The 60,948-nt window shown below is 49.1% G+C and overlaps 1 protein-coding gene across 1 annotated transcript; it reads left to right on the forward strand.

Moving 5' to 3' along the window:
• The first annotated feature begins 18,742 nt into the window (after positions 1-18,742).
• On the forward strand, positions 18,743-59,544 carry LOC141222222 (microtubule-associated serine/threonine-protein kinase 3-like). The gene is made up of 8 exons (XM_073666633.1): positions 18,743-18,751; positions 22,172-22,337; positions 22,444-22,542; positions 22,785-22,907; positions 23,052-23,161; positions 23,264-23,355; positions 23,752-23,888; positions 59,453-59,544. The coding sequence occupies exons 1-8, from the start codon at positions 18,743-18,745 to the stop codon at positions 59,542-59,544; spliced, it is 828 nt and encodes a 275-aa protein (XP_073522734.1).
• Positions 59,545-60,948: the final 1,404 nt, after the last annotated feature.

Raw genomic sequence — 60,948 nt, forward strand, 5'->3', positions numbered from 1 at the left:
AAGAAAAGGAAAAAAAATGATTGTTATCCTAATGATAAACCTGTCTTCTTTTGAGGATTTTTCAGTCCTTTTTATCCTCAAAAAGGGGGGAATGTTAAATAATTATTATTCGATAATCATTTTTCTTAAATCTGAGTTCTATGCCTCAGCCATTGTGTCTAGTTGACATGCGCTATTTGTGTGTGTATTTTTGGTTCACTACCATATGTAGAACAGGTGTGCCATACGACCGGCTATAAAAGCCCATGGTACAGAAAGGGGGGGGCTCTCTTGCTCTGCCCACCCCACAAGACACAGAATCTTCATGCTGAGAAGTATCTGACATGTAGGCCTGGACACGTGCTGGACAAAGACATGATTTACCAGCCAGGATCCAAGGAAAGATGGGTGAATCTCAACAATTAAGCTAATTATGGACAAATGGACAATTACTTTATAACTAATTATTGTATGTACCTGCTGCAATCTGATTCTATTTAACCCCTTAATAACATCTGACGTACTAATACACGTCTGTGCCCTGGGACTTAAGAGCCAGACCCGTATTAGTACGTCATCGCGATCGCGCGTGCACACAGGCTGTGCGGGCGCGATCGCCGCCGGGTGTCAGCTGATTGTCACAGCTGACACCCGGTACTATGTGCAGGAAGCGGTCTTGCACCGCTCCCAGCACATTAACCCCCGCGATGCTGCGATCGAAGTCGATCGAAGTCGATCGCGGCATTGCGGGGGCAAGGGGAGGTGATCGCCGATACTCACCTCCTCTTCCGGCTTCCAGCGCAGTCTGCAAAGGCTTCCCGGGTGTTGCCATGACGACCCGATGTCGTCATGACAACATCCGGGTCACCAGAGAGCAGGAAGATTGCTTGGACATGCGCAGTGCATCTCCAAGCAATCTTCACACTGTGCACTTCTGACAGCCTTCATGGCATAGGGATGGTGCTCCATTCCTGTGCCATGCAGGCGATCAGAAAAAAAAAAGTGAAAGTCCCAGAGTGGGACAAAGTAATAAAGTGTATAAACTGTGTGAAAGTGGGAAAAAAAAAAAAAAAAATGTGCAAAAATATTATAAAAAAATAAAAAAAATAATACACCAAAAATAAAAATATAATGTACCCAGCAATAAATATTATTATAAAAAAAATAAAAAAAAAACAATAAAAGTACACATATTTGGTATCGCCGCGTCCGGAACAACCTGACCTATAAAATGGTCCCACTAGTTAACCCCTTCAGTGAACACGGTAAAAAAAAAAAAAAAAAAACGAAGCAAAAAACAATGCTTTATCACCATACCTCCAAACAAAAAGTGGAATAACACGCGATCAAAAAGACGCATATAAATAAAAATGATACCGTTGAAAACGTCATCTCGTCCCGCAAAAAACAAGCCGCCATACAGCTCCAACAGCCGAAAAATAAAAAAGTTATAGCTCTCAGAATAAAGCGATACTAAAAAATATTTTTTTCTATAAAATAGCTTTTATTGTGTATAAGCGCCAAAACATAGAAAAATGATACAAATGTGGTACCGCTGTAAACGTACTGACCCGAAGAGTAAAGCTGCCTCATCAATTTTACCACACGCGGAACAGAATAAAAAAAAAAAAAAAAAACAATTCCTGAATTGTTGGTTTTTGTTTATTCTGCCTCCCAAAAATCGGAATAGAAAGCGATCAAAAAATGTCACGTGCCTGAAAATGGCACCAATAACAACGTCAAGTCATCCCGCAAAAAACGAGCCGTCACATGACTGTCTGCCAAAATCTGGAAAAATTATAGCTCTCAAAATATGGCGATGCAAAAACTAGATTTTATAAAAAATGCGTCTTTTAGTGTGTGACAGCTGTCAGTCATAAAAACCCCATATGATTCTGGCATTGCTGTAATCGCACCGACCCGAAGAATAAAGTCGTCTAATCACTTATACCGCACAAGGAACGGCGTCAAAAATAAACTCTTGGGTTAGGATTGGGCTAGGGTTAGGGCTGGGTTTGGGGCTAGGGTTGTGCTGGGGCTAGGGTTGTGCTGGGGCTAGGGTTGTGCTGGGGCTAGGGTTGTGCTGGGGCTAGGGTTGTGCTAGGGTTAGGGCTGGGGTTGGGATTTTTTTCAAAAGTAAGAAAAAAAGATAACAATATGGCGACTAGTGTTGAGAGCAAGTGCTTGCTACTTGAGTTTGCATCGGGTGCTCTGGTATGCATTGAGTATCGTGGGTATTTGAGTGACATGCTCGAGTCTCTGCCCCATATGCTTCGCGGCCAAAAAACTTTACGGGGATTGCCTGCCATGCACGAGCGATCCCCGCATGTTTTTTTTTGGGTGTCTAATAACCGTGAAACATGCGGAGCAGGGACTCGAGCATGTCACTCGAGCACACGCTGTACATGGTGCATACCTGAGTACCCGATGCAAACTCAAGTAGCGAGCACTTGCGCTCAAGAATAATGACAACTTATTCAATATGATGACCTAATGTAAACAAATAATGTGCCGTACCTCTGGGTTCAAAATGTTCACTATACACCTTAATAAAATCCTTGAGGGGTATAGTTTCCAAAATGGGGACACTTGTGGGGGAGCTCCACTGTTTAGGCACATCACGGGCTCTCCAAACGCGACATGGTGTCCGCTAACAAATTGAATGGAAAATCGGCTCAAATTGTTAGCGGACGCCATGTTGCGTTTGGAGAGCCCCTGTGTGCCCAAACATTGGAGCTCCCCCACAAGTGACCCCATTTTGGAAACTAGACCCCCCAAGGCACCTATCTAGATGCATAGTGAGCACTTGGAACCCCCAGGTGCTTCACAAATTGATTCGTAATAATGAAAAAGTGAAAAAAAAAACACTTTTTCATTTTTATGAATCAATTTGTGAAGCACCTGGGGTTCCAAGTGCTCACTATGAATCTAGATAGGTGCCTTGGGGGGTCTAGTTTCCAAAATGGGGTCACTTGTGGGGGAGCTCCAATGTTTGGGCACACAGGGACTCTCTAAATGCAACATGGTATCCGCTAACAAATTGAATGGAAAATCGGCTCAAATTGTTAGCGGACACCACATTGCATTTGGAGAGCCCCTCTGTGCCCAAACTTTGGAGCTCCCCCACAAGTGACCCCATTTTGGAAACTAGACCCCTCAAGGCACCTTTCTAGATGCATAGTGAGCACTTGGAACCCCCAGGTGCTTCACAAATTGATTCGTAAAAATGAAAAAGTGAAAAAAAAAACACTTTTCCATTTTTATGAATCAATTTGTGAAGCACCTGGGGTTCCAAGTGCTCACTATGAATCTAGATAGGTGCCTTGGGGGGTCTAGTTTCCAAAATGGGGTCACTTGTGGGGGAGCTCCAATGTTTGGGCACACAGGGACTCTCCAAATGCAACATGATATCCGCTAACAAATTGTCGGCTCAAATTGTTAGCGGATATCATGTTGCATTTGGAGAGTCCCTGTGTGCCCAAACATTGGAGCTCCCCCACAAGTGACCCCATTTTGGAAACTAGACCCCCCAAGGCACCTATCTAAATGCATAGTGAGCACTTGGAACCCCAGGTGCTTCACAAATTGATTCATAAAAATGAAAAAGTGTTTTTTTTTTCACTTTTTCATTATTACGAATCAATTTGTGAAGCACCTGGGGGTTCCAAGTGCTCACTATGCATCTAGAAAGGTGCCTTGGGGGGTCTAGTTTCCAAAATGGGGTCACTTGTGGGGGAGCTCCAATGTTTGGGCACACAGGGACTCTAAATGCAACATGGTATCCGCTAACAAATTGAATGGAAAATCGGCTCAAATTGTTAGCGGACACCACATTGCGTTTGGAGAGCCCCTCTGTGCCCAAACTTTGGAGCTCCCCCACAATTGACCCCATTTTGGAAACTAGACCCCCCAAGGCACCTTTCTAGATGCATAGTGAGCACTTGGAACCCCCAGGTGCTTCACAAATTGATTTGTAAAAATGAAAAAGTGAAAAAAAAAAACACTTTTTCATTTTTATGAATCAATTTGTGAAGCACCTGGGGTTCCAAGTGCTCACTATGAATCTAGATAGGTGCCTTGGGGGGTCTAGTTTCCAAAATGGGGTCACTTGTGGGGGAGCTCCAATGTTTGGGCACACAGGGACTCTCCAAATGCAACATGATATCCGCTAACAAATTGTCGGCTCAAATTGTTAGCGGATATCATGTTGCATTTGGAGAGTCCCTGTGTGCCCAAACATTGGAGCTCCCCCACAAGTGACCCCATTTTGGAAACTAGACCCCCCAATGCACCTATCTAGATGCATAGTGAGCACTTGGAACCCCAGGTGCTTCACAAATTGATTCATAAAAATGAAAAAGTGTTTTTTTTTTCACTTTTTCATTATTACGAATCAATTTGTGAAGCACCTGGGGGTTCCAAGTGCTCACTATGCATCTAGAAAGGTGCCTTGGGGGGTCTAGTTTCCAAAATGGGGTCACTTGTGGGGGAGCTCCAAAGTTTGGGCACAGAGGGGCTCTCCAAACGCAATGTGGCGTCCGCTAACAATTTGAGCCGATTTTCCATTCAATTTGTTAGCGGATACCATGTTGCATTTAGAGAGTCCCTGTGTGCCCAAACATTGGAGCTCCCCCACAAGTGACCCCATTTTGGAAACTAGACCACCCAAGGCGCCTATCTAGATGCATAGTGAGCACTTGGAACCCTCAGGTGCTTCACAAATTGATTCATACAAATGAAAAAGTGTTTTTTTTTTCACTTTTTAATTGTTACGAATCAATTTGTGAAGCACCTGGGGGTTCCAAGTGCTCACTATGCATCTAGATAGGTGCCTTGGGGGGTCTAGTTTCCAAAATGGGGTGACTTGTGGGGGAGCTCCAATGTTTGGGCACACAGGGACTCTCTAAATGCAACATGGTGTCCTCTAACAAATTTAACGGAAAATCGGCTCAAATTGTTAGCGACACCATGTTGCGTTTGGAGAGCCGCTGTGTGCCCAAACATTGGAGCTCCCCCACAAGTGACCCCATTTTGGAAACTAGACCCCCCAAGGCACCTATCTAGATGCATTGTGAGCACTTGGAACCCTCAGGTGCTTCACAAATTGATTCATACAAATGAAAAAGTGTTTTTTTTTTTTCACTTTTTCATTGTTACGAATCAATTTGTGAAGCACCTGGGGGTTCCAAGTGCTCACTATGCATCTAGATAGGTGCCTTGGGGGGTCTAGTTTCCAAAATGGGGTGACTTGTGGGGGAGCTCCAATGTTTGGGCACACAGGGACTCTCTAAATGCAACATGGTGTCCTCTAACAAATTTAACGGAAAATCGGCTCAAATTGTTAGCGACACCATGTTGCGTTTGGAGAGCCGCTGTGTGCCCAAACATTGGAGCTCCCCCACAAGTGACCCCATTTTGGAAACTAGACCCCCCAAGGCACCTATCTAGATGCATTGTGAGCACTTGGAACCCTCAGGTGCTTCACAAATTGATTCATACAAATGAAAAAGTGTTTTTTTTTTTTCACTTTTTCATTGTTACGAATCAATTTGTGAAGCACCTGGGGGTTCCAAGTGCTCACTATGCATCTAGATAGGTGCCTTGGGGGGTCTAGTTTCCAAAATGGGGTGACTTGTGGGGGAGCTCCAATGTTTGGGCACACAGGGACATTCTAAATGCAACATGGTGTCCTCTAACAAATTTAACGGAAAATCGGCTCAAATTGTTAGCGACACCATGTTGCGTTTGGAGAGCCGCTGTGTGCCCAAACATTGGAGCTCCCCCACAAGTGACCCCATTTTGGAAACTAGACCCCCCAAGGCACCTATCTAGATGCATTGTGAGCACTTGGAACCCTCAGGTGCTTCACAAATTGATTCATAAAAATGAAAAAGTGTTTTTTTTTTTCACTTTTTCATTGTTACGAATCAATTTGTGAAGCACCTGGGGGTTCCAAGTGCTCACTATGCATCTAGAAAGGTGCCTTGGGGGGTCTAGTTTCCAAAATGGGGTCACTTGTGGGGGAGCTCCAAAGTTTGGGCACACATGGGCTCTCCAAACACAACATGGCGTCCGCTAATTATTCAAGCAAATTTTACAATCAAAAAGTCAAATGGCGCTCCTTCCCTTCCGAGCCCTGCCGTGCGCCCAAACAGTGTTTTTTCCCCAAATATTGGGTATCTGCGTGCCCAGGGGAAATTGCACAACAAATTTTGGGGTCCATTTTTTCTTGTTACCCCTGTGAAAATAAAAAAAATTGGGTCTAAAGTAACATTTTTGTGAAAAAAGTTAAATGTTCATTTTTTTCTTCCACATTCAAAAAATTCCTGTGAAGCACCTGAAGGGTTAATAAAGTTCTTGAATGTGGTTTTGAGCACCTTGAGGGGTGCAGTTTTTAGAATGGTGTCACTTTTGGGTATTTTCTGTCATAAAGACCTCTCAAAGTGACTTCAAATGTGATGTGGTCCCTAAAAAAATGGTTTTGTAAATTTTGTTGGAAAAATGAGAAATCGCTGGTCAACTTTTAACCCTTATAGCTCCCTAACAAAAAAAAATTTTGGTTCCAAAATTGTGCTGATGTAAAGTAGACATGTGGGAAATGTTATTTATTAACTCTTTTGTGTGACATATCGCTTTGATTTCAGGGCTTAAAAATTCAAATTTTGAAAATTGCAAAATTTTCAAAATTTTCGCCAAATTTCCGTTTTTTTCACAAATAAACGCAAGTGATATCGAAGAAATTTTTCCACAATCATGAAGTACAATATGTCACGAAAAAACAATCTCAGAATCAGGGGGATCGGTTGAAGCGTTCCAGAGTAATTACCTCATAAAGTGACAGTGGTCAGAATTGTAAAAATTGGCCCGGTCATTAACGTGCAAACCACCCGCGGGGCTTAAGGGGTTAATGGACAATCCAAGAATAAATAGATACATTTTTTTTATAAGAATATCGTGATATTGATACTTTGCGAAGTCCTCAGTAGAAAAAAATAATACAGAAAGAGTATTATTTTACAGTGTTACAGGGGCCCACTGAGACCCTTTCGCCCAGGGCCCACGAAAACCTGGAGCCGGCCCTGGTTGAAAGCAATGATGGAGGAGGGAGCTTCATGTGACACTCCCTCTCCCATCATTCCTCCTCTGCGTCTGACGCAGCGGCATGATGACGCGCCACGCTGTGTCAGACAGTGGAGCTGGCAGCTGCTGAGGTGATCAGCTGCAGAGACTGAAGCAGCAGGGAACGAGGAGCGGTAAGTATGTATTTATTTATTTATTTATTTTTAAATCAGTGTGTCCTGATAATACTGGAGGACTGGGGCTGCATTTTACCCTATGGTGGGGGACCGCATTTTACTCTTTGGGGGGCTGCACTATACTGCGTACAGGACCATGGGGAGTGCATTATACTGTGTGCAGGACCATGGCGAGTGCATTATACTGTGTGGAGGACCATGGGGTGTGCATTATACTGTGTGGAGGACCATAGGGTGTGCATTATACTGTGTGGAGGACCATAGGGAGTACGTTATACTGTGTGGATGACCATAGGGAGTGTATTATACTGTGTGGAAGACCATAGGGAGTGAACTATACTGCGTGGAAGACCATAGGGAGTTCATTATACTGCGTGGAGGACCATAGGGAGTGCATTTTACTGCATGGAGGACCATAGGGAGTGCATTATACTTAGTGGAAGACCATAGGGAGTGCAATGTACTGTGTGGAGAACCATAGGGAGTTCATTATACTGTGTGGAGAACTGTGGCACCCCAGGGGTCTGGTTTCCACAGTAACAGCAATGTTATGTCTGAGAGCAGGTGGGAGGTCTCTTGGTCAGGAATCCTATGCATGCCACACCTCCTACCCAGTCCTGGGAGGGGAAGAACTTCCCCTGTATAAACCTGGGGCTGAGGCAGGGTTAGAGGGTTCAGAGGGAGAGTTCAGCCAGGAGGGCTGACAGGGAGCTGTGGCTCCGGCTGGGCCCAGCTCCTGGGCCATGCCAGAAGTAGAGAAGAGAAGCAGCATAGGAAGAAACAACAGGAGCTCTGTGGGAGCAGTGTTACAAAGAGTCAGGGGCTGGCAGCTGCAGAGCTCGCCCTGACTGAGAAGATTTCTTACCGGACCCGGAGTCCGAGGCTGTGGGGACTAACTCCTACCCAGCAGCAGAATCCGTCAGGCAGGGGATTTCAGGTCCTCTGGCCAAGAAACCCGAAGGCACGGTCACACGCATGGGACCAGCACCGCCGTCGTGGAGCGGAAGCTACTAGAAGGCCCCGAGTCACCGGCCATACGGGTGAGCACCACACGGTACACTCAGGGACGTGGGCTACTTATACTCGCTTCTAGCAAGGTAGCCAGAAGAGTATCGTTAGTTTGGGAGGCCTACAACTCCGCCTGGCCAGGGGAGATCCCATCTGCTCAAGGACTGACCAGGCCCCAACCGCTAGCCAGTACTCCGGGAGGGTCTATCTTTGTCACCAGTAAAGACCCTGAACTACACCGCATCGTCTCTGAGTGGTTCCTGCTACCCCCATCATCCACGTCGGCTGCCCTGAGGCCATACCCCTCCCGTTGGGGGTTATACTGTCACGCTGCACAATCCTACCACCGGCCTCAGCGGTCTGCCCTGCAGCAGCAGCTCCTTAGCTGTACTCAACGGGTGGCGTAGTCGTCCAACATCTACCGCTAATACAGCGCCACTTAGTCTGACTCCCTGGGCACGGACCGGGTCACCGCCACGAGACTACAACCCTCAACAGATCCGGCTCCGGGTAAGCTCCCGCGTGTGCAACGCTGCGCGACACAGGCCCAGGGGCGCGTCAGAACTATAGAGAGTTCATTATACTGTGTGGAGGACCTTAGGGAGTGCATTATACTGTGTGGAGGACCTTAGGGAGTGCATTAATCTGCGTGGAGGACCATGGCGAGTGTCTTATACTGTGTGGAGGACCATGGCGAGAGTCTTACACTGTGTGGAGGACCATGGTGAGGATCTTACACTGTGTGCACTTTCTGCTGCTCACGGCACTTTACTAAAACTGTGGATGGATGTTAGCAGAAATAACCATATAAAACCCACTAAAATGTAACGCTAATTCCCAGGTGCCGGTACGTGTGATCCTGATGCGGCACACTGTTGCCACACGTGTGACAAACAGGGACACACGGGACACGGATATCTCTGGTACCGTTTTTTCCTTTCCGGTACTGGAAATATATGGACGTGTGAAACCGGCTTTATAGGGAGTCTGGCCGACTGACAGCGGCTCACCGCTCCTGCAGCTGCACGATCTCGCGACCTAAACACAACAAGGTAAAGGATTGAACTTTATAAAGACACAACGATCAATGACAATGATGTAAATGATTTATCACTTTTTATTAATTCTTCAATACCTTCAATATTTGTCACAGTTGTTAATAGTAAACTAAAATGTTCTATGGAGAAAAAAAAGACAAATGAGGAATAAACCTACACATTATTTCCCATATGACGGAGTATATCTTTTGGGTGTGTTCACAATTGGCTGTTTTTCTGCGGCAATAACACTGCACTTTAAAGTACGAGCTTAGTGAATGAGATTTCTGAAGTCTCATTCACATGCTGCATTTCTTTTCTAGTGTTTTTTGTATTCTGCAGCTTGTCAATCCTTTTAGGGCCGTTGCAGCGTTTTTCACCAATTCAAATGAATGAGAAAAAAAACAATTAAAAACACAGCAAAAACGTGCGTATTTTACTCAGTGTTTTTCCTGCCACCAGTTTGGTTTTTGTTGAGCAAAAAATGCTGCAAAAATGCAGCGTGTGAACATACCCTTATACTGGTTGTGTTCTAACTGGAAATAAAAGAGAACGGTCATGATAACATGGAGATGGATTTTATTCTATGGAGTTTCCACTGTACACATTGCTCGGCAGCATCTGTTTGTGCAGAGTCGCCTCTTGAAGATTCTATCACAAGATTCTATCATGACATCACTGGTGATGCTCGCCCATTATGACATCACAGCTCACAGTCACTACTTCTACAATGTACACAGGGTAGCGGGTGCCATTTTGGCTCCATAGCTAGTTACTGAGCGCACTTACAGTTTCTCACTATGGCCGGATTTTTTCTGGATAATTTTCAGGTACAAGCGCTATGGGGTATTCTTATCAACAATCGCCCTAACATTGTGCTTCTACCACCCGATGGCGTCCTCAGCTTCACTCACCGGCTGGTGGTGCAGCTAGTAAGGAACTGCCTGACCAAATACCAACAAGGTCATCTCACCTCAGAGTATGTGACGGATTTACTTCATAACATCAGGACATTACTACAGCAGGTAAATAGCGGACACTCCGCACAAAACTTCTCCATATAGATAATTGAACCCGTTCTACACCCTAGTGACAAGCATTTTTATTGGTACAATTTCGGCACCATTTTTTTAAAGACACTGTGTCTGCGAATTCACACATAGAGTGTCTTCAATAAAATGCAGCCGGATAGCGTAGTATGCGCACATGCAAACCCCCATAGCCTCCCCACGTCCAGCAGGAGACCCCCATACCCTCCCCACGTCCAGCAGGAGAACCCCATAACCTCCCCACCTCCAGCAGGAGACCCCCATAGCCCCCCCACGTCCAACAGGAGACCCCCATAGCCTCCCCACGTCCAGCAGAAGACCCCCATAGCCTCCCTACGTCCAGCAGGAGACCCCCATAGCCTCCCTACGTCCAGCAGGAGACTCTCATAAACTCCCCACGTCCAGCAAGAGACCCCCATAGCCACCCCACATCCAGCAGGAGACCCTCATAGCCTCCCTACGTCCAGCAGGAGACCCCCATAGCCTCAATGCATCAAGCAGGAGACCCCTATAACCTCCCCACGTTCAGCAGGAGACCCCTATAGCCTCCGCACGTCTAACAGGAGACCCCCATAGTCTCCCCCGGTCCAGCAGGAGACCCTCATAGCCTCCCCACGTCCAGCAGGAGACCCCCATAGCCTCCCCATGTCCATCAGGAGACCCCATAGCCTAAACACGTCCAGCAGGAGACCCCCATAGCCTCCCCACCTCCAACAGGAGACCCCCCATAGTCTCCCCACGTCCAGCAGAAGACCCCCATACCCTCCCCATGTCCAGCAGGAGAACCCCATAACCTCCCCACCTCCAGCAGGAGACCCCCATAGCCTCCCACCTCCAACAGGAGACCCCCATAGCCTCCCCACATCCAGCAGAAGACCCCCATAGCCTCCCTGCATCCAGCAGGAGACCCCCATAGCCTCAATGCATAAAGCAGGAGACCCCTATAACCTACCCACGTCCAGCAGGAGACCCCTATAGCCTCCACACGTCTAGCAGGAGACCCCCATAGTCTCCCCCAGTCCAGCAGGAGACCCTCATAGCCTCCCCACATCCAGCAGGAGACCCCCATAGCCTCCTCACGTCCATCAGGAGACCCCCAGAGCCTCCACACATCCAGCAGGAGACCCCTATTGCCTCAATGCATCGAGCAGGAGACCCCTATAGCCTCCCCACGTCCAGCAGGAAACCCCCATAGCCTCCGTAGGTCTAGCAGGAGACCCCATAGCCTCCCGTGGTCCAGCAGGAGACCCTCATAACCTCCCCACATCCAGCAAGAGACCCCCATAGCCTCCCCACATCCAGCAGGAGACCCTTATAGCCTCAACGCATAGAGCAGGAGACCCCCATAGCCTCCCCATGTCCAGCAGGAGAACCCCATAGCCTCCCCACGTCCAAAAGGAGACCCCTTTAGCCTCCACACATCCAGCAGGAGACCCCATAGCCTCCCCATGTCCAGCAGGAGAACCTCATAGCCTCTGCACATCCAGCAGGAGACCCCCATAGCCTCCCCTGGTCCAGCAGGAGACCCTCATAGCCTCCCCACGTCCAGCAGGAGACCCCCATAGCCTCCACACATCCAGCAGGAGACCCCCATAACCTCCCCACATACAGCAGGAGACCCCCATAGCCTCCATACATCCAGCAGGAGACCCCCATAGCCTCCCCACATCCAGCAGGACACCCCCATAGCCTCTATACATCCAGCAGGAGACCCCCATAGCCTCCGCATGTCCAGCAGGAGACCCGCATAGCCTCCCCACCTCCAGCAGGAGACCCCCATAGCCTCCATATGACGCGCCCCTGGGCCTGTGTCGCGCAGCGTTGCGCACGCGGGAGCTTACCCGGAGCCGGATCTGTTGAGGGTTGTAGTCTCGTGGCGGTGATCCGGTCCGTGCCCAGGGAGTCAGACTAAGTGGCGCTGTATCAGCGGTAGATGTTGGACGACTACGCCACCCGTTGAGTACAGCTAAGGAGCTGCTGCTGCAGGGCAGACCGCTGAGGCCGGTGGTAGGATTGTGCAGCGTGATAGTATAACCCCCAACGGGAGGGGTATGGCCTCAGGGCAGCCGACGTGGATGATGGGGGTAGCAGGAACCACTCGGAGACGGTACGGTGTAGTTCAGGGTCTTTACTGGTGACAAAGATAGACCCTCCCGGAGTACTGGCTAGCGATTGGGGCCTGGTCAGTCCTTGAGCAGATGGGATCTCCCCTGGCCAGGCGGAGTTGTAGGCCTCCCAAACTAACGATACTCTTCTGGCTACCTTGCTAGAGGCGGGTATAAGTAGCCCACGTCCCTGAGTGTACCGTGTGGTGCTCACCCGTATGGCCGGTGACTCGGGGCCTTCTAGTAGCTTCCGCTCCACGACGGCGGTGCTGGTCCCACGCGTGTGACCGTGCCTTCGGGTTTCTGGGCCAGAGGACCTGCAATCCCCTGCCGGTCGGTTTCTGCTGCTGGATAGGAGTTAGTCCCCACAGCCTCGGACTCCGGGTCCGGTGATAACTTCTCAGTCAGGGCGAGCTCTGCAGCTGCCAGCCCCTGACTCCTTGTAGCACTGCTCCCACAGAGCTCCTGTTGTTTCTTCCTATGCTGCTTCTCTTCTCTACTTCTTCTCTACTCACTAACCCTGCCTCAGCCCTAGGTTTATATAGGGGAAGTTCTTCCCCTCCCAGGACTGGGCAGGAGGTGTGGCATGCATAGGATTCCTGACCAAGAGACCTCCCACCTGCTCTCAGACATAACATTGCTGTTACTGTGGAAACCAGACCCCTGGGGTGCCACACATACATCCAGCAGGAGACCCCCATAGCCTCCACACGTCCAGCAGGAGACCCCCATAGCCTCCGCACATCCAGCAGGAGACCCCCATAGCCTCCCCACATCCAGCAGGAGACCCCCATATCCTCTGCATGTCCAGCAGGAGACTCCCATAGCCTCTGCACGTCCAGCAGGAGACTCCCATAGACTTCTCACGTCCAGCAGGAGACCCTCATAGCCTCCACACGTCCAGCAGGAGACCCCCATAGCCTCAATGCATTGAGCAAGATACCGCATAACCTCCCCATGTACAGCAGTAGAACCCCATAAACTCCTCATGTCCAGCAGGAGACCCCCATAGCCTCGCAACATCCAGTAGAAGACTCCTATAGCCTCCCCACGTCCAGCAGGAGACCCCATAGCCTCTGCACGTCCAGCAGCAGACCCCCATAGACTCCCCACGTCCAGCAGGAGACCTCCATAGCCTCCACCCCTCCAGCAGGAGACCCCCTTAGCATCCGCATGTCCAGCAAGAGACCCCGATAGCCTCCCCACGTCCAGCAGAAGACCCCCATAGCATTCGCACGTCTAGCAGGAGACCCCCATAGCCTTCCCCGGTCCAGCAGGAGACCCTCAAAGCCTCCCCACGTCCAGCAGGAGACCCCCATAGCCTCCCCACGTCCAGCAGGAAACCCCCATAGCCTCCCCACGTCCAGCAGGAAACCCCCATAGCCTCTGCACGTCCAGCAGGAGACTCCCATAGACTCCACATGTCCAGCAAGAGACCCCCATAACCACCCCACATCCAGCAGGAGACCCTCATAGCCTCAACGCATCGAGCAGGAGACCCCCATGGCCTCCCTACGTCCAGCAGGAGACCCCCATAGCCTCCGCACGTCCTGCAGGAGACCCCCATAGCCTCTGCACGTCCAGCAGGAGACCCCCATAGCCTCCGCACGTCCAGCAGGAGACCCCCATAGCCTCCGCATGTCCAGCAGGAGACCCTCATAGCCTCCGCATGTCCAGCAGCAGACCGCCATAGCCTCCTCACGTCCAGCAGGAGACCCCTATAGCCTCTGCATGTCCATCAGGAGACCCCCATAGCCTCTGCATGTCCATCAGGAGACCCCCATAGCCTCCGCACATCCAGCAGGAGACCCCTATAGCCTCCCCACGTCCAGCAGGAGACCTTCATTGCCTCCCCACGTCCAGCAGGAGACCTCCATACAGAGGCGTACATAGGAATCATGGGGCCCCATAGCAGAAGCGCTAAATGGAGCCCCTCCAAAAAAGTGAAAATTGTCGGGGGTCAAGGAAGAGCATATCTCATAACTTTCCAGCCTTTACACAGTAATTTTTCTCCTGCTGAAGTCCTAGATTCTTCTTTTATTTCCCCATAAGGTATGATGCCAACAACAGTGCCCCCCCTAAACACAGTATGTTACCCCCATGGTGAATTCCTCCACATGCACAGTATAATGACTCTACCGTACCCCACCTCAACTCTCAAGGCAAAGTATGGTGACTCCAACACAGTATGATCCCCCAACTGTGACCCCCACACAGCCCTCCATGTAGTATAATGGCCCCACACCTCTCCACACAGTATAATGCACTCGCCATGGTACTCCACACAGTATAATGCACTCGCCATGGTCCTCCACACAGTATAATGCACTCGCCATGGTCCTCCACACAGTATAATGCACTCCCTATGGTCCTCCACGCAGTATAATGCACTCCCAATGGTCCTCCACACAGTATAATGCACTCCCTATGGTCCTCCACACAGTATAATGCACTCCCTATGGTCCTCCACACAGTATAAGATATTCTTCATACAGAATACTGGCCCCCATATAGTCCTCTCCATACAGTATACTGGCCTGCATATAGTCCTCCATACAGTGTACTGGCCCCCATATAGTCCTCCATACAGTATACCGGCCTCCTTATAGTCCTCTATAGAGAATACTGGCCTCATATAGTCCTCCACACAGTGTATGGGTCCCAATATAGCCCTCCATACAGTGTATTGGCCCCCATATAGTCCTCCATACAGTATACTGGCCCCCATATAGTCCTCCATACAGAATACTGGCCTCCATAGAGAATACTGGCCCCCATATAGTCCTCCATACAGTGTACTTCCCCCATATAGTCCCATATAGTCCTCAATACAGTATACTGGCCCTCATATAGTCCTCCACACAGTGTATGGGCCCCCATATAGTCCTCCCTACAGAATACTGGCCCCCATATAGTCCTCCCTACAGAATACTGGCCCCCATATAGTCATCCATACAGTATACTGCCCCTCATATAGTCCTCCACACAGTGTATGGGCCCCCATATAGTCCTCCATACAGTGTACGAGCCCTTATATAGTGTATGGGCCCCAGGCCTCCATACATTAAAAAAAAAAAAAATTACATACTCACCTTACCTCACCTGCTGCCGCTGCTCTGCTCTGGACTCCTCAGCGTCGCTGTCTTCCCGCTCTGCACTGTGACTGCTCAGCAGAGGGTGTGGTGGAAAGACGTCATCCCACCCTCTAACCTGAGACGTCACAGCACAGGACGCGGAAGACACCGGAGCTGCGGAGGCACGGGGAGAGGTAAGTATTGTGCCGGGGCCCTGAGCGGAGCGGGGCCCCCCGCCTGCTCAGGGACCCGGCACTTGCCCGGGTGCTAACGCCGGGCCTGGGAGCGGAGCCTGTTGCAAGGGCCCCGCTGCGGGGCATACACGGTGCAGGCGACTGCTATGGGCCCCCCCCCCGGCTCACGGGCCCCATAGCAGTGGCGTGGCCTGCCGCCATTGGCGGTACGCCACTGCCTCCATAGCCTCCCCACTTTTAGCAGGAGACCCTCCATAGCCATGATGAAATGACGCATACCTCTATTTCTGGCACCACACTCCTCCTCCATCCCCATCCGCCTCCCGGTCTGGATGTGTTCTTCTATCTGCGGCCACATTATGCAGGTACAGTGCGCTTGCGCAGTCTATAGAGGCTTCGGAAAGAAGGACCCATCCCTGGTTATATTATAGATAATGGTGGGATAGAAGTTTCTTTCCTCCAATATAAAACACGATGAGTCCCCAGAGTTATTGTATCTGCAGAGAGGAGCAAATGTCACATACAATGGCGGCCTCCTCCATTGTGACCTTTCTCATCTCAAAATTTTCCTTTTTGTTTCTTTTCCTCTTTTTAGGCTGAAGAAAGATCTCAATATGGAGATTTGGCTTTTATTAAAGACCTGGCCGAAAAAGTCCTGTGTGTACTGGAGCGTCCGGCTCGCTCATTGGAACGCCTGGTAAGGAGCCGTCATCTTCTCTAGCACACGTCTGATTTGTACAGTTACAATTGGCTGCATCTGTAAATGCAGGTTTAGTCCTTCCTGATTTATCTATGTGATGATTTAGTGTAAGGTTCCACATGTTAATTATATATATATTATATCTATCAGGAAACAGCAGAAGGCGACACCAAAGACGAGCAAAATCTAATCCCGGGACTGAACAGCGATCTGACTACAGGTAAGCCGATCACCCGACCTCCTACAAGAAATATCCAGATATTATACAGAACAGGGAATAATCTTACATTTACTCTGTATATTCTGTGTAATGGGAGCCTGTCAGCACATTTTTGCATATTGTGGTATGACTGTACTGGCCATTTCTCTGTAATAATTTTTTGCAGAAAACCAATGTCTCAGTCAAGGGAAATCTAATGTAGAAGCCGTATACAAATCAGCATGGAAGTGCACTGGGGGCGTGGAAGAAGAAATCCATACTGTGACACGCCCCCAGTGCACTTCCAGGATAATCTGCATATGGCTCCTACGCTTCAGCTCTCTTACCATCACTCACATGTACAGCGAGGGTGGGGGGGTCCTCATTCATGTGATGATTGGGGGGTCCTTCATCATTTCCATTACATTTATTCATGGATGCGCCGTACGTTCACATATTTGGAATCCCTATATAATAAGTATTATTCCCATTTACAGACATCTTGTCATGTCTGAGTTATATTGTTGTAATATATATGTAGGATTAATATCGTCTAATACATTTTATTTCTTCATAATTTTTTCACTCTTTTAGAAACAACTGTGTTGGCGGATGCTGACAGTAGAATCTGTGAGATCCCGGAGATCCAACAATCTGACGGTGTAAGTATCATGGAGAGAGATGACGGTGTATCACCAGATTATGGGGTGGGAATGACACCTCCAGTATTGTCTCCCATATAACCATGGGATGTCTCTATTCTAAGAGGAGATGACAGAAGGGAGACGTTTTTGCATCTGGAGCTTTTTTCCAGCAGCTTCTATATCTTTATATAATTTCTTATTCTTTTATAGAGCGTGATCAAATCATTGACCCCGTCAAGACAGCCGCATAAGAGCGACTATGGGACATCCAAACTGATCAGCAGTGGAAGTTTTGGGTGAGTTTTCTGTTGGCATAATCCACATTTCTCAAGGTTCCCAATGACAATGCTCCAGACTCTGTGCTCTTCCCTTCAGTGTTATCATAGGGAAATTATATGATCTGTAGGAAAACAAACTATTAAGGAAAGGGATTAAAATAGAATAATATATTACACCTGCCTGTCCTAGACCCTCATCTGTTCTTACACTGCCACCCCCATCAGAGCTTCCCGATCCTCCGCACCGGTCTGTTCTTTTCGGGATCCATTAGCGAACTGATAAGAGTAATTGGCAACACATGGTCAAGTGAGGGGGTGACACGAAATTTCATCAATGACATCTGCACCCCCCAACCTCCACCATGACCATGTGAGTCTACTCCCTGGTCTCAGCAATAAAGACTGGCACAGAGGACAAGTGGCTATAATGGGTTTCATTTTTTGTAACTCCTTCGCTCCCCTCCATTTATTATGTTGTTATGTCTTGGGGTATGCGGGAGCATAATTAACGTCATGTTATGGCAATTGGACCACTTTTAATTTGGACCAACTTTTATTTGCACTGAATCGTATCTACTGGTCTAATGTAGTGAATCTGCCCAAGAATAATTTCAGTAGATTCTCTCATCTGTAATGTGACCTGGGTGAGGGCTCCGGCGGACGTGGCATTGTGGACACCTCCCATAGGTGATCTATGTAGTGATCTTTTATCAAATTCTAGACATGGACTTCCAGTGACGGACAGACTTCTAGCATTAAACATTAGTACAAAACATTATATAATGACTTCTATAGATGTTCTTGTAGTAAAGATTCATTCTAACCATTGATTCTCTTTCTCTCCAGTGCCGTCTACTTAGCGCACCATAAAGACTCACACCAGATCTTTGCTTTGAAGAAAATGTTCAAGCGAAACCTGAACACTCCAAAAAGAGTGGCATTGGCCTTTCTGGAGAGGGACATCCTAACATTCGCTGATTGTCCCTTCGTGGTCTCCATGCTCTGCTCCTTTCCAACAAAATCTCACCTGTGTATGGTCATGGAGTATGTAGGAGGTAGGACATGTATATTGTAGTATATTCAGCCCATGTCTGCTTACATCTTATCACTGCTCTTATAATTAGGATAATTAGGACAGTTACATCCTCACAGTGCGTTTACTGTAGGTTTTCTATTACCAAGATGCCTGGAAATTCATTGATCTGTGTGCAGCAGTGCTATGGTGCAAGTGAGTCAGATCGGGCCTGGCACCGCTCGGCACTGGGCCCCATTCCACCACCTGTCATCACAATTTCAGTGGTATTCACATTGTCAGAATATGAATACCGATGAAAACAATGGTGGATCAGGGAGCCAAAGGTTCCTAAATCCACCATTCAGCCTCCGCAGATGGGTCCGAGACTCCGTGTACTGCAGGTTCTTCGATGTCGCCACAATATTGCATCTGTAGTGTGGAGTCTCAGTACTTACACTGCACAGGTGGGGCTGGTGGGGGCCATAACACTGAGTGATGGGGCAGGTGGAGACCATATGCTGAGTAGTAGGGCTGGTTGGGGCCATAATACTGAGTGGTGAGGCTGGTGAGGGCGATAATTCTAAATGGTGAGGCTGATGGGGGCCATAACACTAAGTAGTGGTGGGGGCCATAATACTGAGAGGTAGGGCTGGTGGGGGCTATAGTACTGAATGGTGGGGCTGGTGGGTGCCTTACTACTAAGTGGTGGGGCTGGTGGGGGCCATAACACTGAGTGGTGGGGCTAATAAGGGTCATAATTCTGAGTAGTGGGGTTGGTGAGAGCGATAATACTGAGTGTTGATACTGGTGGGGGCCATAATACTGAGAGGTGGGGCTGGTGGAGGTGGTAGTACTGAGTGGTGGGTGCCTTACTACTAAGTGGTGGGGCTGGTAGGGGCCGTAACAATGAGTGGTGGGGCTGGTGAGGGCCATAATACTGAGTGTTGAGGCTGGTAGGGGCCATAATACTGAGTAGTGGGGCTATTGTGTGCCTTACTACTAAGTGGAGGGACTGTTGGGGGCAATAACACTGAGTGGTGGGGCTGCTGAGGGCCATAATACTGAGTGGTGGGGCTGGTGAGAGCAATTATACTTAGTTGTTGGGCTGGTGGGGGCATAATACTGAGTTGCGAGATTGGTGGAAGCCATAATACTGAGAATTGAGGGTTGTGGGTACCATAATACTGAATGGTGTGCCGTGTGAGGGGCTATAGGGGACTGTGAATGCCGCTATATTGAGTTGGTGACTGTACATGCCCCTACACCCCCTGGGCGTCCTCATATTGAATGGTGTGCAGTGGGGGTCCTTATTCTGTGTGGGGATCCTAATTCTGTTTGATTGGCTTTGGGGGCCATCATACTGAGTGGGCAGTGGTGGAGACCATTATATTGTCTGAGGGGCTATGGGGGCCATTATATTAAGTAGGGGGGGCTGTGGGCGCCATTATACTGAGTAGGGGGCTGTGACTGGCCTCATACTGAGTGGGGACATTATAGACAGGTGCTACATTATATCTGTAAGGTGAAACTGGATTAAGATTTCACTGTGGGGATATCTAACTCAGTCTGTGGGTGGGGGCATTTTTGGGAGCATCATATGCTAAAATGGCTATAAAAGGTGTATTGCTGTTGAGAACATCGATTGACTTCAGTAAGGGTTTTTTTTGAAGGGGCGTGCAGTTAGAACTTTTGCTATGGGGCCCTGAGATTTCTCTGTACGCCACAGTCTGTGTGATCTCCCTGTAAGTCCGCACTGAGCATGTCAGTATCTCCAGCTATAGACGAGATGTGACATCACTTTATGTTATTAGTTACATGGAGGACATTTCTCCATCGATTCAGACTAATATTATGTGCACTATACATTATATCTGTTTATATTTTCTCCTATCCCAATGTCTCTGCTCACTTCCCATTATACATCATGGTGATCTGCTGTATAAACCACTCACCGGTCACATTTCCTTTTTATTCTATAGGTGGTGACTGTGAGACCCTCCTAAGCACCAGGGGTCCTCTATCTGTCCCCTTGGCCCGCTTATACTTTGGAGAAGCGGTTCTTGCTGTGGAATACCTCCATAGCTACGGTGTGGTGCACAGAGACCTGAAGCCGGATAAGTAAGTGCCCCTCGTAGTATAATAAAGGGGGGAAGTTATCATTTATCATACGGTCTGTGAGGCTAAAACCATCTTCTCTTTCACAGCCTCCTGATTACATCTGCTGGACACATAAAAGTTACCGATTTTGGGATTTCAAAAGTTGGTGTCATGATGCCAAAAACCAACACCTACAAGGAATTAGCGGAGGACATCACCAGGGAGTTCCTGGACCGTGAGGTGGGTAACACTTACAGGAATTTAGCTTGTTCTTTACAAATCTCCAAGGACCAAAGCAAAGAAAGACCTTAAATATAACTTTTAATAGATACATTTAAAAGCACCCATATCAATATATAAAGACAAAATCCATAAAATGTGGCGGCAGCAGTATTCTCCGATCGGGGTGTATTTATCTCCCGCGTCTGTCCACTGACTCATTGTGGCTATCTCCTAATATGATCCCCTGATGAACCCCAAATTAGGAGGGGGAGAAACGTGTTGGGACAATTTACAGATAAGTCCTCTGGTTACTGCTGACTAAAATGCTTTTTTGGCAACTTTTTTTGTAATTCGCACACTGGATAATGCTGTGTCCCAACATTTGGACGTGTCCTGTGTAGATCAGTCCTGATTATAGATTAGCCAGGGGGATTTTGAGGTTGTCTATATATACCGTCTGTCCTAGACTATTATCTTCATGCTCAATGTCATTATATAGGTGACTTGTTACTACTTTGGACATATTTATGTTCCTATGTTTACCGTTAATTGAGCACACGTGCTTTTATAATATTGTTCTTGTTGCCCGTAATTGCCAGCACTAATGTACTTTATGTATCTATAATAGGCTTCTGAATGATGGTTTATATATCATACTGAATTGTGTATAGATTGGTGCATTTGATATCCTATCTGTACTAGTGGAACTACATTATATCAGCTTCCCTGTTTCCATATAATTGATACATTGAATATTGCCTTTTTTTCATTCAGCATGTTAGCAGCAACATGACTGTCTGCCTTTCATCATTATCTGTATATGTGTATGTCTGTCTAGGGGTGGATAGCGTCACGGAGGGAGTGCCGATGTGGAGGGGGGCGCCAAACCGATTAGCTAGGGTGTCAACCTCCACTGGCAGGCGGGATCTCAGCCCATTTGGGATCTCTAGGGCAAGCCTGCATGTCAATTATCCTACGTTTATCCCACTACCCATATATTGTACATTTTATGCATTTTGTCTTCATATATTGATATGGGTGCTTTTAAATGTAGCTATTAAAGATTATATTTTAAGGGGTTTTCTTTGTTTTGCTTTGGTATTTGGTTAACTAATATACCCCATCTGTTCACCTTGCCTTTGGCATATGTTTTTTTTTCTTTACAAATCTCATCACACTATTGTGTCTTCTCTACATTCTTCATTTCTAGAGAACGTTTCCATTGATATTTTATCTTTTGTCATTGTGTTTTTATGGCGAGAACGTGTTATAATAACCATTTTATCATTTTCATCTCTATCTTCTGTTTTCCAGTTATGTGGCACCCCATATTACATCGCCCCAGAGGTCATCCTGAAAGAAGGCTATGGAAGACCTGTTGACTGGTGGTCAATGGGGATAATCCTACATAAATTTCTCACGGGATCTGTACCATTTGATGGAGATTCTGTAGCTGAGCTTTATGACAGGATTGTCATTGGTAAGTGGAATGATCCGACCATTGCTTTGATCAGTTACATTGGTTTAGGTGTTTACTTTGCTTTACCTTACAGTCCAGTAAAGAGATTTTATTTTCTGTATAACAGGTGACATAATTTGGGATTGTAATTCCGCTCCTACTCCCAATGCACAGAACCTGATTACTGAGCTGCTCAGAACAAATCCTGCAGATAGACTTGGGACAGGTAAGAGATATAATACTATTCATATTAGTATTAATATTCACCTATCACACTTATCACTCATGTCCTTGAGGATCAACACTTCTCTATCAGATTGTCCATTTCTAGTTCTCCACACTATGACTTTCAGTCTTCTTCCTTCATGTTGACTCAGTTATGTCATTAATTCAGATTAAGTTAAACTGTTCAGATGTGAAGCAATCTCTGACAATGTCCACATCACTTTTGTTTTGTTCTTTTTCCAGGAGGATCACTTGAGATCAAGAGTCATCCATTCCTGAGTGACTTAGATTTTAACAACCTTCTAAGTCAGAAGCCAGAGTACATTCCTCAGCTTGCCTCAGATGTGGACAACAGCTTATTTATCGGTAAGTAGAAGAAGACATCATCTAGACTAAGCGGCTGTTTGTCTTGTCTTCCATAAAATGTAATAATCAGTACCCACTAATATTGTGATAAATGACGCCTGTTTTATACTAACAACCTCTAATAATACTTCATTACTTTTGTAGATCACTCTGAAATAGACCATTCGGTCTCAGAGGATGAGGAGGGTACAAGTGTGAACAATGAGAACCTTGACTTCCAAAATTTTACATCTTCTTCTGAAAGGCTTTCTAAAGTAAGTACCGTATGTGCGCAATAAATCCAAAATATGTGAAACAAAAAAGACCTCTAAAAGTAAAAAAAAAGTATTTCATATCTTGTTTTTGTCCATGTTTAGCTCTGTACCATCACTACCAGAAAGATGAATGATGAGGACCAGAAGTCTCCTCCAGAGTGTACGCCAGCAACCAATACAAATATCTCAGAAATGTGAGTAGATTATGGGGTCATTAATGGGAGTTCCAGGCTGATATATATGCACAACACATAATATAGGACATAAATACCATAATATCAAATTCAGCCTCAATGATTAGCGGTCATTGTGCTTTTGGCTTCAGAAACCGTTGGTGATAATAGCCCATAATTGCAGCCATTCACACGTATTAGAGCTGCCCATACTGTAGGAGAGATGTAGTATGACATGCCAGCCATTATTGCTAGTTGTTTTTCGCTCTGATCCATAGAAGGTAGATTGGAGCATAAAACCTTCCTCACTATGACAGTCATATGTCCTATTAGGCCCTCTAGTCGGTGTTCTTCTAGTGAGACCACCCCTTTTATTCTGCATTGACTTGTGATTTACATGTTTTTCTTAAATCATAGAATGGGAGAGTTGGAAGTTACCTCCTGGGTCTTCTGGTCCGACCCCCTGATTCTTCCTGACAGGCAGAAAGAATCGTTTTCTGAATCTGATAGCGACAATGCTATAAACAGCTTGCCCTCCTCGTCCCCATCATCAGGTATGTATGTACAGCATCAAAAGGTGAATGTTGACTTCAAGGCTCAAATATTTGTTTTTTCTGTATTAGGTCTCCTATGTTGTCCAGGTTTCATGGATCCCAATTATGTTTTCCATGGGCCCATACTGTATTTCTATTTCCTTCATTTTATCCAGGAATTGTTTTCATGGATTCTGTAAAATACGTTTTAGCATCCAGGAACTCACTTCAATATAAGGAGACATCGTCTCCTATAGTAGAATATCGCTCATTAGTGATGCACCACGTGGCGGCACACAGGGCGCTTACTGCTCCATATCAGTGATACATCTAATGCCCCTCAGATTAGGTCATGAACGGTATATAGGACTTATTCTGCCCTATAATAATGTAATGCCAGATTATCAGGACTATAGGGGACAGGACTAGAACAATTCTTCTATATACAGTACACAAAGCAGATCCTATAAGAATATTTCTTTACTGAGTTTTTTTACTTTCTCATCAGAATTTACAACTGAAGAGGAAAGAAAATCTGAAATGAATCTGAGTATAGACCGACAAAACTCAGAAAATGGGAAAAAGGGGAAAAAGAGACGAGGTAAGTGTGAGAATCATCTCCATGTTGTGTGATGTTAGTGATGAGAATAAGTCATGGGGAGCAGATGTCATCTGTCAGTGATGGGATTGTCACATGTATGATGGCTGACAATGACCCCGGACATCTGTGTGAATAAGATTCCTCTGCTGTCCGGCCGGCCACACTGACCGCACAGTAGTATCATGTAATATGGAGTCCCATCACTTACATTGTATTTATTTCTCTTCTCTTAGGTTCCATCTTCCGCCGGATCTTATCATCCTGCCGGCGTGGACTATCCAGGGCAGCTCGCGCATTTGCATGCTGTCGCTGTTGCCCAAGTGTCATCTAAAAGACGGAAAAGCTCCGCATCTAGCGGAGTACAGCTGATCCACCATCACTGCTGGACCTGTAAAGAAGGACCTTCACCATCTACCTGTGGCCTTCTAACTGTAACATCTCTACCCGGACTTGTTTCGGTAATGCCTCTGTCACCAGGGTCCGCTGTATCCAAACTGCTCGCCTGACTTGGCTTTTTTTACTGATCACCTGGTATCTGATCCGGATTTCTTACTGACTATGATTTTGTCTACTGATTCTGTCCCTGATTTTGTTCATCCCTTATCCTTCTACCCTATCCCTAATAAAAAAAAAAAACAACTCCTATATTTATTGAGATTTTCTTATATCTATCAAACTTCACTCTGCATTCTGCTAAGCGATAAAAAATACATATTAACACTTCTGCTTTTAAAAGAATTTTAATTATATATATATATATATATATATATATATATATATATATATATATATATAGATCAGGGCTGGAATGGGATGAAAAATGAAAAAGCACGCCTGTCACACAAACCCCACCATCCCACATACCACATCACCGCCCCCCTCATCCCATTGAGGCACAATGAAAAGTTCAGCACATTTTGCTTTCTTGTTCATGCCCCTCACCACTCCATTATAGGGGATGTTTATTAAGCCACGTGTGAATGGAGCTGCAGTGCGAATGATCGACTACCGCTCCATTCACCCAGAGCTCTTCAGATCCCTGGTTCTCGGAAACAGTGGGGGTCCCGGCTGTTGGGCTCCCAGCAATCAGAAAATTATTCCATATCCCAATGATAGAGGACAATTTCCAACCTTCAGATAACCCCTTTAAACAAGTTGTTCAGGATTAATTTTTATTTAACCATAGGATTGTAGACATAGAAAATAATAAACCCATCAGTACTGACCCTCCCCAAAGCCAATGCCACCTCTTCTTCAGCAGAACAGGAGAAGTGGTACTGTGCAATGTATATATACAGAATAATACAGATACTGAGAATTACACCCAGTATACAGGACAAGAGAAGTGGTACTGTGCAGTGTATATATACAGAATAATAGAGATACTGAGAATGACACCCAGTATACAGGACAAGAGAAGTGGCACTGTGCAGTGTATATATACAGAATAATACAGATACTGAGAATTACACCCAGTATACAGGACAAGAGAAGTAGTACTGTGCAGAGTATATATACAGAATAATACAGATAGTGAGAATTACACCCAGTATACAGGACAAGAGAAGTGGCACTGTGCAGTGTATATATACAGAATAATACAGATACTGAGAATTACACCCAGTGTAATATACAGAATAATACAGATACTGAGAATTACACCCAGTATACAGGACAAGAGAAGTGGTACTGTGCAGCGTATATATACACAGAATAATACAGATACTGAGAATGACACCCAGTATACAGGACAAGAGAAGTGGTACTGTGCAGTGTATATATACAGAATAATACAGATACTGAGAATTACATCCACTATACAGGACAAGAGAAGTGGTACTGTGCAGTGTATATACACAGAATAATACAGATACTGAGAATGACACCCAGTATACAGGACAAGAGAAGTGGTACTGTGCAGTGTATATATACAGAATAATACAGATACTGAGAATTACATCCACTATACAGGACAAGAGAAGTGGTACTGTGCAGTGTATATATACAGAATAATACAGATACTGAGAATTACATCCACTATACAGGACAAGAGAAGTGGTACTGTGCAGTGTATATATACAGAATAATACAGATACTGAGAATGACACCCAGTATAATATACAGAATAATACAGATTGTAAGGCAGCGCTAGTCATCATACTGGGGGTTACTCGCTTCGCTGCGTCAATCAATGCACACGTGCAATGTCTTTACATTTTTCTCACAATGTTGCAGTTTATTACATCATAAGCCACAGTTCACCAGGTCCAACTCCGTGGCACGCCGACACACATATCTACAACATTCATGAGACAAGTGGCACACAGGCCCACTTGCTCCAGGTTACAGCCTACGGCAAGGTAATAAATTATCAATGACCATAACACAGTCCATGTAACAAAGTGTACTACCTTTGCCGGTTTAGTTGCTGCAGTCCATTTTAATCCGCCACCACTGTGGCTTTGTGGCTTCCCAGGTAGGGGTCTCCAGCCGTCGTTCCCTCAAAGGCCACTGACATCCACACAGGATCCAGGCTCTGCCTTTCAGGACTCTTCCTCAATAATCCGCCACCACTGTGGCTTTGCGGCTTCCCAGGTAGGGGTCTCCAGCCGTCGTTCCCTCAAAGGCCACTGACATCCACACAGGATCCAGGCTCGACCTTTCAGGTACCAGGCTTCACTCCAAAGCCGCTGCCTTCCAAGGCCACTAGCATCCGCACATTATCCAGTCTTTGCCTTTCAGGCTGCCAGGCTTCACTCGGCCTCACTAGGCCTCTCACAAACGGTGTCCCACACACACGGAGCACAGGCCTCACGCCTCACACCGAACACACCTGTCTCCAATTACCGGGGTTTATATATCCTGTGCACACATACACCCATACTGACAGGACCTTGCTGATGTCACAGTCATGTGATCAGTCAGCTGTGTGTATAGGTCCTGTGTGCTGTCCCAGTCATGTGTACAGACCTTTACTGTGCATACAGGACCTGTGTGATGTCACAGTCATGTGACCAGTCAGTTAAAGGGGAAGGTACATGGTCAGGTAAAACACATCCTGGACCATTTACAGTAATGCTAGCAAGCTGCTGCATTACAAGATACTGAGAATTACACCCAGTATACAGGACAAGAGAAGTGGTACTGTGCAGTGTATATATATAGAATAATACAGATACTGAGAATGACACCCAGTATACAGGACAAGAGAAGTGGCACTGTGCAGTGTATATATACAGAATAATACAGATACTGAGAATTACACCCAGTATACAGGACAAGAGAAGTAGTACTGTGCAGAGTATATATACAGAATAATACAGATACTGAGAATGACACCCAGTATACAGGACAAGAGAAGTGGCACTGTGCAGTGTATATATACAGAATAATACAGATACTGAGAATGACACCCAGTATACAGGACAAGAGAAGTGGCACTGTGCAGTGTATATATACAGAATAATACAGATACTGAGAATTACACCCAGTATACAGGACAAGAGAAGTAGTACTGTGCAGAGTATATATACAGAATAATACAGATACTGAGAATGACACCCAGTATACAGGACAAGAGAAGTGGTACTGTGCAGTGTATATATGCAGAATAATACAGATACTGAGAATTACACCCAGCATACAGGACAAGAGAAGTAGTACTGTGCAGAGTATATATACAGAATAATACAGATACTGAGAATGACACCCAGTATACAGGACAAGAGAAGTGGCACTGTGCAGTGTATATGACGCGCCCCCTGGGACATATTCCTTTTTGAGGGGAATACCCGGCACCGGATCAGATGGGGGGTTGTAGTCTCCGAGCGGCTGTGACCCGGCCCGTGCCCAGGGCGTCAAACTCAGTGTTATGTGGCAGTCCTACAGATGTTATTAAGAGTTCTTTTGTGTCGACTACGCCACCCGTTGTGATGCGGTCACTGTGGCCGCCGCTGCAGCAGGGTCCGCTGAGGCTGATGGTGGGTGCGCAGCTTGGTGGGATAACCCCCAACGGGAGGGGTATAGCCTCAGGGGGGACAGGTGCAGAGGATGGGGGTTGTGGTGGTGCAGTGCAGACGGCAATTAAGACAGAGTCGGGTTGTGCAGTTAAGGGTGTTTACTTACTGCAGATGTTGTACTGGTCACTCCAGCTTTGAGTGACCACCCGAGCCGTGCTGCGTCCACCAAGTCCTGGATCCAGCCAACCCCCAAACAAGTCCGGAGCGTGGCCCTGAGCTCTCCTTCTGTCCCGTTCTCTGGCCGTCCCCACCAGTGATCCACCTAGGTCCAGCTCCCTCGGGCCCTCTGTTGGGACACCCTTGGCCTTGGGTTCCCTGACCCTTCATGTGGTATGCCTTCGGGGTGGATGTGGTGGGTGACCGTGGCAGACGCTGCCCACGGCCTCCGGTCTCTGGCTAGGGTGTGTTTTCTGCCCCCACCAGTTTGGGATCCGGTACCCTGTGCCGACTCTTCACCCGGGGATTTAATTTGGGTTCTTGGAGTCCTCTTTTCTGTTTCCCCCTCTGGGTCTCTCTTCTCCTCTCTCACTCTGGGTCTCTCTTCTCCTCTGCTCGCTGACTTGTTCTCTGCATCTGACCCTGATCTTAGTTGGTGCCCACCTTATATATCCCTCTATGTGTGAGCTCAGGTGACCAGCACCCAATGAGCTCCTATCACTACCCAGACTGCACCCCCTATCTGCCCCTACACTACATGGGATGTTCCAACCCCCTCCCACTCCAGCCAAGGACAGACTCGGTCGTACCTGCACATTTCTAAGTGGGAGTACCGTTGGTCTGCCCTCCGGAAATGGGATGTGTGTAGTGCATGCAGCCTACCGAGCTCAGTCCCACTCTCCATCCTTGCCCGGGAGTGGAATATCACACCTCTGGGTTGAGGTGCAATACCCCTGTAGCAGCCGAATCCTCAGGGTGCTACATTCCCCCCTGGTAAATCACAGCACGTCCTCGGGCTGTAAAGACAAAACACCATACATGCAATTTTTTTTTTTTTTTTTTTCAATATCAACATAATAAAACATATAAAACTTTTTAAATATATGCAGCATAAAACTTTTCATAAAAATAACTTTCTCGTCGCTTCTGGCTCCTCCTCCGGTCACTGTGCAACGTGTGACCAGGTAAAACGCGACAGTCTCTGGAACACGTGGCTTTCCTATAAAACCAGTAGGGGGCGCTTTAGGAAGCGCAACTATATACAGGGGAAGTTGGCCGCTCTCAGTCCTCGGCCAGGTAAAGGGAAGGGAATGGCTGCTCACAGTCCTCAGCCTGGTATGGATACGGGATAACGGGTAAACAGTTCACTCATGCTGGTCCCAACGGGGACTATATATGTAGCAACAGTTTCTTTGGTACCCGGTCGGGTAACTATTTACAGCACCTGCTCTGCCGCACTCAACGGCGTCTTCCTCCTGCTCTTTGCTTGTAGCTGGTAGTAGCTTCAGACCCGTCCGGGTCCTCTTGCTCCTCCTCCTCGCACCGCAACTCCTCCTCCGTCAGGCGGTGTACGTGGAGGGCGTAAGGTCCTTTGGCACACTTGTGCCGGGTGAAGGTGACCTCGTCTCCGATGTAGAGGTCACGACCTCTGTGACCCTCCGGCAGATGGGATTCAACGTCTCTGCGTGTTACAAAAACGTCACCGAAGGTGTTGCGGTCTCGGATGAAGCCCCACCCATGCTGCTGGTTGAACTTGATCACTGTCCCGATGGTGCGGGGACAATGCGCTGCACGGGGGTCCCTCCTGGTCCGGCTCTTCTGCTCGGCGCTCCGTACTTGGGCCTGTTGCTCTCGGACCCGCCTCTCTTCCCGCTCTCTTGCGAACTCCGCGAGCTGCTGACGGCAGCACTCAGCGCGCTCTGCCGCAGCTGCCCGGGTTTCTCCGGTGAACCCCATTAGATCTTCTCCCGTGGGGTCCCACGCAAATTGGGCTTCTTCCAGAGGAGGCGAGACCCGTGCCACGGGCTTCGGAGCCGGAATCAGGGGCTCACACAAGGGCCTTTGTCTCTGCTGCCGCTCCAGCTCATGGAATTCTTCGGGCCAGATGAAGGGCCGCCCGTCCGGCCATGTGAGCTGGCTGAACAAGTCCTCCCCCAGATGTGGCACCCTTGGTTTCGCGGGCGCGGGCGCGGTGTTGGCGACGCCCGGGTTGCCCAGGCCTTGCGGCCAGGCCTGGGGCATCTGGAAGGTGAAGGGCACCGTTAACACGGCGGCGCCCTGGGCTACCTGGCCTTGCGACCAGGCCGGAGGCTCCGCGGAGGTAGGGGGCGCTGTTGGTGATGCGGCGCCCGGGGGTACTAGGCCTTGCGACCAGGCCGGAGGCTCTTCCTGCTTTGTCACGCTCCGGGTCGAGGCGTGTGACGTCACAGGGGTCGCTGCGGCGGCTTCCGGTCGGGGCCTAGTCCATAGCGGTGACATGGCGGCTACGGGCACAGCAGGGGGACTTTCGGGCTCTGCGACGGGGAGCTGGGGCAGGTGGGCGGTTTCCCGGCTTGGGGTATAGGCGTCCCCTTTACCTGCCTCCTTGCGTCCGGCTCCCTTCTCGGCGCCGTCTCCGGCCTTGGGTCCTCCCGCGCCATCCTCAGAGGCGGTCTGTTTCCTCTTCCAGGGTAGCGTGCTCCGTTGACTGGTTTGCTGGGCCATCTCTCGGCTCCACTCCGCCAATATCTCGCGCTGTACCCGGGCCATCCTCCGTGCGAGGCCCTCCAGGGCAGTCTGTGCACACTCCCGGTCTCGGGGGAGCTGTGCGAGGACCTCCACTAGGCCTAGTGGGGTCGTGGTGTCTAGCAGGCTCCTGACCAACGGGTCGGTGCTGCTCTGCTCTTCTTCCAGCAGGCTCCTGGCCAGCGGGCCGGTGCTGCTCTGCTCTCCTTTCTCGGTCTCTAGCAGACTCCTGGCCAGCGGGCCGGTGCTGTTCTGCTTTCTCTCCATCTCCGGGTAAGCTCCTCCGCTACTCCTCGTTAGACTTCTTGTCTCCGGGTGCGCTCGCTCCAGACTGCTCCAGGCGGCACCCATCTTTGCTCTTTTCTTTCGTCTCCTCCCACTTCGAGGGCCGTCCCGGGGCAACTCGGTGACTGTCAGCTCCAGGGGCAGTCCTTCCACGCTGACAGACACCTCCAGCATCACAGTCTCTGTTGGTGGGGGCGGTTTCCACTTTTGGCGCCATTTTCTGTCCTGGCCCACGATGGGAGGCGGCCTCCTGCCCTCCTTTGGCACGCCCATAATGGCGTCCGCTGCTCTTCCAAGGCGGGAAATCTTCGGATTTGGCGGGAAGCGTCGCCCAGTGGCGGGAAACTCTGCAGATGGCGGGAACAAGCTGGAAATGGCGGACAATCGGCGGGAAACGACTGGTGATGGAGTCCGATGGCGTGGACCCTCCGGAACCGGCGGGAGACTTCTTTCTGAGGTAAACTTGCACTTTTCTTCAGGCACGCAGTACCCGGGTGTTGCGGGCACGTGATCCTGCCGACTACGCCAAAGTTGACGCGCCCCCTGGGACATATTCCTTTTTGAGGGGAATACCCGGCACCGGATCAGATGGGGGGTTGTAGTCTCCGAGCGGCTGTGACCCGGCCCGTGCCCAGGGCGTCAAACTCAGTGTTATGTGGCAGTCCTACAGATGTTATTAAGAGTTCTTTTGTGTCGACTACGCCACCCGTTGTGATGCGGTCACTGTGGCCGCCGCTGCAGCAGGGTCCGCTGAGGCTGATGGTGGGTGCGCAGCTTGGTGGGATAACCCCCAACGGGAGGGGTATAGCCTCAGGGGGGACAGGTGCAGAGGATGGGGGTTGTGGTGGTGCAGTGCAGACGGCAATTAAGACAGAGTCGGGTTGTGCAGTTAAGGGTGTTTACTTACTGCAGATGTTGTACTGGTCACTCCAGCTTTGAGTGACCACCCGAGCCGTGCTGCGTCCACCAGGTCCTGGATCCAGCCAACCCCCAAACAAGTCCGGAGCGTGGCCCTGAGCTCTCCTTCTGTCCCGTTCTCTGGCCGTCCCCACCAGTGATCCACCTAGGTCCAGCTCCCTCGGGCCCTCTGTTGGGACACCCTTGGCCTTGGGTTCCCTGACCCTTCATGTGGTATGCCTTCGGGGTGGATGTGGTGGGTGACCGTGGCAGACGCTGCCCACGGCCTCCGGTCTCTGGCTAGGGTGTGTTTTCTGCCCCCACCAGTTTGGGATCCGGTACCCTGTGCCGACTCTTCACCCGGGGATTTAATTTGGGTTCTTGGAGTCCTCTTTTCTGTTTCCCCCTCTGGGTCTCTCTTCTCCTCTCTCACTCTGGGTCTCTCTTCTCCTCTGCTCGCTGACTTGTTCTCTGCATCTGACCCTGATCTTAGTTGGTGCCCACCTTATATATCCCTCTATGTGTGAGCTCAGGTGACCAGCACCCAATGAGCTCCTATCACTACCCAGACTGCACCCCCTATCTGCCCCTACACTACATGGGATGTTCCAACCCCCTCCCACTCCAGCCAAGGACAGACTCGGTCGTACCTGCACATTTCTAAGTGGGAGTACCGTTGGTCTGCCCTCCGGAAATGGGATGTGTGTAGTGCATGCAGCCTACCGAGCTCAGTCCCACTCTCCATCCTTGCCCGGGAGTGGAATATCACACCTCTGGGTTGAGGTGCAATACCCCTGTAGCAGCCGAATCCTCAGGGTGCTACATATATATACAGAATAATACAGATACTGAGAATGACACCCAGTATACAGGACAGGAGAAGTAGTACTGTGCAGAGTATATATACAGAATAATACAGATACTGAGAATTACACCCAGTATACAGGACAGGAGAAGTGGTACTGTGCAGTGTATATATACAGAATAATACAGATACTGAGAATGACACCCAGTATACAGGACAGGAGAAGTGGTACTGTGCAGTGTATATATACAGAATAATACAGATACTGAGAATGACACCCAGTATACAGGACAGGAGAAGTGGTACTGTGCAGTGTATATATACAGAATAATACAGATACTGAGAATGACACCCAGTATACAGGACAGGAGAAGTGGTACTGTGCAGTGTATATATACAGAATAATACAGATACTGAGAATTACACCCAGTATACAGGACAGGAGAAGTGGTACTGTGCAGTGTATATATACAGAATAATACAGATACTGAGAATTACACCCAGTATACAGGACAATAGAAGTAGTATTATGCAGAGTATATATACAGAATAATACAGATACTGAGAATGACACCCAGTATAATATACAGAATAATACAGATACTGAGAATTACACCCAGTATACAGGACAAGAGAAGTGGTACTGTGCAGTGTATATATACAGAATAATACAGATACTGAGAATTACATCCACTATACAGGACAAGAGAAGTGGTACTGTGCAGTGTATATCTATATATATAATCGTCTTATCCCGTCTGTCTGTCTGTCTGTCTGTCTGTGTGTCTGTCGGTGTGTCTGTCTGTCCAGGAAATCCCGCGTCGCTCATTGGTCCGGCAGCGGCCAATCAGCGCCGGGGGATTTCTAAAAAAAGATGGCGGCCGTTAGCGGCTCATCTGCGGGACGGAGCTGAGCGGCGATGCAGCCGGGAGATGAGTGCCGCGAGGCGCTCATCTCCCGGCCGGCAACAGCAGAAGGAACCCGACCGCCGGACCCATCTGCGGGAAGGAGATGCATCCGGGAGATGAGCGGCGCGAGGCGCTCATCTCCCGGCCGGTAGCAGCGGAAGGACCGCCGGCGCCGCTGACCTCCATGCGGAAGGGAGGAACGGGGACCAGCGCTGCGGGTCGGGATACTTCTGCTGCGAGCGCCCGCGATGTCCCGGGTTCTCGCAGCGTAAGTAGCCGCACAGGCAGCGCCGCTCCCCGGTCCTCACCAAGACGATTCGATGATTGGTCGGGGTCTTCGGACCCGACCAATCACTGATCTTAGCGCAAAACTTAAACACCGCTGTGCTGATTGGTCGCCGACGCTGCCCGCGACCAATCACCGATTTGGGCGCCAAATTTAAATATCGTCCGCGACCAATCACCACAGCGGTGTTTAAATGTGGAGCCAAGATCGGTGATTGGTCGCGGCCGATATTTAAATTTGGCGCCCAAATCGGTGATTGGTCGCGGCCGATATTTAAATTTGGCGCCCAAATCGGTGATTGGTCGCGGTCAGCGTCCGCGACCAATCAGCACAATAGTGTTTAACTTTGGCGCCAAGATCAGTCATTGGTCGCGGGCCAAGACAGCGACCAATCAGCGATTTGTGCGGCAATTTTAAATAGCGTCCGCGACCAATTGGATGTCAGCGCCGCTGCTTGTGCGGATACTTCCGCTACAAGAACCCGGGACATGAGCGGGCGCTCGCAGCAGAAGTATCCAGATTTGCAGCGCCGCTCCCCGGTCCTCCCTTCACACCCTAGCCACTGATGTCCCCACTGTATCCGCATGGTGTTACAAAGGTCCGGAAATTTGTGTTAAAAATCGCTGATTGGTCGCTGGCGCTGCCCGCGACCAATCACCTATTTGGGCGCCAAATTTAAATATCGGCCGCGACCAATCAGCACAGCGGTGTTTAAATGTGGAGCCAAGATCGGTGATTGGTCGTGGCCGATATTTAAATTTGGCGCCCAAATCGGTGATTGGTCGCGGGCAGTGCCAGCGACCAATCAGCGATTTTTAACACAAATGTCCGGACCTTTGTAACACCATGCGGATACTGTGGGGACATCAGCGGCTAGGGTGTGAAGGGAGGACCGGGGAGCGGCGCTGCGGGTCGGGATACTTCTTCTGCCAGCGCCCGCTCATGTCCCGGGTTATCGGAGCGGAACTATCCGCACAGGCAGCGCCGCTGACATCCATGCGGCTATGGTGTGAAGGGAGGACGGGGGAGCGGCGCTGACATCCAATTGGTCGCGGACGCTATTTAAAAGTGCCGCACAAATCGGTGATTGGTTGCGGTCTTGTCCCACGACCAATCACGGATCTTGCCGCAAAAGTTAAACACTACGGTGCTGATTGGTCGCGGATGCTGCCCGCGACCAATCACCGATTTGGGCGCCACATTCAAATATCGGCCGCGACAAATCACCGATCTTGGCTCCACACCGCTGTGCGGATTGGTCGCGGACGCTATTTAAATGTGGCGCCAAAATCGGTGATTGGTCGTGCCCAGCGTCGGCGACCAATCAGCACAGCGGTGTTTAAATATGGAGCCAAGATCGGTGATTGGTCGCGGCCGATATTTAAATTTGGCGCCCAAATCGGTGATTGGTCGCGGGCAGCGTCCGCGACCAATCAGCACAGTACTGTTTAACTTTGGCCGCAAGATCAGTGATTGGTCGCGGGCCAAGTCGGCGACCAATCACCGATTTGTGCGGCACATTTAAATAGCTGCCGCGACCAATTGGATGTCAGCGCCGCTCCCCGGTCCTCCCTTCACACCCTAGCCGCATGGATGTCAGCGCCGCTGCCTGTGCGGATACTTCCGCTCCGAGAACCCGGGACATGAGCGGGCGCTCGGAGCAGAAGTATCCCGACCTGCAGCGCCGCTCCCCGGTCCTCCCTTCACACCCTAGCCGCTGATGTCCCCACAGTATTCGCATGGTGTTACAAAGGTCTGGACATTTGTGTTAAAAATCGCTGATTGGTCGCTGTCGCTGCCCGCGACCAATCACCGATTTGGGCGCCAAATTTAAATATCGGCCGCGACTAATCACCGATCTTGGCTCCACATTTAAACACCGCTGTACTGATTGGTCGCGGACGCTATTTAAATGTGCCGCCAAAATCGGTGATTGGTCGCGCACAGCGTCGGCGACCAATCAGCACAGAGGTGTTTGAATTTGCCGCCAAGATCGGTGATTGGTCGCGGCCAGCGCCAACGACCAATCAGCGATTTTTAACACAAATGTCCGGACCTTTGTAACACCATGCGGATACTGTGGGGACATCAGCGGCTAGGGTGTGAAGGGAGGACCGGGGAGCGGCGCTGCGGGTCGGGACACTTCTGCTGCGAGCGCCCTCTCATGTCCCGGGTTCTTGCAGCGGAACTATCCGCACAGACAGCGGCGCTGACATCCATGCGGCTAGGGTGTGAAGGGAGGACCGGGGAGCGGCGCTGACATCCAATTGGTTGCGGCCGCTATTTAAATTTAAATGTGGCGCCAAAATCGGTGATTGGTCGCACCCAGCGTCGGCGACCAATCAGCACAGCGGTGTTTAAATGTGGAGCCAAGATCGGTGATTGGTCGCGGCCGATATTTAAATTTGGCGCCCAAATCGGTGATTGGTCGCGAGCAGCGCCAGCGACCAATCAGCGATTTTTAACACAAATGTCCGGACCTTTGTAACACCATGCGGATACTGTGGGGACATCAGCGGCTAGGGTGTGAAGGGAGGACCGGGGAGCGGAGCTGCGGGTCGGGATACTTCTGCTCCGAGCGCCCGCTCATGTCCCGGGTTCTCGCAGCGGAAGTAGCCGCACAGGCAGCGGCGCTCCCCGGTCCTCACTAATACGATTCCGCTCCCCGCTCCTCCCCAATACGATTCGCTGATTGGTCGCGCTCTCCACACCCGACCAATCAGTGATCTTGGCGCTAAAGTTAAACACCGCTCTGCTGATTGGTCACGGCCGCTGCCCGCAACCAATCACCGATTTGGGCGCCACATTTAAATACTGCTGTGCTGATTGGACGCGGACGCCGGACGCATCCAATCAGCGAGATTGGCGCCAAGTTTAAACAATGCTCTGCTGATTGGTTGCGGACTCCAGCCGCGACCAATCAACGAGATTGGCGCCAAATTTAAGCAACGCTCTGCCGATTGATCGCGGTCGCTGGCCGAGATCAATCAGCAGTATTGGCGCAAAATTTAAACACCGCTCTGCTGATTGGTCGCGGTTGTCGGCCGTGACCAGTCAGCAGTATTGGCGCCAAATTTAAACCTCACTCTGCTGATTGGTCGCAACCACCGGCCTCGACCAATCTGCGTTTTTTGTGCCAAATTTAAACAACGCTCTGCTGATTGGTCGCGGTCGCCGGCCGCGACCCATCAGCATTATTGGTGCCAAATTTAAACCCTGCTCTGCTGATTGGTCGCGGCCGCCAGCCGCGAACAATCAGCGAGATTGGCGCAAAATTTAAACACCGCTCTGCTGATTGGTCGCGGTTGTCGGCCGTGACCAATCAGCAGTATTGGCGCCAAATGTAAACCTCACTCTGCTGATTGGTCGCAACCACCGGCCGCGACCAATCAGCACTATTGTCGTCAAATTTAAACACCTCTTTGCTGATTGGTCGCGGTCGCGACTAATCAGCGATTTTGGTGCCAAATTTAAACACCGCACTGCTGATTGGTCGCGGCCGCCGAACGCGACCAATCAGCGATTTTGGCCCCAAATTTAAACACAGCTCTGCTGATTGCACCCGGTCAGCCGCATACCTATTCTAGAATACCTGATGCATTAGAATCGGGCCATCATCTAGTCTATATATATAATCGTCTTATCCCGTCTGTCTGTCTGTGTGTCTGTGTGTCTATGTGTCTGTCTGTCCAGGAAATCCCGCGTCGCTCATTGGTCCGGCAGCAGCCAATCAGCACCGCGGGATTTCTGAAAAAAGATGGCGGCCGTTAGCGGCTCATCTGCGGGACGGAGCTGAGCGGCGATGCAGCCGGGAGATGAGCGCCGCGACAGCAGAAGGAACCCGACCGCCGGACCCATCTGCGGGACGGAGATGCAGCCGGGAGATGAGCGGCGCGAGGCGCTCATCTCCCGGCCGGTAGCAGCGGAAGGACCGCCGGCGTCGCTGACCTCCATGCGGAAGAGAGGACCGGGCAGCGGCGCTGCAGGTCGGGATACTTCTCCTGCGAGCGCCCGCTCATGTCCCGGGTTCTCGCAGCGGAAGTAACCGCACAGGCAGCGCCGCTCCCCGGTCCTCACCAAGACGATTCGATGATTGGTCGCGGTCTTCGGACCCGACCAATCACCGATCTTGGCTCCAGATTTAAATACCGCTGTGCTGATTGGTCGCCGACGCTGCCCGCGACCAATCACCGATTTGGGCGCAACATTTAAATATCGGCCGCGACCAATCAGCACAGCGGTGTTTAAATCTGGAGCCAAGATCGGTGATTGGTCGCGGCCGATATTTAAATTTGGCGCCCAAATGGATGATTGGTCGCAGGCAGCGTCCGCGACCAATGAGCACAGTAGTGGTTAACTTTAGCCGCAAGATCAGTGATTGGTCGCGGGCCAAGACCGCGCCCAATCACCGATTTGTGCGGCACATTTAAATAGCGGCCGCGACCAATTGGATGTCAGCGCCGCTCCCCAGTCCTCCCTTCACACCCTAGCCGCATGAATGTCAGCGGCGCTGCCTGTGCGGATACTTCCGCTGCGAGAACCCGGGACATGAGAGGGCGCTCGCAGCAGAAGTATCCCTACCCGCAGCGCCGCTCCCCGGTCCTCCCTTCACACCCTAGCCGCTGATGTCCCCACAGTATCCGCATGGTGTTACAAAGATCCGGACATTTGTGTTAAAAATCGCTGATTGGTCGCCGGCGGTGCCCGCGACCAATCACCGATTTGGGCGCCAAATTTAAATATCGGCCGCGACCAATCACCGAACTTGGCTCCACATTTAAACACCGCTGTACTGATTGGTCGCGGCCGATATTTAAATTTGGCGCCCAAATCGGTGATTGGTCGCGGGCAGCGGCCGCGACCAATCAGCAGAGCGGTGTTTAACTTTAGCGCCAAGATCACTGATTGGTTGCGTGCGGAGAGCGCAACCAATCAGCGAATCATATTGGTGAGGAGCGGGGAGCGGAATCGTATTAGTGAGGACCGGGGAGCGCCGCTGCCTGTGCGGCTACTTCCGCTGTGAGAACCCGGGACATGAGCGACTGCTCGCAGCAGAAGTATCCCGACCCGCAGCGCCGCTCCCCGGTCCTCCCTTCACACCCTAACCGCTGATCTCCCCACAGTATGCGCATGGTGTTACAAAGATCCGGACATTTGTGTTAAAAATCGCTGATTGGTCGCTGGCGCTGCCCGCGACCAATCACTGATTTGGGCGCCAAATTTAAATATCGGCCGCGACCAATCAGCACAGCGGTGTTTAAATCTGGAGCCAAGATTGGTGATTGGTCGCGTCCGATATTTAAATTTGGCGCCCAAATTGGTGATTGGTCGCGGGCAGCGCCAGCGACCAATCAGCGATTTTAACACAAATGCCGCGACCAATCAGCAGTATTGTCGCCAAATTTAAACACCTCTTTGCTGATTGGTCGCGGTCGCGACTAATCAGCGATTTTGGTGCCAAATTAAAACACGCTCTCCATTCCTCACTAACACGGTTCGCTGATTGGTCGCGGCCGCCGCCCGCGACCAATCAGCGATTTTGGCGCCAAATTCAAACACCGTTCTGCTGATTGGTCGCGGCCGCCATCCGCGACTAATCAGCGAGATTGGCGCCAAATTTAAACAACGCTCTGCTGATTGGTCGAGGCCGGCGACCGCGACCAATCAGCAGAGCGATGCAGAGCGGGGTTTAAATTTGGCCCCAAAGTCGCTGATTAGTCGCGTATGACGACCACGACCAATCAACAGAGCGTTGTTTAAATTTTGCGCCAAAATCGCTGATTGGTCGCGGCCGTCAGACGCGACTAATCAGCGACTTTGGGGCCAAATTTAAACCCCGCGCTGCATCGCTTTGCTGATTGGTCGCGGTCGGCGGCCGCGACCAATCAGCAGTATTGGCGCCAAATTTAAACACCGCTCTGCTGATTGGTCGCGACTAATCAGCGATTTTGGTGCCAAATTTAAACACGCTCTCCAGTCCTCACTAACACGGTTCGCAGATTGGTCGCGGCCGCCGCCCGCGACCAATCACCGATATTGCCGCCAAATTTAAACACCGCTTTGCTGATTGGTCGCGGTTGCCGAACGCGACCAATCAGCGATTTGGGCGCCAAATTTAAACGCCGCTCTGCTAATTGCGCCCCGTCGGCCGCATACCTATTCTAGAATACCCGATGCGTTCGAATCGGGCCACCATCTAGTATACAGAATAATACAGATACTGAGAATTACACCCAGTATACAGGACAAGAGAACTGGTACTGTGCAGTGTATATATACAGAATAATACAGATACTGAGAATGACACCCAGTATAATATATAGAATAATACAGATACTGAGAATTACACCCAGTATAAAATACAGAATAATACAGATACTGAGAATTACACCCAGTATACAGGACAAGAGAAGTGGTACTGTGCAGTGTATATATACAGAATAATACAAATACTGAGAATTACATCCACGATTCAGGACAGGAGAAGTGGTACTGTGCAGTGTATATATACAGAATAATACAGATACTGAGAATTACATCCACTATACAGGACAAGAGAAGTGGTACTGTGCAGTGTATATATACAGAATAATACAGATACTGAGAATGACACCCAGTATACAGGACAAGAGAAGTGGTACTGTGCAGTGTATATATACAGAATAATACAGATACTGAGAATTACATCCACTATACAGGACAGGAGAAGTGGTACTGTGCAGTGTATATATACAGAATAATACAGATACTGAGAATTACATCCACTATTCAGGACAGGAGAAGTGGTACTGTGCAGTGTATATATACAGAATAATACAGATACTGAGAATTACATCCACTATACAGGACAAGAGAAGTGGTACTGTGCAGTGTATATATACAGAATAATGCAAATACTGAGAATTACATCCACAATTCAGGACAGGAGAAGTGGTACTGTGCAGTGTTTATATACAGAATAATACAGATACTGAGAATTACATCCACTATACAGGACAAGAGAAGTGGTACTGTGCAGTGTATATATACAGAATAATACAGATACTGAGAATTACATCCACTATACAGGACAAGAGAAGTGGTACTGTGCAGTGTATATATACAGAATAATACAGATACTGAGAATGACACCCAGTATAATATACAGAATAATACAGATACTGAGAATTACACCCAGTATAATATACAGAATAATATTGACGCGCCCCTGGGCCTACTTGGTGTAGCGTTGCGCACGCGGGGACTACCTGGAGCCGGGCCTGTTGGGGGTAGTAGTCTCGTGGCGGTGACCCGGTCCGTGCCCAGGGAGTCAAACTGTGTGGCTGAGTATTAGCAGTAGATGTTGGAGGACTACGCCACCCGTTGAACGCAGCTATGGAGCTGCCGCTGCAGGGCAGACCGCTGAGGCCGGTGGAAGGATTGTGCAGCGTGGATGGTATAACCCCCAACGGGAGGGGTATGGCCTCAGGGCAGCCGACGTGGATGAAGGGGGTAGCAGGAACCACTCAGAGACGGTGCGGTGTAGTTTTGGGTCTTTACTGGTGACAAGGTAGACCCTCCCGGAGTACTGGCTAGCGATCGGGGCCTGGTCAGTCCGTGAGCTGATGGGATCTCCCCTGGCCAGGCGGAGTTGTAGGCCTCCCCAACTAATCGTACTCTTCTGGCTACCTTGCTAGAGGCTGATAAAAGTAGCCCACGTCCCTAAGTGTACCGTGTGGTGCTCACCCGTATGGCCGGTGACTCGGGGCCTTCTGGTAGCTTCCGCTCCACGTCGCGGTGCTGGTCCCTTGCGTGTGACCGTGCCTTCGGGTTTCTTGGCCAGAGGACCTGAAATCCCCTGCCAGGCGGTTTCTGCTGCTGGGTAAGGATTAATCCCCACAGCCTCGGACTCCGGGTCCGGTAAGAACTCTTCAATCAGGGCGAGCTCTACAGCTTCCAGCCCCTGATCTCTTTTAGCACAGCTCCCACAGAGCTCCTGATCTTTCTTTCCCTAAAGCTGCTCCACTACAGACCAGACTGTGTCTCTGTCTGTGTTCTCTGCTCTTTCTTTCTCTAACCCTGCCTCAGCCCTAGTTTTATATAGGGGAAGTTCTTCCCCTCCCAGGACTGGGCAGGAGGTGTGGCATGCATAGGATTCCTGACCAGGAGACCTCCCACCTGCTCACAGACGTAATATTGCTATTACTGTGGAAACCAGACCCCTGGGGTGCCACAATATAGATACTGAGAATTACATCCACTATACAGGACAGGAGAAGTGGTACTGTGCAGTGTATATATACAGAATAATACAGATACTGAGAATTACATCCACTATTCAGGACAGGAGAAGTGGTACTGTGCAGTGTATATGTATTTCACCCAAAATTGTACTAATAAAAGCATCATCTAGCCAAGGCAAAAATAAGCCATCACACAGCTCCAGTATATAGAGGAAATGTCCAGTGCGCTGTAGTATATAGAGGATGTGTCCCGTGTGGTGTAGTATATAGAGGATGTGTCCCGTGTGGTGTAGTATATAGAGGATGTGTCCCGTGTTGTGTAGTATGTTATGCACACACCTGGGCTGACTGGCATGTGCGTGATTTAGTGATTCCACTGTGCCATGAACCGGAGAGTGTCTGGAGGGGCGTAACTAAGTATCAACCCGATCCGACCAAGTTCGCACGACGGCTAACGACGCCGTGCACCAGGGAGGAACCGAGCAGTGGGACCAGGTGCTACTCCAGGCCAGATCCCGGACACGGCTGTTGACCCACACCGGGGAATACAGGAACAGGCGGGTTAGTCTTGCACACAGACAGGTGGGTATTGGCATGCACGGCTGGAGTGCAGACAGGAGGATACTGGCAGGCACGGCTGTTATGCAGACAGGAGGGTACTGACCAGTGCGGCTGGCGTGCAGACGGGGAGGTACTAGCAGGTTGAAGCACAGGCTGGATAGAGTCCAGTACAGAATGGGATACAGGAACAGAACCGCAGATGCGGTAGACAAGCAGAGCAGAGAGGTACCACCGGAGTGGTGGGAAAGGCGGAGCAGAGAGGTACCGCTGGAGCTGTGAGCAAGCAGAGCAGTTAGAAACCGCCGGAGCGGTGAGCAAGGCAGAGCAGGCAGGAACCGCCGGAGCGGTGAGCAAGGCAGAGCAGGCAGGAACCGCCGGAGCAGTGAGCAAGGCAGAGTAGGCAGGAACCGCTGGAGCGGTGAGCAAGGCAGAGCAGGCAGGAACCGCCGGAGTGGTGAGCAAGGCAGAGCAGACAGGAGCCGCCGGAGTGGTGAGCAAGGCAAAGCAGGCAGGACCCGCCGGAGCGGTGAGCAAGGCAGAGCAGGCAGGAACCGCTCGAGTGGTGAGCAAGGCAGAGCAGGCAGGACCCGCCGGAGCGGTGAGCAAGGCAGAGCAGGCAGGAACCACTGGAGCGGTGAGCAAGGCAGAGCAGGCAGGAACCGCCGGAGCGGTGAGCAAGGCAGAGAAGAGGGGACAGGGCTCTGTTCACACAGAACAGACTGGAAGGGAAAGGCAGAACCAGATATACACAATATACTTGCAATGAAGTAGCGAGTGGACTCTTAACTCACAAACGGAAGTACAGCGACAACGAGTAGGAGTTAGGTGCAGGTTCAGACTCTGCAGAAAAAGGGAAGGTACGGACATAGAGAAAAACAGGTAACAGGCTTGGAGAGTGTTCAGACAGGAACTGAGTGTTCAGACAGGAACTGACACTGCAGCGAGATACAGGAGCGAGTCTGGGTATGCGGCCCCCAGAATGGCGGACAAACAGGCTAGAAGACACAGATAACAGGTCTGGGTATGCGGCCCCCAGAAGGCGGGACGAACAGGCTAGGAGCGTGTTCAGACAGGCCTGGGAATACAGCCTCCAGGAAGGCGGACAGGCAGGAAAAACAGAACAGGACCGGGCACATCAGGCAAGAAGCCCTCGGAGGATAAGAGTTGCTCAGGCACCAGCTTCAAGGTGGAGCTGGTTTAAATATCCAGTGACAGACAGAAATAGGCTGAGGACGCATTAGGGGTGTGCCCACAACAGCTACAAAAAACAGGAAGTAACCGGGCTGCTGCCCTAAGCAGTCAGAACAGAGACAAACAGACAGCATGAATAGAAGCCAGACTAGCAGACTGGACTGAAGATCAAGTTTGCAATCTTGCATAGTGAGAGATGGTGCACCATGCAAGCCCGCCACCAGGTATGTTACAGTGTATATAGAGGATCTGTCCCGTGTGGTGTAGTATATAGAGGATGTGTCCCGTGTGGTGTAGTATATAGAGGATGTGTCCCGTGTGGTGTAGTATATAGAGGATGTGTCACATGATGCGTAGTATATAGAGGATGTGTCCCTTGTGGTGTAGTATATAGAGGATCTGTCAGCTCTCCTGTGTGGTGTAGTATATAGAGGATCTGTCCTGTGCGCTGTAGTATATAGAGGATGTGTCCCGTGTGGTGTAGTGTACAGAGGATCTGTCGGCTCTCCTGTGGGGTGTAGTATATAGAGGATCTGTCCTGTGCGCTGTAGTATATAGAGGATGTGTCCCGTGTGGTGTAGTATATAGAGGATCTGTCCCGTGTGGTGTAGTATATAGAGGATGTGTCCCGTGTGGTGTAGTATATAGAGGATGTGTCCCATGTGGTGTAGTATATAGAGGATGTGTCACATGATGTGTAGTATATAGAGGATGTGTCCCTTGTGGTGTAGTATATAGAGGATCTGTCAGCTCTCCTGTGTGGTGTAGTATATAGAGGATCTGTCCTGTGCGCTGTAGTATATAGAGGATGTGTCCCTTGTGGCGTAGTATATAGAGGATGTGTCACATGATGTGTAGTATACAGAGGATCTGTCCCGTATGGTGTAGTGTATAGAGGATCTGTCGGCTCTCCTGTGTGGTGTAGTATATAGAGGATCTGTCCCGTGTGGTGTAGTGTATAGAGAATCTGTCGGCTCTCCTGTGTGGTGTAGTATATAGAGGATCTGTCCTGTGTGGTGTAGTATATAGAGGATCTGTCCCATGTGGTGTAGTATATAGAGGATCTGTGCCGTGTGGTGTAGTGTATAGAGGATCTGTCGGCTCTCCTGTGTGGTGTAGTATATAGAGGATGTGTCACTTGTGGTGTAGTATATAGAGGATGTGTCCCGTGTGGTGTAGTATATAGAGGATGTGTCCTGTGTGGTGTAGTATATAGAGGATGTGTCCCGTGTGGTGTAGTGTATAGAGTATCTGTCGGCTCTCCTGTGTGGTGTAGTATATAGAGGATCTGTTCTGTGCGCTGTAATATATAGAGGATGTGTGGCGCCCTGCTGCGCAATAGTGCCACAGATCCTAGAGGGGTGCTTGGACGGATTTCTCCACAAGAGGCCCTCAGAGCATACACACACCTCCACCCTACCTCAGACCACCAGACGGAGCCCGGATAGGGACATATATATACGGAGGGTGGAGTTAGGCAGGCAGAACAGAGCAGGAAGCTCCTGCAAGTACAGCCTGTGAGTCTGCTGCAGCCACAGAGCAGAACAGTCTAGTTGTGTTTTAGTGTAGGCTCAGACACAGAAACAGGTCTGCAGCCAGTTCCTGCAGGAGTCAGTCTGCAGAGGTAGGCCAAGCTAGACTCAAGTAGCTCAGGTTAGTGAGCTTAAGGTGTACCAACGCCATAAGAGAGGTGAAGCGCAGCCTGCCAGCTGCTAGTGTGTATAGCCTAGTGAGGGCCCCGAGTAGGCTGAAGGCTAGTGGAGTGAGTAGCATTGGGGGCAGAGGAGCTGTACAAGCTCACCCCAGAAACATATACCGGACACCGGGTCCGCGTCTACAGGGCCATATATTCCCCTGTAGAGACAACCGGATTCCCTGGAAGACTTCAGGTCCCAGGATCACCCAAGAGCTGATACGTACCAGAGCCAGGAGTCACGGAGGCCCCGCAAGCAGGGAGTGTGAACTCCAAGAGAAGGCCCTATCAGAAGATCAGCAGGTGCAGGACAGTGACAAAGTTAGGCCTAGCTCCAGGCAGGTCAGAAACTTACTACACAAAGGCAAGAAACAGGAGGCCCTATACCTGCTCACTGGGGAGAATCCTGATATGCACCCTTCACCCTATAGTGCTCCGGAATGTGACTGAATTTCCACCAGTAAAAGGTACTGAAGTGAACTGTGTGTGGTTGCCAATCCTTCTTCAGACCCGGCTGGGTCCCCTCTGTCCTGCATCCCTACATTTACACTGCCCTGAGGCCCAGCTCCACCTGTGGGGAGCTATACCACCCAAGCTGCCTTAACACCGGCCTCAGCGAACTGCCGCAGCGCTGGTGATCCTCACCAGACACCACAGGTGGCGTCACGAACTTTCACATAATTATCCACCTTTTTAAAGAGAGGCCCAGGGTACGGGCCCGGGAGCCGACTACCGCGACATCCCCCAAGGCCAGGCATCAAGGCCCAGGCGCCAAGTACATCCCTATCCCCTGGGCTCGTCATCTCTTTCCTGGCGTCACGAACAGGATAGCGTGCCCGCGGCTACGGAAGGAGTTGTGCCCGTTGCCACCGGGTACTGTGCGCCTTTATTCACGAACTGTATATTGTACTGTGGCGAAGATTGATGCCATTGTTACGTCACTGTGCGAGAAGAAGGGCGTAACCACGCGAAAACTAGGAGGCGTACCTGTGTAACCGCGCGAAGTCTCTGACACGCCCCACGCACTGACGCAGCGTCAGGTCCTGGCAGGAAGCCCCAACGCACGCTCTGACGTAAGACGAGAAGCGACGCAAGGTCCTATCCGACGACCGTCACCTGCAGAGCTGCGGCCTACGGAAAAAGAAGGTAGGCCACGGTTCGCTAGGGGGATGCCAGGATGTCGCAGGAGCAGCCCGATACCGGGGTTCGGGTCGAGAACCCCGATGATCCCACCGGGGATGATGCCGCGCGGGATGGAGCAACCGCCCCATCAACAGGGCCTGTAGCGCCTATCGTACCATTGACTTTACAGTACATGCCTGGAGCAAAGTGGCTCCCCCAGTACAGCGGCAAGCCAGACACCCTGTCTGGATTCAAGCGAAAAATATGCAGCATACTGGACATGTATTCTATGATGGGCAAACAAAGAGCTGCACTTGTTGTGGGACAATTGACTGGTGCTGCGGAGAGAGAAGTAGAGACTTGGTCAGCCGCAGACCAGGAGTCAGTGTCCGTAATCTTCAAAAAGTTACAAACTTCTTTGAGGCAGACCTCCAGATGAGGTTCTACCACTGCTCACAGAAACCGGTGGACAGTGTTCGGGACTATGCCTGCCGTTTGCAAGGGGCCCTGCGGGCTCTGAAACAGGTCAGTCCAACCAGCATAACTGATGAAAGTAAAATGCTAAAAGAACAATTTGTCCGGGGGCTGAGGTCCCAAGAGGAGAGCAGGACTGTGCGTTGGTGGTCCTTGGATCATCCAGATGCTACCTTTAAGGACATGGCTATAAAGGAACTGCAACCCCTGGAAACAGCAGATACTGCTATACAACATTACCAGGGTAGGGCCACTCCAACGCCCGCAGCACCCACCTTTTCCCCACTGGCTAATGAAGCTAAAGTGCAGGCAGCGCCCCCTTGTGAGCTGGACAGTCTGGGCTCAGAAGTGCGCCAGCTGACTAAAAACCTGGTCACTCTGATGAGTGCCCTGCAGCTACGGACGGAGCCAGAGACGGAGGGAAGGATCCTGCTAGCCGACTGCCCTGAGGATGTCCCCTGGATGAGAGGAAGGAGGAGGACGCCGTCGCCCCGGAGGAGGACAACGCCGCCCGGGAGGAGGAAAACGCCACCTCGTGGAAGGACCAACAATCAGCGCCACCCTCAACGAGAGTTTGTCAGCCACCGCTGCCAGAAGGCAGGCCACACAGTGCGCAATTGCCCTTTAAAAGAGCAAACCCTCGGTCCGAGGGTCAACACCCGGGAATAGACTCAGCAGGCCCCTCAGACTGGCACAGCAGGTTCGTGGGAGGAAGACCTTTCCTGTCCATAATCCTGGACGACATTGAGATACCTGCCCTGCTGGACACTGGATCTCAGGTAACCATAATGCCTGATGCCCTTTACAAGAGATTCTGGTCCATGGACAATCTCCAACCCCCAGATACAGATTTCTCCGTTTATGCCTCTAACAACCTCCCTCTTAACCTAGTCGGGGTTAAGGATGTGGCGGTAAAGGTGGGGAGAGTGGAGCTGAAGGACCAGGGGTTCATTGTAGTAGAGACTCTCTCTGATGAGAATGGACTGTATATGGTACCAGGTACTAATATTGTTGATAACTGTTTGGAGGAAGTGGTGTTTTTACTCCAACAGCTCGCTGACGTCGCCAGACCGGGGCAGAGGAGAGCCCTCCAGAAGGAGATTCGAGCCCTGATGTACCAGCAGCAAGTAAAGTTATCCGGTGGTGAGATTGGTAATGTGCGGGTAGCAGACCCGATGCCCATTGTGATTCCCCCAATGAGTGAAATGCTTATATGGTGTAGAGCAGCAATAGGTCTTAAAGGACAGAGTTACCAGGCGGTAGTAGAACCCCTTAGCTCAGAGCACAGACCTACACTCTTAACTGCCAGAGGGGTAGTGGATGTACGCAATGGGAGGGTGCCCGTCCGTCTTCTCAACTATGGGGAAGACGAGGTCAGATTACCACGATATACCACTGTTGCCAAGTTACATGCTGTAAATAACAACTCCATCCACACGGTGGAGTCCTTAACCTCCCCAGACCAAGTGGAGGATAATGACCCGGCAACCCAGGTGGAGGACTGGTGTCAACAGATCCATGTTGGGACAGACACCACTCCAGCTCACCAGAAACAGGGGGTACACCGGGTGGTTCAGGAATACGCGCAGGTATTCAGCAAGCACCCACTTGACTTTGGGAGGATTTAGGGGGTACAACATCACATCCCCACAGGCAACCATCCCCCCATCAAAGAACGGTACAGGCCTATACCACCAGCACACTACCAGAAAGCCAAGGAGATGTTGCACGACATGAAAAAGGCAGGGTAGTAAGGGATAGTTGTAGTCCCTGGGCAGCTCCCCTAGTGTTAGTCAGGAAGAAGGATGGAAGCATGAGGATGTGTGTAGATTACAGAAAAGTAAATCGCATTACACATAAAGATGCATACCCTTTATCACGAATAGAGGAATCCCTGGCTGCCTTAAAGTCTGCAAATCAAATTACTTTTCCACCCTTGACCTCACTAGTGGGTACTGGCAAGTAGCTGTGGCTGAGGAGGATAGGGAGAAGACGGCCTTCACCACCCCGATGGAACTCTGCGAGTTCAACAGTATGCCGTTTGGACTCTGCAATGCACCTGGAACGTTTCAGAGATTGATGGAGTGCTGCCTGAGACACCACAACTTCGAGACTGTGTTACTATACCTGGACGACGTGATTGTGTACTCCAAGACGTATGAGGACCACTTGAAGCACCTGGCGGAGGTATTTGAGTCACAGTCCCAGTATGGGATGAAGCTGAAGCCCTCAAAGTGCCACCTGCTCAAGAGAAAGGTACAGTACCTGGGGCACATTGTCAGTCCAGAGGGAGTGGCACCAGACCCGGAGAAGGTCACTGCCATCCAGAAATGGCCGGAGCCGAAGAACCTCAAGGAGGTACGTCAGTTCCTGGGACTAGTAGGATACTACCGGAGGTTTGTAAAAGATTACACCAAGAAAGCAGCGCCTCTGCAAGACCTCCTGGTAGGACAGTCCCCCCAAAGGCAGAAATCCCCCATTCCACTGGGGTGAGGAGCAAGCCGAATCATTTCAAGAGATGAAGGAGATACTGACAGGCGACGAGATCCTAGCCTACCCTGACTACAGCCAACCGTTCTTGCTGTATACTGATGCCAGCAATGAAGGATTAGGAGCTGTCCTAAGTCAGAAGCAGAATGGCCTAGAGAAAGTGACAGCCTATGCAAGCAGGAAGCTCCGCCCGACTGAGAGGAACCCAGAGAACTATAGCAGCTTCAAGTTAGAGTTCCTGGCCTTGGTCTGGGCCATCACTGAAAGGTTCAAGCACTACTTAGCCTCCAGCAAGTTCACTGCCTACACTGACAATAACCCCCTGACTCATCTTGAAACAACCAAGCAAGGAGCCATGGAACAGCGATGGATGGCTCGGCTGTCCAATTACCAATTCACAATTAAATACCGGGCGGGCCGCAAGAACGCCAACGCCGATGCCCTGTCCAGGATGCCTCACCAGTCAGACACAGAAGAAGAAGTGGATGACCTGGAGGAGATTGAGCTACCTGCCTTTCACCGGAATGGGATGATCCACGAGTAATGAGCCTCCAGGAGGCAGCGTGGTAAGACGTTAAACCCTTTGCCTCACCACAGCTGGAAGGAGACCAAGGACAGCGACCTGGTTGTCAGCCGTATCAAGGAGCTGATAACCCAAGAAGGTTCCTCCCTGGAGAAAGATGCATCTTTCCAAGCAAAACAGCTGTGGAATGAGAGAAGCCGGCTGTTCATCTATCGAGAGAAGCTGTGCCGGAGGTACATCAATCCCAAGACCCACGAGATGGTATGGCAGATAGTGGTCCCCAAGATGGACATCCAGATGGTGTTGGAGGCCTACCACAATCAGGCGGGGCACTTTGGCTGGAAAAAGCTAGAAACCCTGCTAAAGTGTCGATTCTACTGGGTGGGAATGCGCAGCTCCATTGAGAAGTGGTGCAGAGACTGTGGATCCTGTAGCCTCAGAAGAAAAGACTACAGCAGCCAGAAGGCGCCCCTGCAACCCATCAAGATGGCTTGACCCCTGGAGATCGTGGCGCTGGACCATGTCAAGCTGTCACCCAGCAGGTCAGGGTACTCCTATGCCCTGACCATGGTAGATCACTACTCCAGGTTCCTGGTGGTCGCCCCTGTCAAAGACCTGACGGCAGAAACAGCAGCAAAAACGTTCCAAGCATATTTCTGCAGACCCCATGGATACCCTGAGCAGGTGCTGACAGACCAAGGCCCAGCCTTCGAGGCCGAGTTGTTCAAAGAGTTCTGCCATTTGTATGTGTGTAGGAAGATAAGAACTATACCGTACCACCCCCAAACCAATGGTCTCTGTGAAAAGATGAACAACATTGTCATCGACCTGCTGAAGACCTTACCACTTGAGGAGAGAAATCAGTGGCCAGACCTACTACCTGACCTGGTAGATCTGTACAATCACATACCTATGAGTTCCACCAATTGCACTCCAGCATATCTCATGCGAGCAAGACCAGGAAAGTTGCCCATGGACCTGGAGCTTGGTGTTGCAGAACCAGAAGCAGATATGTCCACTGAGGACTGGGACACGTCCAGACAGGAGCAGTACAGAAGAGTACAAGCCTGTGTCGAAGACAGTCTCGCTAGGGTGAAGGACAAGCAGGAAGACCACTATAATAAGAGTGCGCCAGCAGAACCCTTCACACCAGGATAAGTGGTATTGAAAAGGAAAAGGAGAAACCACAAACTTGATGACCAGTGGGAGACAGAACCCTACCCTGTGTTGAATTTATAGGTTTGATAACAGGAAGACGTGTTTGATTAGCAAAGATGAAGGAAGAACAACTGCAACGGTATCTAGAGACCACCTGAAGTTGTGTCCAGAACTGCTAAAGCCCCAAGAAGAAGTGCCTCTCATCACCCCGGAGGAACCTGAAGAAGCAGTAATACATACTGATTTAGGAGATTTCCCGGCAGATTGGCCTCAAATAGGAGGAGCAGTCATAATCCCAGTACTCCACTTCTTTCGACAGCCAGAAGACCCTCCACAGCCAGATGAACCTGTAAGTGCTGCAGAAGAGCCTAGTGCTGCAGAAGAGTCAGCTCAAGAAGAATCCCCGGACGAAGCATCCCCGGCAGGAGCAGAGCAAGAAGGCCCAGCCAATGGTGAACTTGCCAGGCCAAAGGGAGGTTAAGGCAGTTTTTCAATACCATCACTAGTAGAACAAATCGGGTAACTGACAACACAGATACCACACATTCTATGAAGAATCCTTTATCGTGATTAGTAATTCTTCTATATAAAGTAAATGACATGTGGGAGTATGGTGATGATTACCGCACCCATCCTTCTAAAATAATTCCAGTGCAGAAGAACAGCATGTAGTCTGACCTGGGTATCAGGGGTGTATTAAGGATAGCCAGGGCCCCGCGTGGCCCCCCCACGTGACGGGTCGGAGGTCACCATATACCTGAAACATTATTATTGAAAAAAATAGCTGCCGAGTGAAACTAACCTAAAAAACATCCATTAATCTAAAATTTACCTTCAGTTAAAAAAAATACTTTACCCATAGTATTGAACAGACCAACTTTAATATGTAATCAAGTCTCTTGCCAATTTTCACAAGGTTTTCATATCAATAGTGCAACAAACACAGAATACAGTAGAAAATATTAACAATATAACACTTCCATTACAATAGAAACATCAGTCATTATATCAATAAAGTGTCAAATGCATAACAATAAATAAATATATATTTTTCAAAAGCTGTCAGAACCATAAACTGTAGAAGCAAAGTATCCTCTCCCTAAGCCTAAGCTCCAGCATACCAGATAGTTTGGGGTATGTTACTTGCTACATTTAATAGGTTAATTTGAACTTTAGCCTAGGGATGTTAGTAAAGATTTGTCTCTGGAAGTGTCACCCATTTCCCCTGTATGAGGTTGACCAACCAAACTGGAGGCATGAAGGAAAAAAAAAAGAAAAACCAACAGATTAAGGCAAGACCTCACCTTTTCTGAGTAATATAAGACTCATGTTTAAAGCAATACTGCAGTTTTTTTGTATTACGGCACTGGAGTAGAGCCACTAATCTAAGTTCCCTGCCCCTAGTCTCATCCTTACCAACCGGCATCTTCATCTGTATTCCGTGAGGCTCCTGACGTTCTCCAGCAGTTTGTGACCTGCCAGCTTGCTCCAGTGTTTGCTGGCCTATCAGGAAGTCAGAACTCAATTTAAGCCCATGAGATCCAGAACAAGGCCAGCAACAGGCCCCCACACTTACACTGAGAGCTTCTGACCATTACTTCAGGTCAGTCCAAAGTTGCAGTCAAAACATGGCTGTGGGACTGAAGCAACGCTGGGAAGAGCTGAAGACAGTGGCTAGTAAGTATAATAATAGGGTTAAGGAACCACTAGTTTAGTTGCACCACTCCAGCGCTGAAATAAAAAAAAACAAACCCTGGAGTGGGGCTTTAACCAGGTGACAAAACTGTCACTATCAGTGATTACTGTGCAGGCGGAGGAGAGCAGAAGTGTGTGATTCCATATACTGCTCTGCATCTATCTCAGGCTGTGTGGAATAAAGCCCTGGTACCTGAGGTAGATGCTGAGCGCTGTATGTGACACGTGCTGATCGGACACTGCAGCTCTCATCTCAGTACTGTCCTGCTGCTGTGAGACAAGAACTGTAATGTGCCATCAGCACTTGTAACAAACAGCGCTCAGCATTTAGCCCAGGTGCCTGAAAGTTATTCCCCAAAGCCTGGGATGGATGCAGAGCAGTATATAGAATCATACACCACTGCACAGCAATCAATAGAAGGCAGATTTTTTTTTTAACTAGTTAGACAAGAGTATTATATACAGAGAAAGCCAGCTCTCATATCCTCTGCGATTGTGCGCTTTATCCTCTGCCTGACACCTCCTGCACATTATTGGGTAACATCATACAGGGAAAAAAGTAAATGCCCCCTTAGTTGAAGGGGAAATTGGCATAAAGTTTTCAAGTAATTGTAAAAACTAAAAATGGCTGCTGTGTCAGTCTGTGTGTTTTGTGAGTAACTTACAGTTTGGCTGGTACTTTGAAGAGGAAACACACGATGGTATGTGCTGTGCTTGAATTTTCAATACCTAAAAGAAATGAGGCAAAAAATAATTTTTCTTAACATCTGTTTACACATATACATAGTAACAGTCATCCTTCAACCTTAAAAAATAAGTCCATCTAGTTCAAGCCATAGCCTAACATGCTGATCCAGAGGAAGGCAAAAAAAAACCATGTGGCAAACACTAAGCTCCACATTGGGGAAAAAAATTCCTTCCTGACTCCATACGACAATCAGACTAGTTCCCTGGATCAACGCCCTATCAAGGAATCTAGTATACAGTGCTGTGCAAATTAATTGGGACAAAGCCAAAAAAACCCATATTTTTGAATATTTAATAATAAAATGTTATAATGCACTGTTACATACAAATTATAGTAAGAAATATGTCCTCCTTTAGCAGATATGAGATTTTCAATGCGTTTTGGCATTGATTCTACCAAGTTTTTGCATAAATTCTTCCATTCTTCATCATGGAACCACACTTGTATGGCACTGTTTATCATGCGTTCTTTGGTTGTACAGTCCATTTTGCCAAGACGTCTCTTCACAATGCTCCACAAATTTTCTATAAGATTTAAGTCTGGTGAATTGCCAGGCCAGTCCAGCACTTTTACTTTATTTTCTTCCAGGAATTTCTTCACACACTTGGAATTGTGGCATGGAGAAAAAGTACACTAAACCACTCCTCACAGAAACAAGCTCTCAACTGAAGCTGAGGGGGCAGCTAGCTGTTATTTTCTGACTAAAACCAGTCAAACCACATTTTGTTACTCACGGTTGTACACTCACACCTGTTCAAAAAAGTTAAAACTGGTTTGAATCACTGACTGGTAACCAACTTACGATTTTACTTAAAAAATGCTTTGTCCCAATTAATTTGCACAGCACTGTATATAATCTGTAATATTATACTTATTAAGAAAGGCATCCATGCCCTTCTTAAATGTTAGTAGTGAATCCCTCATTACAACATCATGCGGCAGAGAGTTCCATAGTCTCACTGCTCTTACAGTAAAGAATCCACGTCTGTGATTATCATTAAACCTTCTTTCCTCCAGATGTAGAAGATGCCCCCTTGTCCCCGTCTCAGGCCTCAGAGTAAAAAGATCAGTAGAAAGGTCTTTGTACTGTCCCCTCATATACTTGTACATAGTAATAAGATCACCCCTAAGCCTTCGTTTTTCCAAACTAAATAACCCCGAGTGAAATTGATAAGAAAGTGTGTGTCATATGCGAGTGTACTTGAGAAACACTTACTAGAAAGTCACTGGATCTCTGTTTTGTCTTTCTCCAAGAGCTTCTTGGTCCTGACACATGTTCCATTGATCAAAGCATGAGAGAAGTTCCTGCAGACAAACCCTGAAAAACATAATGCGAGTCAGTTCTGACCAGATTGTCATCTACTTTTCTCAGAACGTCTACTTCTACTTCTCTTAACGTGAGAAAATGGCTGTGGATTTTTAACATTTCTTTTACTTTGTTAGTCCCCTTAGGCAACTTGAAACTGAACGTTAGATCACTTGTCTATATTCAAAAGTACTTTTGCATTGCTACATATAAAATCACTATTGCCTGTGAAGCCCAACCACAGAATGACAGTGGCATGTGAAGAGAACCTAGTATGTCCATATCCTCAAACGCTATTGACGCACCCCCTGGGCAGCGGGGTACTCGCCAACCGGGCCTTGATGGATTTGGGGGATGTCACAGTGGCTGGCCCATTCCGTGACCCAGGGTGGTCAGTCCAAAAATAAAAGGGGGGATAAAAATGTAAACCAAAAAGGGGAAGTAGGGTAGGTTTGTAAATGTTCGTGACGCCACCCGTGGTACCTGGTAATGACTACTGGCGCTGTGACAGTCCTCTGAGGCCGGTGTTCCGGGCAGCTTAGTTGGTGCTACTCTCCACGGGTAGAGTAGGCCTCAGGGCAGTGTAGATGTGATGTAGAGTGGTGGCGGGTGCTGTGCCGCTGTAAAAAGAACAGGCAGAGATAGCGGTTGAAGTCATCCGAGTCTTTACTCACTTTTTATCAGCTCAGAGCTTCTCTCTGCTGTCACACGGCGAGCTGCGGCCGCCAGGGTGGGGCTCAGCACTTTCCAGGTAGTTCAGGAGCACCTGCCAGGACCCCGCTCTAGTGTGTTCCTCTCTTGCTCAACTTCTCCCGCCGTGTGTTCCCCACTGAGTCCCGTACGGGTGCTGCAATCTCTCTATGGGCAACGTGTAGTTCCCGGACTGACTGGGCGCCCTTTTTGGTGACTTGTGGTGAGGCTGAGGCGTAAGGCTGGGTCCCTCTGGGTAAATTCAGATTAGGGCATACAGGTGGCGACTCCGCTCCATCCATATCCCCCTGGGATCCACATAAGCCTCCGGATTCTTCCGACAGAGACGTGAAGTACAAAGTCAGATTGGGGACCGGTTACCCCTCTTGCGGCTGGGTCCCTCTGGCTAGGCCAGAATAAGGTATGCAGGTGGTGGCTCCGCTCTGTCCATATCCCCTGGGATCCTTTCGCCTGTGAATCTTGACTCCTCTGCTCCCCTCCTGGGCCTCCTACTCTCAGGACCCTGACCGAGACAGAGCCTACAGCAACTCTGCCCTGCTCCTCGTCTCGAGGCCTGAGACCGAGGACTGTGGACCCTCAGCTGGCTGCAGCGTTGTGCTGTCTACCGACCAACGACCCACAACCAAAGACAATGATACCAAGATGGCCTCCATATATATATGATCCAGCTAAGTGCTCAAAATAAATGCTTCCTCCACCCTCACTCACTACATGGTTCCCCCCAACTCCTCCATTCCGGCCCGGGGCGGCACTATGGTGCATATAGGCCCCCTTCAGAACTGGAGTGGTGTAGTGTTGAGTGTGTGTTTGGGGTCCTGTATGGTACTCCATCCTTACCTGGAAGAGGAGATATCACACCCTTAAGTGGGGTGCAATAACTCTGTGGCGACTGAGCCCGCAGGGGCGCCACATTATTGACCTGCAGTGCAGGTTAATAGTATAGAAAAGTGCCCAACCGCTGTACTGAACGTGCAGCTCATGGGAAAAAAATGGAATTTAAATCATTCCAAGAACCTTTACTGGCCTTCAGTCATACAGGTGTGTACAAAGCATCTACAATTGCAGCCCATAGCACTGCGAGTGGCTCCTGCAAGCACGTGTGACGCTCATAGCCCTCCCTGGGAAGATGGGGGGGTACTCGGAGCCGGGTCAGATGTTGGGGAATGTAGCCGTGGCCTGGACCCGTTCCGTGCCCAGGGCCGTCACATTAAAAGATTTAATGGGCTTTCAGGGTTGGTGTTAATCGAGTGGTTGTATTGACTACACCACCTGTGGTGCCTGGTGATTCTCCACCAGCTCTGCATTCAGTCCTCTGAAGCGGGATGTAGCGGCAGCAGAAGATGGTACTACTCTCCACAGGCGGAGCAGGGCCTCAGGGCAGAGAGGACAAGAGGATGGGAGCTGTTGTGGAAGATGTTGTGCGGTGTAGTGCGGTGCCGCGTTGCAATAAGAAACCGGAGGCCATAGGGGTAGTCTTCCAAGCTTTACTCACGGTAGAATGCTCAGCTGCAAGGCTTCTCCCTGCTCCTCACGGCACGCTGCGGCCACCAGGACCGGGGGTCCGACAACCTCCGGGTAGTTCAGGTGCTTTGGTCAGGACCCCGCACCAGAGTGTTCCTAGACTTTCCCACTAGGTCCTCTCCTGTCCGTTTGTGGTGCGTGTACTAAGGCCGGGTCTCCCTCTGGACTATGCACAGAACAAGGGTACGGGTGGCGACTCCGCTCCGTTACCCGGTGGGATCCACTGAGCCTCCGGGCTTCTCTGACTAAGACTTGTAATGACAGAGTCAGATATCGGGGACCGGTACCCCTTTTGCAGCAGGAATCCCTCAGACTAGGCCAGAATAGTGAGGACAGGTGGCGTATACCGCTCTGTCTTCATCCCCCTGGGATCCTTTTGCCTGCGGAGCTATACTCCTCCGCTCCCCTCCAGACCTTCTTAAGTAAGGACCTTGACCGGGTAGAGACAGCCGTTAACTCTTGCCCGTTCCTCGACTCAAGGCCAGAGTTCGAGGGCCGTGTCCCCATCAACTGCAGGTTCACACAGAAAGCCACGTTCAGCGATGAAGATCACAATCAAAGACCTTGAACTTAAGATGGCTGGCTATTAAATATGAATTTAGTACGTGTAACCTCTAAGTGTATCCTCCACCCTCACCCACTACTAGGTTCCCCCTTACTTTGGTTCCCCCATCTCCACTTATCCCGGCTGGGGCAGCACCCTGGTGCCTTAAAGCCCTCCTACAGGTGGGAGAGATGTAGTGTTGAATGCAGAGGTGGGGTCCTGACAGCTGCACCATCTTTACCTCGAAGGAGAGATACCACACCTCATTAAAGAGATGCAGTACCCCTTTGGCGACCGAACCCTCAGGGGCGCCACACACGCCCTGGCACTTTGACTGATAGCTGACTCTACAGTGATGCACTGCATCGCGAGAGGTCAAATTGCTAGGGTGTGCTTACAGCAGCCACTCGCATGTATGACTGAAAACCGGCAGTTCTTGTGATGAAGTCTATTTCTCTCTTCTCATCTCTCAAACAATCCTGCTATTACATATAGACGCTCAAAAAAATTAAAATATCTTCTGGTAAACAGCCACCTTGGGGGGCCAGCAGCTAAGGGTTTATTTGGATCCAAGGGCCCAAGCTGGGGCTGCCACCCATGTGGCTCTTGCGTGGCGTGCCTCAATATAGAGTCTACGAAAATCTTTACAAATTCAAATGGTACGAAGCAATATAAGATTACTCATACTATCACATGTACCACAGTTGGGGTGATCTACAGTGCAAAATGCCCTTGCAACAGAATATATGTAGGCCTTACATCAAGAGAACTCCGAAGAAGAACTAGAGAACGCGTCTTGGATATCAAGGCAGCAAAAGAAATTTACAATGTGGATGAGCTCAAGACATTACCGCGTCACTTTATGAAGTTTCATAACAGTGACCCTTCTGGTCTCCAGTTGAGTGGTTTTGATAGGGTCTACCCAGGCACTAGAGGAGGTAACTGGAAAAAAATCCTGGCACAGAAGGAGGCAAGGGGGATCACTGTGTTGAACACCTTAACCCTCCATGGTCTCAATGAGACAAATAGTTTTGTTTCATTTCTTTAATATTGTTGGGTGGTTCCTAGTGGAGTGCATTGTATTATGGTCATTTTACTTTTAATCTTATTTTAATTGTTTTTATTCGTTTATACTTACGTTTTCTTCTTTCCTTCTCTTCTTAGTTCTTTCGCCTGACGTTTGCTATTTTTCAGAGTTGGTCATCTTCTTGAGCGTCATCATCACCAGTGCATTTGAACCTCTTTTTATATTTTAAAGAATTTAAATATCTTCTAGTAATATATGTATAATGTCATGCATTTATGTGCCCCATGCCTTTTTGTTATATAAATATATTTTTCATCTCATCATATTTTTCACTATATATTCACTAGCACAATTGCACTGTATGGGTCATATTATATGATAGGTGTCACACTATCTATCATATATCATAGATATATAATTTTTTCATATGATATATATTCTCCTATAACATTTTCACGTTATTATCTCATATACGTCCCTGGTATCCTGTTATTAATTTCCAGGGCAGGTCCTTGTTAGCTAGTGGACTGAAAAAAAGGTAATTAGCTCATATCACCTGATACTCACAGGAATCCCAGGCTCACGGATTAGTGTCCAGCATACACTTGTAAGGATATATAGAAAAAGTAAAATCCGGTGCCACAAGCGATAAATCCTTTATTCCAAAAATTAAAAATCACATGTCCCTAGGAGGGGAACAACTGGACGCGTTTCGAGGACACAGCCCCTTAATCGTCAGTATACAAATGAATTAAAAAACAACACATTTATAATAAAAACTGTGACCACCCCTAAGCATGTGTGATAGATTAGTATACACATTAGGATATTAACTCCTACTTAGACAAGATTTGCGTGCAACAAATTCTCATAGAATATACAGACAGAGTTAGGGGAAAAAAAAAACAAAAAAAAAACTTTTATGTAAATAATTTGCCATATAGATGCACAGAACAGAATATGCATATAATATTATAAATGCAAGTATATATATATATAATTCAATAAAAAAACATTAAATCTGATCTATAATTCATACCTTGCGGTATCCGTGCATTTAATTTCAATATCCACAATTTTTCTTTGTTATGGAGCATTTTTTCCCAATTACCGCCACGATGGGGACGTGGTACTCTCTCTATGCCTGTAATATTTAATGTGCTTATATTGCCCGCATGTACCTCTCTGAAATGTTTGGAGAGACCTGATAACCTGATGGATTTTGAGGCAGGATTTGCTCCTGTAATATGTTCTGATATTCTTGCCTTAAGGGCTCTGGTAGTGCGGCCTATATAATATTCTGAACAGCTGGCACAAGTTGCCATATAGACAACATGGGAGGTGTTACAATTTATATAAGACTCTATGTCATATTTTCTACCTGTATGTAAATCAGAGAAACTTGAACCCATAGCGACATATTTGCACATACAGCATCTATTTTCACCACATTTATACATGCCGACATATTTCAGCCAGGTGGGACTTTGTACTTTATTATCCAAAAATACGCTGGGTGACAACATATTGCGTAGATCCTGACCTTTCCTTGAAACCACCCTACAGCCTGCTTCCAATATATTAGACAATTTGTCATCCTGATATAATATGGGTAAGTTCTTGAGAAAGATTT

Source organism: Phyllobates terribilis, unplaced genomic scaffold, assembly GCF_046119375.1.
Source record: "Phyllobates terribilis strain yellow unplaced genomic scaffold, ASM4611937v1 Scaffold_343__1_contigs__length_2019054, whole genome shotgun sequence".
In the NCBI taxonomy this organism is placed as follows: domain Eukaryota; kingdom Metazoa; phylum Chordata; class Amphibia; order Anura; family Dendrobatidae; genus Phyllobates; species Phyllobates terribilis.

What these genes read in the sequence shown, in the direction of transcription:
- LOC141222222 (XM_073666633.1), top strand. An exon ending in TTATGACAGGATTGTCATTG is followed by an intron (nt 22,338 to 22,443) that starts GTAAGTGGAATG and finishes TCTGTATAACAG; the next exon opens with GTGACATAATTTGGGATTGT. An exon ending in CTTCTGAAAGGCTTTCTAAA is followed by an intron (nt 23,162 to 23,263) that starts GTAAGTACCGTA and finishes GTCCATGTTTAG; the next exon opens with CTCTGTACCATCACTACCAG.